At 40.4% G+C, this 72,089-nt stretch overlaps 1 long non-coding RNA gene across 2 annotated transcripts; it reads left to right on the top strand.

The window, feature by feature from the left end:
* The first annotated feature begins 12,159 nt into the window (after positions 1 to 12,159).
* Positions 12,160 to 41,519, top strand: LOC114814776. 2 transcript variants are annotated; one of them, XR_003762579.2, is made up of 3 exons: positions 12,160 to 12,230; positions 37,872 to 38,067; positions 41,454 to 41,519. It is a non-coding gene; the product is annotated as an uncharacterized LOC114814776 (long non-coding RNA). The 2 variants fall into 2 exon arrangements; XR_003762580.2 differs by having other exon boundaries at positions 37,872 to 37,949; positions 41,454 to 41,509.
* Positions 41,520 to 72,089: the final 30,570 nt, after the last annotated feature.

The following is a 72,089-nucleotide window of genomic DNA, read 5'->3' as shown; positions in this document are numbered from 1 at the left end:
ACTTCCATATCTCTATCCACTAGACGATGTGGCTTCCCACTAGAGCATGATACTTCCTCAATAATAATACTAATACTTGTGGTGAGCTCACAACAAGCTTCCTTATTAGTGACTGTTTGTGATCCTTTGAACAAAGAAGAGACTCGCAAAGTCACTGATGTGCTCTACTTGAGGACAGGTGGTTGCCAGTCCGTGGGGCCATAGCATGGAGGGAGGTATGGTCTAATTTCCCTGCTCTACACAATATCGGGCATGGGCCAATCAATGTCTGCCACTTAGAGCCACAGCTGTGATGCTAAGGCAGATAAAAGGAGCTCATTTTGAATCCTAGGGAAGTACTCAAAGAAGCATTCCAAAGCAGGAGGAAGCAGCGCCACTTGGAGGAAGCAGAGATGGAGCAGCATTTGGGAAAGAAGTGTGCAGAGGAGGCTTGCAGAATCAGCAATAAATGTTGCCAGGAACTTCTCCCAACCTTCCGCCATGGGTTTGGCAGAATGGGCTCCCTTGATCAGCAGACTGTCACTGGACCTTTGGTGGAGTGAGGGAAAGTGTGTATGTGTGTTTGCACGTTGGTAAAACTATGCAAAAAACTTTCCACAGTAACCTTTGTGGCTGGTAGTGTGGTTTGATGCTCTATATGTCACTGAGGCTGTCACAGCCCAGAAAAGTCCTGGTTGGTACGAGCTGGGGGCGTGTGACAATACTGATAATAATATTAATGGTATTTGTTAAGTGCTTACTATGTGCCAAGCACTGTTTTAACCACTAAGGTATTCAGGTTGGACACAGTCCCTGTCCCATATGAGACTCACAGTCTTAATCCCCATTTTACAGATGAGGTAACTGAGGCGCAGAAAAATTAAGTGACTTGCCCAAGTTCGTACAGCAGACATGTGGCTGAGAGAAGTTTAGAACCCACATCCTCTGACTCCCAGGCCTGGGCTCTTTCTACTAGGCCACAACATTTCTTCAATGTATACTGTATCGGCTCCATTTTAGACAAATGAATATATCAGACATTGCTCAGCCTTACTTGATAATGTGTTTCACAGTATCTCACAACTTGGTGGCCCTTACTTTTTCCTATATGATTCCCCAAATATCAGTAGATAACTCTATATAGTCTTAGAGAATGGGTTCTTTGATTTAAATTCCCATCTAACCTGTTCTACCCATTAGTGATTTGGAATGTGAGGACTTGCATACTTTGAATTATTCAAATTTAGATGACATAGAAAATTGAGATATCATCCTTGAACATATCATCCCTTTGTTCAGAGGACTCTGAACACAGTAAGCACTCAATACGCACCACCCATTGTTTGCTCAACTCCTAGCTCTCTGGATGATGCTCTGTCACCTTAGTTCTTTTTTTCTTTACTCCCTTCATAAAATCTGTCTCAAATCCAATACCATCATATTCAAAATATAATGAAAGCTTCCTCTTTATGCCAAGTCTTCAACTATATTCAATTTTAATCAGATACTGAGGAATGTAAAAAGTCTGTATTTTCTTATTTATCCAAACATTATTCAAATGAATATCCCTCTCATTATGATCATATATATAATCATCATCAAGAATGAATATTCAGTGTGTGCTCTTGCATTAAATATGCTTCTAACAATCAGATGATGATTTTGTGATGAGTGATAATTCCACAATTGGTCAAAGATAAACATCTAAATTCCACCTGAACCTAATATAATTGATCCCATTTCATTTTCATCTGTCATTCATATTGTCTTTTCTTTCACTGTTTTTATTCTGAATTATCCCAGGGAAATTAAGAGTCATTCAGACTGTACACATCCAACTTGAGAACCAGTCATCCCTTGATTGTGAGCCCCATGTGGGACAGGACTGTGGCTAACCTGATTAGCCTGTATCTATCCCAGCATTTAGAACAGTGCTTGACCCAAAGGAGGTGCTTAACTAATATAATAATATTAATAATAATGATCGCTTGAAGATGTTTCAGTGCTACAATAGCTATGTTACTTGATTTGCCATGTAAAACAACTAGATGACTGTTTATTCATCTAAACATGGTTTGTGAATATTTCAAAAATTGATTAAATGTAGACTTAGTTCTTTGCTCCTACATCTCTGAAGAAGAAATTGACATTTATCATTTTGAAAAAAATACCTATACATTTAAGGATAATTCATTCTTTTAAAAATCCCAGGAAACCTTAATAATAATAATAATTATGGTATTTAAGTGCTTACTATGTACCAGACACTGTTCTACGTGCTGGGGTGGATACAAGCAAATAGGGTGGACACAGTCCCTGTGCCTTGTGGGTTTCACAGCCTAAATCCTCATTTTACAGATGAGGTAATTGAGGCACAGAGAAGTGAAGTGACTTACCCAAGATCACACAGCAAAGAAGTGGCAGAGCTGGGATCAGAACCCATGACCTTATGACTCCCAGGGCTGTACTCTATCTACTATGCCATTTGCTGCCCCTCAAAGGAGTGACTCTGGAGGGAGAACAAAGTCCCCAGCAGGTCCTGGGAGTGCCTTTCCTCTGGATTGATCGATTGTTTTTAATTTGAGCAATATAGAAATTCTATTTTTGTTCATGGAATTTGTTCAGCCCTAACTATCTGTCAAGCACAGTTCTAAATGCTGGGGTGGATACAAATCAGTCTTGTCAGTCACAGTCCCTGCCTCAAATGGGGTTCTCATTCCAAGTAGAGGGAAAGCCAGTATTGAACACCCAGTTTTACAGTTGTGCAAACTGAGACACTGAGAAGTTAAGCTATTTGCCCAGTGTCACACAGCAAGAACAGTTGGGATTAGAATCTAGGTCTTTGGACTGCCAGGTTTTTTTTTTCACTAGGCATTTTAAGAATGAATTTTAATAACACATTCTGAAGATCTACTTCCTAACTTTCAAATTACAAATGAAAAATACCAATACCATAAACAGCAGGTTCTATTTATTTCCGAGTTAGATGAGATGTAAATAATATAATCAGCCTAATGTAGTGTTAAACTCAATATAGTTCTTGTTGCTTTTATAGGAACTGGAACCCAAGAAATAGAATTAATCTATTAATTTTTATGGACTATTTAGCATTTTTGGATAAAGTATTCTTTGAATACTTTAAAAAAGTGAAGACATTATGATTGTTCATCTTTTGAATACTAATGAATGTCAACTTGTGTTCTAATGATATCTCCAAGGAGATGCCTATTGATCATGAAATGCCTGGATACTAGAAAATAATCCCAAGGCAGCTATTTTACAGCAGTCATAAAGTGAATTATAACTAGAAGCAATAAAGCTGGTACCTATTCCAAAAGACAAGGTTTAAATTATGGACATACGAAATAATAGATTTCCCTTTAAAGCTTGTCCTTTTATAGAGATTCGGCAGCTCCTGGGACATGTGTTGCAAAGGAATTTAGATAAAACATATGTGAGTCTTTGAGAATTCATTAAAAAGAGACAATAACTTCTTTGGCACAGATGTTTATTAGGAAAATGTAATTCCAGTTCTAGACTTGATGAGAACATAATCAACACAATGTTGATACCAGACGTCAGCCTTGCTCCATTTGGCCAGTTACAGAAGACCAAACCCATAGGGTCTGCTTTTAGGTTCATTATTGCTTTATGTTTTATTACTGACTTGGAAATGGAATAAAAAATAACCTCATTTATGTAGCTATTCATGAGGACAGAGCCAAGGAGACATCAACAAAGAGGAAGTCTTGATTTTGATTCTAATTCATATAAATAGAGGATTTATTTGGGCTTCACAATGCACATAATGACAATGAAATTCCTCTAGTGGCTGATATCTGAGTATGAACTACTTCTCTTTTCAGTATTTCTGATATAAAAACTGGAAATAATTCACTCTTCAACTAATAATTAAAAGGTTGTAGCTGCTATAGTTATTCTATAGTCAACCATCTATATTTATCCCAACAGAGGCATTATGACACTAGGCATCTAACACATGCAATTTAACCATCAAGGTAAGTGATTATTGCTTCTTGCCTCAAACCAAAAGGTTTTAACACAAGTGTTTGGAAAGTTTTTTCTTCTACCTAACCCATTTGCCTTTCCCCACTGCCAGCTGCAATAAAAGCTCATTTCTGTTTGAGTGATTGCATTTAAAGTGGGTCTATGTTTGCCTAATGTTCACCTCTGAGCTGCCAATTATTCATCCAAGCAGATGATTAAATAATCCAGGTTCCCTTGGTATTCAGAAAGCAGACATTTTCAGGGACCATCTAGACAGCTTTTTTTGGTTTGGCTGCCTGGGCACTGGCACCAGATTTTTCTGTAAATGAAGTCTGTGATGTTATCAATGCCAAGTGATTATCTTTTTAAAAATGTACAGAAAGCCAAATCAGGAGAGTCAATAAAATAATAATAATGATGATGGCATTTGTTAAGCACTTACTATGTGCAAACCATTGTTCTAAGCACTTGGGGGGATACAAGGTGATCAGGTTGTCCCATGTGGGGCTCACAGTCTTGATCCCCATTTTACAGATAAGGTAGCTGAGGTTCAGAGAAGTTAAGTGACTTGCCCAAAGTCACACAGCTGACAAGTGGTGGAGCTGGGATTAGAACCCATGCCCTCTGACTCCCAAGCCCGGGCTCTTTCCACTAAGCCATGCTCCTCATGATAAGAAGGTTGTGAAGATGGGCATGAATAGCCATTCATCCAATTGAAATTCAATATGTTTCTGAACTCTTGAACTTGCTCAAATGACTATAAATTAAATTCCTATTTTCCATGTTCCTATCTATTCTTTGCAACTGGGTGTCATATATAAACACAGTGTTTTCACTCTCTCGTATATCATCTAAATCACTGAGGAAAATGCTAGGCAACAATAGACCAAAAATTGACCCTTGAAGAAATTTAGTATGTCCTAGACTGTAAACTCTTGTGGGCAAGCATAATGTCTACCAGTTCCATTGTATTATATGCTCTCAAGCATTTATTACAGTGCTCTGTATGTAGTCGTATAGTGGATGGAGCATGTGCCTGGGAGTCAGAAGGACCTGGGTTCTAATCTTCGTTCCACCACATGCCTGCTGTGTGAATTTGCTGTGTGCAAGTCACTTAACTTCTCTGGGCATTAGTTACTTCATCTGCAAAATGGGTTTTAAGAGTGTGCGCCCCATGTGGGACAGTGACTGTGTCCAACCTGATTAACTTGAATCTATCCCAGTGCTTGGCATATAGTAAGTGCTTAACAAGTACTATTATTAGTAGTAGTAAGTGCTCAATAAATACCATTCATTCAGTCAATAACGTTTACTGAGAGCATTCATTCAATCAATAACATTTACTGAATGCTTACTGTATGTGGAGCATGGTACTAAGCACTTGGGAGAGTACAAAACAATAATGTTGGTAAACCTACTTGCTGCCAACAAGGAGCTTACAGTATAGAGAGGAACCAGACATTAATATAATTGAATAAATACATAAACAATAGTTTTGTACATAAGTGATGATTGAGAGTAAGGTGAATATCAAATGCTTAAAGACAACATATAAAAGTGCATAGGGGACAGAAAAGAGGGAGTAAGTGAAAAGAGGGCTTAATCAGGGAAGGACTCTTGGAGGAGATGTGCTTTAAAAATAACTTTAAAATTGGGGAGAGTGGTGGTCTAGCATTTTTGAAGGGGGAGGGAGTTCCAGGTCAGAGGAAGGAAGTAGGAACTCCTCTCTCATTGCACTCCGTGCTCCAGTGGGAACAGGACTGACAAGGACAAGAACAGGAGTAGCAGCACTGTACAAAAATAATCTCTTTAAAATTAATTCCTCTACACAGGTTCTCACCACCATAAACAATAGCAATTATTTAGTGCTTACTGTGCAAAAAGTAGTACGTTTCGAACTTAGGAACAAACAGCAGAACGAAGGGCCTGATCCCTATTTTCAGGAATTGAAAATCTGGTGCAAGTGACATATGAACAAAGACATCTAATTTATAAAAGGTAAAATAAGGGATTAGACATAATAAAAACAAAGGGGAGGGGGTGAAGGAGGAGGGAGAAACAGAGGGGTGAAAGGGAAAGAAGCAAATAAAGAAGGCGAAAAGGGAGGGAAGAAGGAATGGAGGGAGGGAGAGAGCGAGAGAGAAAGGAAGGGAGGGAGTGAGGAGGTGGGGGAAGGGAGTGGGAGGGAGAAAGAGAAAAACTGCGGAAGGGAGGGCTGGAGGAAGGATCCAATTAGTGAACACACCCAAATGTTATTCAAAATGATTTGAAATAAGTATTTGTCACATACTGTAATTCTAACCCATAAATTTAGCACTTAGGTGTGATTGTTAAAGTTTTTGTAAAATTCCAATAGAAGAATATATTTGAAATCAGCTGTATTAATGAGCAAATTGAGGGTAAAGACAGAGAAAGTTTTCATTACAGATTTTTCTTCCCAAACTACTATAACAGTTACTGTTTGTTAGTAAAAATTCATGTTGAACAACTGTTTCTAGGTGGTAAAGCAGCATGGCTCAGTGGAAGGAGTCTGGGCTTTGGAGTCAGAGGTCATGGGTTTGAATCCCGGCTCAGCCACTTGTCAGCTGTGTAACTTTGGGCAAGTCACTTAACTTCTCTGTGCCTCAGTTACCTCATCTGTAAAATGGGGATTAAGACTGTGAGCCCCACGTGGGACAACCTGATTCCCCTGTGTCTACCCCAGCGCTTAGAACAGTGCTCAGCACATAGTAAGCGCTTAACAAATACCAACATTATTATTAGTAGTAGTAGTAAAAAGAGCTGACCTTGCAGGACACTGTACTATACTGTACCGCAGAAGCATTAGGAAAGAATACATAGTTGGGAATTAGATATGGCCCCTCTCTTTCAGTGGACTCACTATCTAAAACTGTATACATGATCAGTGTAATTAATTTGATTTTACAAAGGAACAAAAGGAAAACTAACACTGGGCCTAAAATGAGGCCAAAAAGGGACAGTGAATTATCCAGTTACAAATTGGCATCACTGGCTACATAACCTATACTAATCAATCATAAAGCCATGAAATCATCTTTAAATTACTATATTATTGATTTCAGAAGAGTAATCGTTTTAAAGGACATCATGACAATACATTTTCCATCTCCCCTTAATTTAGGTCCATAAATCATTTTTCAGACCTTCTTGAGGAAATTTTCAAATATTTATTACTACTTTAAGGAGAAACAGTGTGGCTTAGTGGAAAGAACCCAGGCTTGAGAGTCAGAGGTTGTGGTCTAATCCCAGCTCTGGTACTTGTCTGCTGTGTTACCTTGGGTAAGACACTTAACTTCTCTGTGCCTCAGTTACCTCATCTGTAAAATGGGAATTAAGACTGTAAGCCCCCCGTAGGACAAACTGATAAACTTGTATCTACCCCAGTGCTTAGAACAGTGCTTGGCACATAGTAAGTGCTTAACAAATACCATTGTCATCATGCAACATAAAATCTCTTTAATTAGTGCTGACTCTGTGCCAAGTGGTGTTCTAAGCGCTGGGATAGGTACAAAATAATCAGATTGGACATAGTCCCTGTCCCAAATGGAACTTACAGTCTAAGTAGGATGGAAGTGGATTCATTCTCTGTTTTACAGATAAGGTAACTGAGGTACTAAGTGAATATCATTAAAAATAGAAAAAGTAGCGGAACAAGGATTACACCCAGGATTATAAAACAAGTTGCCTAATGGATAGTGCCTGGGAGTCAGAAGGACTTGGGTATTAAGTCCTTGGGTATTGGGTATTAGTGGCAAGTGGCCTTTGCCACTTGTCTGCTGCTTGGGCAAGTCACTTATCTTCTCTGTGCCTCAGTTACTTCCACTGAAAAATGGAGATTGAGACTGTGAACCCCATATGAGACAGGGACCTGATTAACTTGAACCTACCGCAGAGTATAGTATAGTTCTTGGTACATAGTAAGCGCTAAACAAATGCCATTGAAAAATTTAAAAAAAGTCTTCTGATTCCCACTAGGCTGTATTGTTTCTCTGGTGAAATTTTATATATCTGATTTGTTACTATTGTTGATTCTGAAATTTTAAAAAAAAAGGTACAAATATTGCCTTTTCAATTGCTCAGCAATCTTCAAGATATAAACAATTTTAAATCACAAATAATTCTCCTCTAGGGTGCAAGTAAAAATATTCTGAAAAATCATTTTTCCTTACTGTCATAGGCAAATCACAAAGAAGCAATGACAAGGGTAACACTAAGCAGCTTTTCAAATAACTCAAAAAAATTCTACCTCTTCATCCTGTATAATTATTTCTCTGACCTTAGATCATAACTCCATGTTATGTCATAACTCCAGCACACATATTATAATTAGGTACAGATATATGTACTCAACAGAGCAATCAGAGAGGGCTCACACATTCAATTTACAGCAGCCCAGAGATCACCCTGATTGTCGCTAAGGAAGCTCATTTGGTAGCAGGCTCACTCATTACAAGCTGAACTGCTGGTGGGTTCATTTTGCAATTCATTTTATTGGCTTTGATCTAAGTTCTGATCCCATCAGCACAGTTGTAGGAGATACACTGTATCATTAGAAGGGCCTTCTATATGATTGTGGAAATGGACAAAAAAGCAGAAGTAAGGAAAATAATCAAGATATTATTGTAAATGTTTTCTGCATTGGAGATGTAGCATGTCCTAGTGACTAGAACACAGGCCTGGCAATCAGAAGGACCTGGGCTCAAATCCTGATCCACTACATGTCTGTTTTGTGACCTTGGGCAAGTTAGTTCTTCGTGCCTCTGTTACCTCATCTGCAAAATGAGGTAAGCTCCTTGTAGGCAGAGAACATTTCTACCAACTCTACTTGTATTATACTCTCCTAAGTGCTTAGTACAGTGCTATACAAAAGTGAGCATTCAATAAATACCACTGATCAGTTTATTCCCCCAACATGACATAATAAATCCTTCTCAGACTGATAAAATAATAATAATAATAATGATAATGATGGTATTTGTTAAGCACTTACTATGTGCCAAGCACTGTTCTAAGAGCTGGGGTAGATAAAAGGTAATCAGGTTGTCTCATGTGGGGCTCTCAGTCTTAATCCCCATTTTACGGATGAGGTAACTGAGGCACAGAGAAGTTAAATAATTTGCCCAAAGTCACACAGCAGACAAGTGGTGGAGCTGGATTTAGAACCCATGACCTCTGACTCCAAATAGCATCCCATATTTATCTACTTATTATCTATTTCTCTATCTATCCAATTATTTTTGTAGATAAATCACAAAACACATTTCCAATTATTGTCTATTAGCTAAACCATACGTACTATTTGTTTTTTTGATGCCATGTGTGGCACTGAGCACCAGATTAATTATCTGGTACTCAAACTTTCAAGTTTTCAAATATTCCAAACGTTCAGTAAAATAAAGCCGGTATAAGATATGGATGATACAAATTGTCCTACTAGCTGAATGTCAACCTCCTGGAGAACTTAGTAACAAATGCTAAAACTGTGAAAAAACTGAAACCTCCCTTTTATTCACACAGAAAACAAATTATTACTGTTACTCTACTGGTGGGACTGATGATTGGATATCTCTAAGGGAGCCTGTCTTCGATGCAACTGCCAAGACTATGGATGCTTGCAGAAGAAAATCATGGATGAGTTGATGTAGCATGATAGACTACAGGCTTGGGAATCAGATAGACTACAGACTTGGGAATCAGAAGGAACTGGGTTCTTAAACCCAGCTCTGCCACAGTCCTCCTGTGTTACCTAGGGTAAGTCACTAAACTTCTTTGTCCCTCAGTTACCTCATCTGAAAAATGGGGATTAAGACTGTGGGACTATTTCCAACCTGATTATTTTATATCCACCCCAACACTTAGTATAGTGCCTACCATTTAGGAAGCATTTAACAAATACCATTAAAAAAAGTGTTTGATGAGAAAGACTCTGTTTTATGGATAACTGCATCAGTTTTACAGATGGCTCTTTTTGGAATGCAGTATGCTTGTGGTTAATAAGAGGTACTAAAATACCACTGTTTGATAATAGACATACAATATAAATAACATAAAATTAACTGTGTATAGTATATTAATTACATCTTTGAATCTACTCCCTCCTCTAACCCATTAATTGTCACTAATCACTGAATTAATAAAACTCTAGACTTCAAGAACACAGCTACTGTGTTAGAGTAGAAGCAACTGAACAAGAACATAAGTTCAGTTCCAGAGTTAGACAACAGAGGCCACAATCTAAGTGAGGAAAGATGGATAAATGAAAAAGTAAGAATGCATCATAAAGATAGTAAATTATAAATTGAACATTACAAAATAGAAATGTGAAAGTTTACCACTGGCTAGCTGTGTGATCTTAGGCAAGTCACTTAACCTAGAAGCAGAGTGGCCTTGAGGAATAAACACAAATCTGGGAGTCATAAGGACTTGGGTTCTAATCCCAGCCCCACAACTTCTCTGCTGTATGACTTGGGCAAGTCACTTAAATTCTCTGTGCCTCATCTGTAAAATGGGAATTAAGACTATGAGCCCCATGTGGGACATGGACTGTTTTCAGTATGATTAGCTTGTACCTACCCTGGTGCTTGGTACAGTGCCTGGCACAAAGAGCTTAACAAATACCATAAAGAAACAAAAACAAACAAATTGACATAAAACTCCCTGTGCTGCAGTTCACTCCTTGGTAAAATGGGAAGAAAACACACACACTCCCTTAAATTGCATTCACAAATGTGACAGAGACTGTGTAGCATCTGATTTTCTTGTGACTACCCTAGTTTTTGGCACAAATAGAGTACTTAAAAAATAATTAAAATAAGTAACTGAACTGTTCTTGATGGGGGCAACAATCCCTGCTTTTAAACCACTTTAGCTTCCTACGGTGGAGGGTGGCCAGTAACAGGGCTGAAACCCACAGGACCCAGAATCCTGATGGCATGGGATTTTTAGTCACATGGTGCTAACATCATTTAATTATTTAAACCTAAATCCCTGTAGTTCTTTCACAGTCTCCCTCCTTGTCCTCTGTAGCCCTGAATCTGCCTCTTCTCTACCTCCAATCTTGTTCTGTCTTGTCCCTGCCATGTGTGTGTGGTCTATGAGGGAGCCTGTGGCAGAAATGAGTCAAATAGAGGGAGAATGGCAAATAGTCTTGTGAGCTGATGAGCTAGCTCCCTACATTAGTTAAAAATAAATATGGGAACAGAGTGGAACATTTTTGGAAAAAAAAAGGCCATCCCATAAGATATAGGATATGTGGTCCCACGTCTTCCAATGAGTCAGTCAATCATTTTGGTGAGTGCTTACTGTGTGCAGACCACTGTACTAAGTGCCAGGGAGAGTACAATACAACAATAAACAGACACATTCCCTGCCCACAGTTAAGCTTGCCGATGCAACAAAGAATCTGGAAACTGGTGTCAGACTCTTTATCATTTATCATTTATCTATCTCCAGAAAATATATGAAAAATATTTTGGGTCATAGCAAGGGTTAATTGCATTAGACTATCATGTGCAACAATTCTTGGGAAGCATGAGGACAGAACAAATGGGGATGACTTTTTTTTCTTGTGAGATAGATTTTGATTCCTCTGGACATTTTTCAACTATATTATGACTAAATAGCCCTTAATAAATGTCATAGTTATATATAGTTAAATATATAAAGTCTGTTTACAGACTTTAGATTCAGATTAGTCAAGTGGTTGGCAATGGAAGCTACAACCTTGGAAATGTCAGAATTAACTGATTGGAGGTGAACTCTCAAGTGATTTTGCTTTATATTTTCACTAGCAATCAGTTAATCCATCAGTCAGGGTGTATAATAGAGGTGTCATTGAAGGTGTTGCCTATAATACAAAGAAGAGAGATGTAGATTTCTAAAGAGTGAGCAGGACCAGGGACTAAATGGATGGAGCTTCAAAAATATTTTAGTAGCTTCAACCTGATCATAGTTGCAGAGTTGAAATAGCCATTTTCTCTTCTCATTCCAGTAAACTCCCCTCCTCTGCAGGTTTCAAAAACATTTCTTACAAAGGTTTTGGACCCTATACATATATAAACCTTTTTAGGAAATATATTAAAAAGAAATCTCTCCCAGCTCACTCACTTTTTCTATATGTCCCCTTTCCCTTTACCCTTTTTTCAGAATTTGGGTCTCATGCTATTTGACATCGCTCCTATCGCTCCAAGGAGGTGGATGACCTGAAGTTCGCCAGTGTGAAGGTAAACTTTACAGAGCTTTACTGTCCTGTGTGGTGATTCAGCCTGGCTACTTTTTATCTTCAGTACAAGCTAGGCCATGGGTCATCCATCCTATAGGTCCACTTAGGAAGGGTATCTGGCTCATCAACAGGGCAAGGGAAATGTTATGGATGGGATGTTTGGTGGATGTTGGCATTCTGGGACTAAATGTGTCACTGGAACCCAACAATTCACACGCTCAGCCTGCAGGCACAGGTAGCTTAAGGAGTGTCACTAGTATATGTTTCTGTTTCTCAAATAACACCCTTTGCTTTCCCTTGGACTAAGATTTTAAACTCCTTGAGTCCAGAGATTGTGTTCATCATCTCTATTTCATTATACTCTCTCAAGTGCCTAGAACAGTGTTCTGCACTCAGTAAATATCATTAATTGATAATTATTGTCTTGGGCTAAAGTCCAGAAAGCACCTCATGCCAGACTGGAACCTAGGGTTTTACCCACCAATCAACCATTTAATCAACTGTATTTATTGAGCACTTATGTGTACTATGTGTTTGAGAGAGGACAATACAACATCTATCCTGGCTTTTCTAGAGGAAGTGGATAGGGAGAAGATCAATCAATCCATCACATTTACTGAACACTTACTGCCTGGGGAGCACTGTACTAAACAATTGGGAGAGTACAATGTATCAAGAGAACAGAGTTGGTAGAAATATTCCCTGCCCAAAATGAGTTTATAATCTAAAGGATAAGTTTACAATCTAGAGGACGAATTTATAGTCTAGAAGAGGGATTTTATTTCCACAATGGGCTACGAAATGAGTTTTTTTCAGAAGCATAATCAGATGCTCAAAGCCTCAGCTGGAAATTTGGTATGCGGGGAGGTCAGAAGCCAGGGAGAGGATCGGCACACTTCTCTAGGATTCTCTGAGAACTGAGGCTACACACTCTGCATTGCTTCACTGGAAACATTATTATGTGGAATTAGGAGATAGAAGATTGGGGATAGCTCTTGCTTGGAATCATGCAGCGGGCAGTCTGGATACAGGATGAAGTATACCCTCTAGTCTGTAAGCTTGTTATAGACAGGGAATGTGTCTGTTTATTGTTGAACTTGACTGCAGTCAAAGGGTATTTTAGGTGGGTGGAAAGAAGTTCTTTTTCCCCCTGGTTTTGTGTATACATTGTGGTTCTCCTGGAGTTGCAAGGGGAATGACTGTGTTCCAAGTATTGTGAATCAAGGTTGTCGTCTCTCATTTTGGCCAGTTAGCTGTGGGAAACTTGGCTGCGTAATGTGAATTAGGAACTTTTCTAGTAAAGCTTCCATTTCCTAGTTCATTTCAACATCAAGTAGAAAATATGAAAAGGCTCCAACTTGGCTAAGTCTAAGTCTTAGCCATCTCTTGGCACAAAACCCTGGACTTATCTATTCACTGCAAACCAAGCTTTTGTGGAACTGCTTAATTAATTATCTACCTTTGCAGGGCATCTCTGAGTTACACATCCTAGAGTGAAGTTGGATAACTTGTCAGTGTCAAATGTCCCTTTGAGTAAGGAAAGAGACATGCTGATATTTCCATTTAGGTTGAGGTAGACATATTCCAATAGCTTTTCTTTAAATAAACATTTTTTCCAAGCCCAACCTCTTGCTTCAAAATCCTGTTGGCTTTTTTCTAAGCACATTGACTGTAAAAGCCCTTTATTTAATGTCTTCAAAGTTGTACCAGTGGGGTCTGAGAGCCTCTGCTTTAATAATCATAAGACCATCCATGCAACACTTAAAAAAATATTATCACAGTAACATCAGATGTGATTATTTCTTCAGTACTCTTTTAAAGGATATTGCCATTCCCTGAGATGAAAACTCAACCCTCTGAGTTTCGGTTGTAAATAAAACAATCCTTAAGGAAAACAAACACAGTGAGTGGTGATTTAGCTTATGTGAAGAATTTGCCTTTCACATTTGAAATCTTCCATATTAGTGCTGTCTCTTAATTATCCTGCCTAAAGCAAGGACTCTATAAAGACAACAATGTTAATGGTCTGGAATATGTCATACTAATCCCAAGACTCTCTTTGGTTAAGATTATTCTAGGAAGTGACCCCTCCAGGAATTCCTCAGACTGGAAAAAAGTGGACTGAATAGCTATTTGTTAGCAAACCCATTGCACTAAGAGAGGAATAGTTTTATGCCAGTGAACCTAGCTTGGAAAAATCACCAAAGTCATTTCCTTTTCTCTTCTCATGGATTTCCTCTATTGGTCAGAATAGAAAACAAAACTGAGAATCATCTTAAGCACACCTCTAAAGAGAATATCAAGGTCTAGTCCAAAATGAACATTTCAGAACAATTGAAAGGTACAATCTTCTTTACAACTGTGATTATAAAGTTGGGAACTTCTAGAGCAATTCTATCAAAGTCAAGGGAGTTCAGTACTTCATATAAAGTAGCAAGACAGGATCTCAAGCAGTGAGCCTTTGGAATGTAGTCAAAACACCACTCTCTACTACTCCTCATATAGGTTATAGACACCCACTGCCTCCACTTCCTCTTCTCAAATTTTCTTTTAGCCTGTTTCAACTGGGCTTTCACATCCTTCGTTTCACTGAGAGTGTTTCTCTCTGAGGTCACCAATGAATGGCCTCTTCTTTGATAAAACCAGTAGATTTCATCTTATCCTGTCAATTTTTCAAACACTATCAATACCACTCCTCCTGGAAAACCACCTAACCTTGGCTTCTCTGACACTGGTTGACCTCTTCTGGTTCTCACTCTGACAAAAATTTTGGCATCTCTTCCTTTTCTGCCTCCCACCCCCTTAGCTGTGAGAATCCCATCAGCTGTTCTGGTGAGCAGAAATTGTTTAATAACAGGAAAGGTGGAGAGAAGAAATGTTTCCATAGTATACTATAACAAAACCTCAAAGAGTAGTTGTGTTGTCTAGTGGATAGAGCACAGACCTGCGAGTGAGAAGGATCTGGCTTCTAATTCCAGCTCCACTATTTGTTTGCTGTGTGACCTTGGGTAAGTCACTTCACTTCTCTCTGCCTCAGTTACCTCATCTGTAAAATGGGGATTATGACTTTGAGCACTATGTGGGACAGGGGCTGTGTCCAACCTGTTTAGCTTGTATCTACCCCAGTGTGTAGAACAACAAAATACCATAAAAAAAATACTGGGACAAAGCAGTGGACATTTAGAACAAAACTGCAGAAGACATTTCAGCCTGGGAGACAGATGGGAAAAAGTGGGAAAAAATTCTAAATTCAGGGATGAATATAACACTGTGACACCAGGAGAGAGAAAATAAAACAGCACCAGGCACGGTGGGTAATAAATGCATCAAGCAGCAAGGGGCAATCTCGTTTCACATACAGCAGGGAAGGCATTGTTAGGCATAAATCAGTCAGTCTCCCTCATACTGACAAAATCTCAACATCAGGAGGATTACCTTTGTACTTTAAAGACAATTAAATTCATATATACCATCCAGTAGAGAGGAGAAGGAAGTATGCTGCTCAGATTGAGATGGGCATTTTGCTCAGGAACAAATTTTAATTATAGGTTTTCAATTTATAGATAATTATTTTATTTTAAAGAAAAATTAAAGCATGACTTCAATGTTAACTAAATCTCCCTCTAATAAAATAGTTCTTCAATTATTGATATATGGCACACAGTCAAAATAAGGAAAAGAGGAATGAGTAAATAACGCAATGCTTTTAAAAATTTAATTGCACTCTGTTTCTTTTATAACAAAAAGTACTTTGAGTATTAGATATATTAGATGGATTAGAGAGAAGTAGCATTACTTAGTGGAAAATGAAAAAGATGGGAGTCAGAGGACCTAGGTTCTAATTCCAACTCCATCAATTGACTTCTCTGTGACCTTGGGTAAGTAACTTAAGTTCTCTGGGACTTAGTGGCGTTTTCTGCAAAACGAGGATCTCTCACTTAGACTCTGAGCCTCATATGGGACAGGAACCAGGCCAGTCAATCAGTATTTCTTGAGTGCTTACTGGGTGCAGAGCACTATATAGAGAAGCAGTGTGGTTTAGTGGAAAGAGCCCGGATTTGGGAGTCAGAAGATGTGGGTTCTAAGTGACACACTTAGAACACATGACACACATGTGGGTTCTAAGGGTCACACTTGTCACTTAGAACAAGTGGTCACTGCCACTTGTCTGCTGTGTGACCTAGGGTAAGTCACTTAACTTCTCTGGGCCTCAGTTACCTCATCTGCAAAATGGGGATTAAAAGTGTGATCCCCATGTGGGACAATCTGATTACCTAGTATCTACCCCAGAGTTTAGAACAGTGTTTAGCACATAGTAAACACTTGCCAATAATAATAATTATTATTATTGTTAAACACTCGGGAGAGTACAAAATAGCAATATAACAGACACATTCCTGCCCACAATGAGCTTACAGTCTAGAAGATTGAAAACTGGTTATCTTGTATCTACTTCAGAGCTTAGAACAGTGATTGATACACAGAGTCTAAAAATCAGCATAAAGTGATTGTAACATTTTATACATTCATTCATTGAATAGTATTTATTGAGCGCTTACTATGTGCAGAGCACTGTATTAAGTGTTTGGAATGTACAATTCGGCAACAGATAGAGACAATCCCTGCCCATTGACGGGCTTACAGTCTAATCGGGGGAGACAGACAGACAAAAACAATAGCAATAAATAGAATCAAGGGGGTGTACATCTCATTAAAACAATAGTAATAAATAGAATCAAGGGGATGTACATCTCATTAAACAAAATAAATAGGGTAATATAAATATATACAAATGAGCGGACAAGCACAGTGCTGAGGGGAGGGGAAGGGAGAGGGGGAGGAGCAGAGGGAAGGGGGGGAAAAGGGGGCTTAGCTGAGGGGAGGTGAAAGGGGGGTCAGAGAGGGAGCAGAGGGAAGAGGGGAAGCTCAGTCTGGGAAGGCCTCTTGGAGGAGGTGAACTCTCAGAAGGGTTTTGAAGAGGGGAAGAGAATTAGTTTGGCAGAGGTGAGGAGGGAGGGCATTCCAGGACAGTGAAAGGACATGGCCCAGGGGTCAACAGCAGGATAGGCAAGAACAGGGGGATGGTGAGGAGGTGGGTGGCAGAAGAGTGAAGCCTATGGGGTGGGCAGTAGAAAGAGAGAAGGGAGGAGAGGTAGGAGGGGGCTAGGTGATGGAGAGTCTTGAAGCCTAGAGTGAGAAGTTTTTGTTTCATGCGGAGGTTGATAGGCAACCACTGGAGGTTTTTAAGAAGGGGAGTGACATGCCCAGAGCATTTCTGCAGGAAGATGAGCCGGGCAGCAGAGTGAAGAATAGACTGGAGCGGGGAGAGACAGGAGAAACGGAGACCAGCGAGAAGCCTGACACAGTAATCCAGCCAGGATATTATGAGAACCTGTACCAGTAAGATAGCCATTTGGGTGGAGAGGAAAGGGCGGATCTTGGCGATATTATGAAGGTGAGACCGGCAGGTCTTGGTGATGAATTGGATGTGTGAGGTGAATGAGAGAGCTGAGTCAAAGATGACACCAAGGTTGTGGGCTTGAGAGACAGGAAGGATGGTCATACCATCCACAGTGATAGGGAAGTCAGGAAGAGGACAGGGCTTGGGAGGGAAGAAAAGGAGTTCAGTTTTGGACATGTTGAGTTTTAGGTGGCAGGCAGACGTCCCGGTAGAGACATCCTGGAGGCAGGAGGAGATACGAGCCTGAAGGGAGGGGGAGAGGACAGGGGCAGAGATACAGATTTGTCTGTCATGTGCGTAGAGATGATAGTTGAAGCCCCGAGAGAGAATGAGTTCACCAGGGGAGTGAGTGTAGATGGAGAACAGAAGAGATCCAAAAACTGACCCTTGAGGAACTCCTTCAGTTAGAGGGTGGGGAGGAGCCTGCGAAAGAGACTGAGAATGAACGGCCAGAAAGATAAAAGGAGAACCAGGAGAGGACGGAGTCCGTGAAGCCAAGGTGAGATAAGGTGTGGAGGAGAAGCGGATGGTCTACAGTGTCAAAGGCAGCTGAGAGGTCAGGGAGGATTAGAATAGAGTAAGAGCCATTGGATTTGGCAAGAAAGAGGTCATGGGTGACCTTTGAAAGAGCAGTCTCGGTAGAGTGGAGGGAACGGAATTCTAGGCAGCGAGTGCAGACGACTCGTTCTAGGAGCTTGGAAAAGAAGGGTATTAGGGAAATGGGGCGATAACTGGAAGGGGAAGTTGGGTCGAGAGAGGGTTTTTTTTAGGATGGGGAGACATGGGCATGTTTGAAGGCAGAGGGAAAGAAGCTATTGGAGAGTGAGAAGTTAAAGATAGAAGTTGAGGGGAGAAGGGAAGGGGCAATGGTTTTTATAAGGTGAGTGGGAATGGGGTCTGAAGCACAGGTGGAGGAGGTGGCACTTAGGAGAAGGGAGGAGATCTCCTCTGAGGATATTGTAGGGAAGGATGGGAAAATAGGGGAGAGGGTTGCGAAGGGGGGGCAGAAGGGGGAGGGGTGACTTTGGGGAGCTCAGACCTGATTGTGTTAATTTTCGTGATGAAGTAGGTGGCCAGATCGTTGGGGGTGAGGGATGGGGGAGGGGGAGGAACAGGGGGCCTGAGGAGAGAATTAAAGGTCCGGAACAATTGGTGGGGGTGACGGGCATGGGCGTCAATGAGGGAAGAAAAGAAGTTTTTCCTGACAGAGGAGGGGGCAGAGTTAAGGCAGGAAAGAATAAATTTGAAATGGATGAGATTGGCTTTGTGCTTGGACCTTCGCCAGGAGTGCTCAACAGCTCGAGCATAAGAGTGTAGGAGGAGGACAGAGGCAGTCACCCAGGGTTGTGGGTTAGTGGAGCGAGAGCGGCGGACGGACAGTGGGAAGAGAGAGTTGAGATGAGTAGAGAGGGTGGAGTTGAGAACGGTAATCTGATCATCGAGAGTGGGAAGAGAGGACGGGGGGCAAGATGGGGAGAGATGCTTTTGGAGAGATGGATGGGATCGAGAGAGCGGAGTTCTCTGTGGGGGAGTAGTACAGATCTGCAGGGGGAGAGAGTGTGAGAGAGGAGGCAGGTGAGAAGGTTATGGTCTGAGAGAGGGATTTCAGAGTTGGTGAGGGAGGAGATAGTGCAGAGGTAGGAGATGACAAGATCGAGGGTGTGACCAAGTTGGTGAGTGGGCGCGGTGTGGTGGAACAGGAGGTTGGCAGAGTCAAGGAAGATATAACTGAAACTAGAAAAATTCCAGAAGAACTAGCACTGTAGATCCTGAGAGTAAGCGGTTGAATGTTGGAATAGTTTATGTTTCTGCTCTACCCCCTTCCCCTCCCCACAGCACGTGTGTATATTTGTACATATTTATTACTCTATTTTATTAATGATGTATATATATATTATATATATAATTCTGTTTATTTTGATGGTATTGATGCCTGTCTACTTGTTTTGTTTTGTTGTCTGTCTCCGCCTTCTAGACTGTGAGCCCATCGTTGCGTAGGGATTGTGTCTATCTGTTGATGGTGCTCTGCACACAGTAAGCACTCAGTAATTATGATTGAATGAATGAATGTTCTTTTTGCTGGAAGTATATAACAAAATATATGCTGTAATATATTACTATATATAGTATATATGTGTGTGTGTGTGTGCAAGCTTAGTACAGTCCTCTGCACATAGTAAGTGTTCAGTAAATATGATTTATTTTATCACAATCCAATTCTATTCCTTATTTTGCATTCAATTTTTTTTTTCAAATTTACTTTTTAGTTTCTACATGACTGACATTCTTCATTTTCTACAGTTCTTAAAAAATGCACTTTACTAATGCTTTTGAAACATATTGTTTTCTTTAGAAAATACGTTTTAAGAAGCACTTTCTACCTACATGTTTCATTACACAGCATAAATGCATTAATCATTAAGAAAATCCTCAGACTGTATGTTTTTCTTTCATCTCATTTAAGGTCTCTTCCTTAGAAAAATCACTTTTCAGGAACAGCTTAGTCTTTATACTCTAATGCACTAACTTTATCATTTGTCATTTCCATTAGCAGTTTAGGGAAATACCACATGTCAATCCCTGCTCACTGAGAAGAATATGCCCCTCAAAATGGTCCCTAAAAAACAATTAAATAATTTTTTTCCCCTAAAAAACTTAAAATTACCTGTTATTAACTGAAAGTGTTACTTTGGATAGTTTTGAAATAGAAAGAAATACCTTGTAGTTGTAACTGTATTGTCAAAATGTCTGTTTCCTGCTTCTCTGTGATAAACATTAACCTTGACCTTGAAGGTATAGCCTCTAATCAGTCAATCAATCAATAGTATTCATTGCATACTTACTGTATTCAGAGGGCTGTATTGCATGCTTGGGAGACCATCTTATAACTGTGTTGGTTGCTTGGGAGAGCATCTTATAACTGTGTTGGTAGACATGTTGTCAGGCCACAAGGAACTTACAGTCTAGAGTCCATGTTTCAGTGAAAACCTCCACCAGGCCTCTCTAAACTCATATTTTGCTATGGTTTCTTCAGTTGAACTATTTGATTATGTGTAACCTATTTGTACTCAAGGGGTAACATTACATATAAAATGATATAACCATATTTTTTCAGTATAAAACTGAAGTTTCCCATAAAAGAAATGGTTCAGTTGCCCATGCTGGCCTAATTTACAAAATTTGACTTTTATGCCTTGGAGAGCATATTTTCAACTGTATTTTCTTAAAAGTTTCTAAATTGGGTCATTTATTAAAATCAAGTTAATGGGCATAAACTGTGCCAATTCTGTATTATTTGCATATTTGATCCTTTAGTGCCTTAAAATATAAGGATAATAGAGAAAAAGGAATTTCCTTTCAAATATTTGAAAGGAAGCTCTGTGATGTATGGAAAGAGCCTAGGCCTGGGATTCAGAAGATCTGGGTTGCAATCCCATCTCCACCACTTATATACTGTTTGAACTTGGGCAAATCACTTAACTTCCCAGATCCTCAATTACCTCATTTATTAAGTGACAAGCAGCATGGCTGAGTGGATAGACTATGGGCCTGAGTCAGAAGGTCATGGGTTCTAATCCTGGCTCCACCACATGTCTGGTGTTTGACTTTGGGCAAGTCACTTCACTTCTCTGGGCCTCAGTTTCCTCATCTGTAAAATGGGGATTGAGTGTGAGCCCTATGTGAGACAGGGACTATGTCCAACCTGATTAGTTTGTATCTACCCCAATGCATAATACAGTGTCTGGCACTTAATGAACATTTAACAAATACCATAATTATTATTATTAAATGGTGATTTGATCCTTCTCCCTCCTACTTAGACTGTGAGCTGCAGGTTTACAAGAACTGTGTCCAACCTGATTATCTTTTCTACCCAGTGCTTAGTACAGTGCCTGACACATAGTGAACACTTGAGAAGTACCACTAAAAATATTTTGGATGTAGAAGAATGTTGGTGTACCACAAATATCATAGAATTATTCTGAAATTCATTTTGGATATAACAATCTTATCAGTTTTCACAAAACGTCAGTCTCCCACAGTCCCTCTAAGAAATCCTAAGAGTCCCAGGCGATTTTCAGATTTTGAAGCTCCTAGCCATAATCTTTTAAAAATTATAAAATGGCAAACAATGAATGAGGGTCTAAATTTGAGGTCCCCTTTTAGTTTGTGGTTCATGCTAATGGATCTACTAGATACAATTGAAATTGAATTTTTTTAAAGCTAATTTAATAAACATTGATTTTTGCATGTATTTCAAAAAGCAATTTTATTGTCTGTATTATATTTTTAATTTTAATCAGAGTAGGAAGCCATATATATTTCACTACTATAAATAGATAATTCAGCTAAAGAGTCTTTTGAGAGCTAATCTATTTATAGACAATCAACTTTTATTCAAAGAAATTGATTATCTAAATAGTTACAAATTATTAATAGGGGAGAGCATAGTAAGTTAGACTAAAGTGGAATTGTTACATTATTGTTTTGCATCCAATAGCTGTAATTATAATACTAGTAATGATAGTGACATTTATTAAGCATTAATATGCTAAATCCTGAAATGATTCCACAAATCTGTCCTCTTCCACAAATCAGAGACCTCTGATCTTTTGACACCATCCAGTTTTCTCAAGTCATCATGCCCCATTTAGTCTCCATATCTAAATTACCTTCCCTTGACCCACAAATTGGTGCCTTCAAAATCACTCTCTCTACTGAACTCAACTCACTCACTTTCCTGTCTCTTTGCTGATATTGCACCACTAACCTATAGCCTTGGATCAACTTCACAGTACTCTTCCTTCACTCCTATCCCTAAGCTTCCCAGTGTGGCTGGCAGAAATAATAATAATAACAATGTTGGTATTTGATAAGCACTTACTATGTGCAGAGCACTGTTCTAAGTGCTGGGGTAGATATAGGGTAATCAGGCTCACAGTTGATCCCCATTTTACAGATGAGGTAACTGAGGCACAGAGAAGTTAAGTGACTTGCTCACAGTCACACAGCTGACAATTGGCAGATCCGGGATTCAAATCCATGACCTCTGACTCCCAAACCTGGGCTTTCCACTGAGCCACACTGCTTGTCATTTAACAGATATCAAGCTGATCTTGTCCTTCTCAAATTCATCGTTGCCTCTAACTCTGCCCTCTCCATCAGCCAGCTACATTGTTTCTCTATATTTATTGATTCTCATGCCATTGCCCTAACTAGTGGTTTCAGATATTTAATTCCCTCCTCTACTCCCCCGCCCTTACCTCCTTCCATAACTTGCTTCTAATGACTTGGTCACTTTATTGATAAAATTGAAACATCAGGAGTGATCCCCTGAAATTCTCCCCTCTCCTTTCCAGTCCCTCCCTCCTCATGACCCTTCTTGGACTCTCCCATCTTTCCCAACAGTAGCTGAGGAGAACTTCTGCTCTTCTCAAAATCCACAACCTCCACATGTGATTCATACCCATTCCTTTGCACCTTATCAAAACACTTGTTACCTCCTTCTTCTCTCCCTGACTGCGATATTCAACTGTTGATTCTCCAATGGCTTCTTCCCTACTTTTTTCAAATATCCTCTATCTCACCATTCTTCTCTAACCTCCTTTAACGAGTTGTCTACACCTGCTGCCTCCACTGCCTCCTCCAATTTTCTCATTGACCTTCCCCAATCTGACTTCTGCCTCTTTCATTCCACTGAAACTATCCATTCAGAGGCCACCAAAGATCTCCTTCTTGCCAAATCCATTGGCCTCTACTCCATTCAAATGCTCCTTGACCTCTCAACTGCCTTCAGCAAAATACTTTAACAGTACAAGTAGTGGTGTCACAGCCTTAAAACAAATACAATATTGACTCTCTCCCTGATCAAGATTGTATTCTTATGTTAGTCCCAAGATATTGCTTCCCCTAAAAGCCACTTCCCTAGTTACCTTCGCAGGTTTTCTCTGGCCCCACATCCACAGGTTCTTGGTAGTTCACCTTGTTGAACTAGCAAACTTCTTGGTAAGCACAGCTTCCTGCTCCCTTCCTCTTAAATGCTTGACATGGGCTTCTTCCAACTTTCTAGGATGGCTGACAGGGAACATGTTCTTTCTCTCTTTCTCTCTCTCTCTCTCTCTTTCTCTTTCTTTCTCTGTTTCCCTCTGTCTCTCTCTCTTAATGCTGCTTGTTAAGTGCTTACTATGTGCCAGGCACTTACTAAGCACTGGGGTGCTTAGTAGACAGACACATTGGGGATCGTTCAGAACCTTTTTTCCCTACCCCAATACCCCAGTCCTTGAGGAGGTTGAGGAGTACCTGAACCCAGTATATTCCATGTAAGAAATACATAACAGGTAGAAGAGATCCTTGAATTTTATTTTCTGAAAGATTTGTGGATTGTTTCTTAGAGTATTGTCTTTTAAAGAATTGCACAGAAAAGAAAGCCTGAGGGTTCAAGTCAGTAGGTCAGGAAGCCCAACTGAAAACCCATCATCTTGAGATAACTCTGTTTTCCCATAATACCTTTTGAAGTCACACACATTTATCATGTTCAGCCAAAGTTTTCCGTGTTTGAGATTCACATTGATAGAGCTTTAGGAATTTTAAAGGACAAAGAGCACTTCTGATCTTTGAGAAAAAGATTTCTTAGGCTTGCTTACTTAATGCTCTTCTTACTGCAGTGGTTTTGGCTACTGCTATTTTGATAGCCTGGCAGAATCGATCATATTAAAGATTGAAAAAAGGTCTTAATCTTTTTGGATTTTATTTGTTTAAATAGCACTTACCCCTGGACTGTTACCTTGTTATGGGCAGGGAAAGTATCTACCAACTCTGTTATATTGCACTCTTCCAAGTGCTTAGTATAGTGTTCTGCCCACAGTTAAGACTCAATAAATACAACTGATTGACTGATTGATATTTGTATTATTTGTTTTACTAAGAGAAGACCATTCCCAAATTTTCAGAGGAAAGGCAGAACTGCCATCGTTTTGGGATTTTAGCTGCTACTCAGACATATTCTGAGGCCAGTCTGGGATTGGAAATAATAAAGGAGTGCCATAGATTTACTGTCTTTTCTCTAAGAAACCAAACAGGTATTTACAAATGAAATGAGGCTATGACTGCAGTAACAACAGTGACAAACATTCACAATCTTTTCCATTTATATTTTCAAATTGTTAGGATAAAAATAAGCTGCTTACATAAATTACCATGATACTTTTTGTTGATTCATTGCATAACTTTATTCATCTATATTTAACCTAGCTAATAACCAATGAACTTCTCTTCCTATGAAATTAAGTGCAAAACAAGAAAAACAGCTGGAAAGTAAAAGAAATGAGACATTTTCAGGAAGAGTATTCAGATCTTTCTGCATTTCCAAACTTTGACTTAGGATTCATCTCTACCATGATGATGGAAGAAAGAGGTTGAAGAGGAAAGTGTGCTCTCACAGTGACTGTGATGGACAGGGAATGTGACTGCTAATTCTATTGTATTATATTCTTCCAAGTGCTTAGTACAGTACTCTGCACATAGCAAGAGCTCAATGAATATCATTGATTGATTGGTTGGCTGTGATGGATTCCCAGAAAACAGTAAGGGTTTCCCCAGATATGCCTAATTGTCATAGTTGGGGATGGGGGGATTTTGCTGTAAGTGTGAATTTGACACTTGCAGTGTGACCTTGTGGAAAGAGCTCAGGATTGATAAGGAGACAAGAGAATTGGATTCTAATCCAGGGTTTATTACTTGTCTGCTATACTTCATTTGTCTGTACCTCATTTTCTGAATCTGTAAATTGGGAATGAATAGTAACAGTCTTATTAAACATTTGCTGTATGCAGATTATTATACTAAGCTCTGGGAAGGAATACACAGGTGGGAATTAATGGCTCCTCCTCTTCCTTAAACTGTGAGCTCCATATGGGACTATCCCCAATATGATTACTCTTTATCTACTCCAGTGCTTTGAACAGCACTTGACACATACTAAACTCTCAAGTACTGCAATTACAATCACTGTGTGTCTAGTCACATGGAAGTCATGGAAGTCACCCTGACAAAGGTTTTATGCTACCTTTTTGGAGAATTTCTGCAGAAGGTTGGGGAGATGGTATCAATCATATTGTCTGCTGGATCCAATCTACAATTAATAATAATAATAATAATAATCATGGTATTTGTTAAGCACTTACTATGTGCCAGGCATTTGCCTGGTATAACTTGCCCAATTCCAAGCAGGAACAGAAAGGGATAGAACATATGGTTTTTTTTCCCCTCAACATGAAAGAACCTGGATGGCTAGGGCCCTCAAAGCGGTCTTAGCATTTATTAAGAGCTCACTGTGTGCAGAGCACTCTTCTAAGCCTGGGAGAGAATGCGCAAGTGGAATTAGACATGGTCCTTCTCCTTTGGGGGGCGCTTGCGATCTAAGAGTAAAAGTTGGGAAAGGGACTGGAGAAAGACACATCAGTAGTTATAAAATATTAAAACAAAACACAAAGAAATGGGCAATAGAGGCTCAGAGTGTCAATGGGGATAGAGATGAAGGGAAGAATTATACTAACTACTGTCTTTATAGTACTGTCTATTGTACTATAGGATATATGGTTAAACTCAGTTCACAGCAAACTCTGGTCCTTTGGTGGATATAAACTCCTCTAGGCTGCAAGCTGCTTGTGGTCAGGAGATATGGCTCATCATCTCTGTTGTACTCACCCAAATGTTTAGAGCAGTGCTCTGCACACAGTTAACGCTCAGTAAATACCATTGATTGATTGGGTTAGAAATAAATATGCCTGTAAGGACCTGTTAAAATGTAGGAAACATAGATTCATTAGGATGGACTTCATGAACTGTAAATAATATTTACAGTAGTATCCTTTTACACTTACAAACTTCATCTTCAAATAAAGACTTAGAAATTATACCTTGAGACCTTTTTGCATCACTCCTAAAAAAAACCATTCACAATCACATTATGTTAAATCGAAAGGCCAATTTAGGACCCTAGACTCCATCTTGAAATGTTTGCTTCCAAAAACAGATCATTGCTCATAGTCGCCTACTACAGCCCAAACCGCACATTCTGCTCCTCTCGCACCAGCTTATTCACTTACTCACTTACTCTCTCATCTCTCTTGCCACCTACCCCTTCCCCACATCTTCTCCCTAGACTGGAACTTCCTCTCCAACCAAATATGCCAGATCACCACTCTCTCCACCTTTCCAGCACAGTTAAGGTCAGATTTTCTCTATGGGTCCTTCTGTGATTAAACCCTCTTTTTCCTTTCTGCATCAACTATGCACTTGTATTTGTAACCTTGTACATTTGATATTCGCCCCATCCCAATCCCCCAGTACTTATGTAAATACCTTTAAATTATTTATTATTAATTATTCATGTTAATATGTCTCCTCATCTAGACTGTAAGCTTATTATGGGCAGGGAAAGTTTCTGCTTATTCCGTTGTATTGTACCCTTCGAAACACTTAGAACAGTGCTTTGCACAAAGTAAGGACTCAATAAATACCATTTATTGATTGCTCAACAATTAGACTTGCTCCTTATGGGTTCCAGCTCAATTTTTTAGCTTACCTCTTGGTATTACAACCTTTGCAAAGCCAGGGCTTGAGGTCAACATCAATTTGGTCAGTCTGTAGCAATAGTCTCCCAAAATTCTACTCTGTTGTCTCTATATTTGATATTGTGCTTTACTAGGTGTTGAAATAGTTTTTTTTTCTATCTTCAGTCTTATGGTTATCCTTTTCTAGTTCTACAATCATCAATCAGCTGCTTTGGTATCCAGATCTTGTCCATTCTCCTCACATATCCTAATTAATGAATCAATAGGATTTATTGAGGGCTTACTCTGGGCAGCAAATTATAATAAATATTTGGGAGAATTCAACAGAGTTGGTAGTCATAATTCCTTCCTTAAATGAGCATACAATTTAGATGGGAAATATATTTAAGCATTTAGGTGGAATGGAAATGCTGAAATGGCAATTAGAATGTAAACTTGAACTAAAAGTCCAAGCTGTAGTGGGAGAAGAGAGTGGGTATATAGGAAGGAGAATGCAATGTGGCTTAGTGGAAAGAGCATGGGTTTGGGAGTCAGATGATGTGGGTTCTAATTCCAGTTCTGCCACTTATCAGCTCTGTGACTTTGGGCAAGTCACTTAACTTCTCTGTGCCTCAGTTACCTCATCTGTAAAATGGGGAATTAAGACTGTGAGCCCCACATGGGACAACCTGCCTTACCTTGTTATCTACCCCAGAGCTTAGAACAGTGCTTGGCACATAGTATGTGCTTAATAAATACCATCATTATTAATAATAATAATGTTGAACGTGTCACCCCCCTCCTCAAAAATCTTCAGTGATTGCCTCTCAACCTTCATATCAAACAAAAACTCCTCACTATTGGCTTCAAATCTCTCCATCACTTTGCCCCTTCTTACCTCACCTCCCTTCTCTCCTTCTACATCCCAGCCCGCATACTCTACTTCTCTAATGCTATCACTAGTGCTTCTCGCTATCCCTCGACTCACCTGTCCCACCGTCAACCCCTGGCCCATATCCTACTTCTGGCCTGGAACGCCCTCACTCCTCAGATCCACCAAGCAATCACTGTTCTCCACTTCAAAGTCCTACTGAAGGCTCACCTCTTCCAAGAAGCCTTCCCAGACTAAGCCCCCCTTTTTCTCAGCTCCCCCTCCCTTCTGCGTCACCTCGACTCGCTCCCTTTGCTCTTTCCTCCTTTCCCCACTCCATAGAACTTATGTATATATGTATATACTTATAATTCTATTTATTATGTTGATGCCTGTTTATTTGTTTCAGTGTGTATCTATTATTGTATTTATTTATATTGATGATTGTTTGCTTGTTTTGATGTCTGTCTCCCCTCTTCTAGACTGTGAGCTCGTTGTGGGCAGGGATTGTCTCTCTTTATTGCTGAATTGTACTTTCAAACGCTTAGTACAGTGCTCTGCACACAGTAAATGCTCAATAAATACGATTGAATGAATGAATATCTTGAAAGTAGAAGATATTGTGATTGATTGATTGATTGTAATGTGATTGAGCGGAACTGTGTTGTGAGCATTGCCTCACATCTGGAAAATGTAACTGCATTCCAAGACCTCATTGTTCACTGTTTTGTCCTGGATTTTTTTTTTTTGAGCAAAATCGGTAGATGAAACTGCTGAATAACTAGGTATGTCTTTTTGAATAGACCCAAGTCTAACTATCATAAAGAGGATCAGAGACCATTTCAGTCCACTCCAAACCTTCAGTATGAAATGGAGCTTGACTCCCCTTTATTGTCACAAACTATTCTGTAATCTCTTTTGAGTCATGATAGTCTTTTTTATTCAGTTTTTGATCTCTTTGTTTATACATGCATGAATGGACAGTGTTCTGCATAGATAGACTGTAAGATTTTCTTGGCAGGAATTGAGTTTTGCTACTGATCCATCTTCAAACCTGAATACATCTCTTCCAAGAGGACTTCCCCACTTAAGCCCTCTTTTCTACAATTCCTTCTCCCTTCTGTATCATTAATGAGTTTGGAATTCTATCCTTTAGGCACTTAACATTCACTCCACCCTCAGCCCCACAGCACTTACGTACACATCCATAACTTATTTATTTATATTAATGTCTGTCACCACCTCTAGGCTTTAAGCTCATTGTGGGCAGTGAATGAGGCTACCAACTCTGTTGTATCCTACTCTCTGAAGAGCTAAGGACAATTGTTTGCACACATTAAGCACTCAATAAATACCACTAATTGATTAATTTATTCATCAAGTCTACCAATTGTACCCAAGTGCATGGTACAGATCTCTGCACACATTAAACACTCAATAAATACAATTGAATAATAGCAAGTGTGCTTAGGGTTTTCCTGGCTGTGGACTATCAATACAGTTTCAATTCCTCCATATGTATTGTCAGTCCAGAGCGCTGTGCTAACTGCTATTTTATACAAATCATATTTTGAATTATTTACGTATAATATAAAATGAAAATTCAACTCACAAACAAAACACTTATTCAACTTTAATGGGCTTCCCGGAATAATAGGAAAGAAAAAATGAAATTTGTATATTTTGTTTCCCTGCATAACAGAGTAACCAAGAAAAGGAGAAAAGTTTTTTGAGTAAGATATATTTGATTTGTAAAGAATAGTTAGTACATGATAAAATCAAGAGTGCCTTGTCACTTCCTGGTTCAAATGAACTGTGATGTTAAAGCATTTTAGCTTGAGGGTTAAAATTTACTTGTACTTGAGTGTAGAAGCTAATTTAGTTAAATCTGTGTGAACCTGGAGGGGCTAATGAGAGTATGAGAACACTTCTTTAATTCCTGTACTCAACATGAGTCTTGCTTTGCCATTCTATTACCAGTCTAATATGTTAATGTGTGAGTGTATACATATGTGTATACTGTATATTACAAATTACAGTATATATACCATATATATATAATATGACCTATTTAATCAATATATATGAACATTTCATATGAAAAATTCCATATGAATTAAAAATAATGTAAGCCACATTTAACATAATCCAGATGGTTAGAATATGTATAAGTTTACTGTCTCTAAAAAGATTGCAAACCTCTTTTATATTTGTCAAGCAATAATGATAATAACTGTGGTATTTGTAAAGCACTTACTCTGTGCCAGACACTGTATTAAACCCTGGGGTTACATGCAAAATAATCAGGTTAGACACAGTCCCTGTCCCTCATGGGGTTCACAGCCTTAAATTCCATTTAATAGATGAGGAAACTGTGGCACAGAGAAGTGAAGTAGCTTGGTCACATAGCAGACAAGTAGTGGAGCTGAGATTAGAACCCAGGTCTTCTGACTCCCAGATCCACGCTTGTTCCACTAGATCACATTGCTTCTAATGTTTATTATGTGTCAAGCACTATTCTAATTACTGGGTTGATACAAGTTTATCAGGCTGAATATAGTCCTAGTCCTACACGTTTAAGATGATAAACAGGTACCAAGAAAATTATGAATACTGATGATGCATCTTTCTAGATGGTAAACACATTAAGGTTAGGAAACATGTCTGCTAATGCTAATTTGCAATGACAATACATCTCTGTTGTATTGTACTCTCCCAAGCACTTAGTACAGTGCTCTGCACATAAAAGCTCTCAATAAATATCATTGATTGATTGACTGATACAACCAGGTCAATTCCCCTTGAGGGCAATGAAGAATCCTCTCCTTGGGGAAGACTATTGGAAAATATTTATTTTATCTTCAAGCTATTGTGCTTCAACTTACATCTTTTTCTGTCTTTTATTAATAAGACAACAGGTTCATTTATTCCAGAATATGCAAGAATTTCTTTTTTTTTTAATATGGGTGACATCCAGGGTAGAAGTGAGAGTTGGCTATGAAAATGCAGTAATAACTTAAACTACATAGTTCAGAGGGGAGTTCAGAACAGCCAGCTGTGCAGCTTTTCTTAGTTTGGGGGTAAAATTAAAGTTTCTTCTCAAGGAGTTGGTTTTAGAGTCAGCATCTCAGGAAAAATTCTTTTTGTTTTTCCAAAAGAAGAGCAAAGCTAACACTGCTTTTATAACCTCTAGCAGATGAAGGAATCCCACCCAAGTGTCCAAATCAGAAACTACTGCATTAGAAGTTCTACTCCAAAGTCTAGGGGTTCAAGTCCTCCATATAGCTGTCCATTTTAGGATTCTTGGAAAGAGCCGTCAAGGTATATGTAGTAGCATTGCTCTTGTGTCAGCCATGAAAGCTGCAGATGGTCTGCAGCTTCCCTTATTTCCTTCATCAGCCTTCAGGAAAGAAACTGGGAGTGCAAACCCAAACCTCTCATTTAGGGAAGTCAGGTTACTAATATCTTTGGGGGCTTGAATGGGAAAACTTGCCTCACTATTCCCTATGAGGAAACTACTCTGCATCACTCTGTTTTTCCTCCCTTTTGATCCAATTAATGAAGTGGCTTCTGTTTTAAACTGAACTAAGGATCCATATTCTAATGTTGAGGAGAAATGTTTATGTCAATCAACCAATCAGTGATATTTATGAGTGCTCACTGCATGCAGAATACTCTATTTAACCCTTGGGAGAGTACAAAATAACACAGTTGGTAGACATGTTCCCTGCCCATCAGGAACTTACTAGAGTTGTTTAAGAGATGAAGGATGAAATGCACAAATATGCACTCTTTAAAATACCAATTCAACTTGAATTTACTATTATGGGATCAACCATTCATTCATGGGACTTTGCTTGCTCATTGTTTCTCTTATTTAAATCTACTTTCTTGTCTTTTCATTTTACAGATTTCTCATTTTCTTTCACCTTTGTCTACAAGCACATTTAAGTGACTTTCATTTTCCAAACTACAGTGTATGTTTACTGTCCTATACTTATAGCACTACAGTGATCTAGAGATAATGTAGCTAGAGGTGAGTAGAAAGCCAGAGACATGGTGGGGTGGGGGATCTGCCTGAGGCTTCTTTCTCACCTCTGAGAGCTTTAATGAACTAGCCATGGAGGGAGTGCATTGATGAGGCAATAGTTCTTGGCCCTCTTCTGTTCTCCATTTACACTCACTCCCTTGGTGAACTCATTCGCTCTCAGGGCTTTGACTACCATTTCTACGCAGATGACATGCAGATCTACATCTCCGCCCCTGTCCTCTCCCCCTCCCTTCGGGCTCGCATTTCCTCCTGCCTCCAGGATGTCTCCACCTCCACCTGGATGTCGGCCCGCCACCTAAAACTCAACATGAGCAAGACTGAGCTCCTCATCTTCCCTCCCAAACCCGGTCCTCTCCCAGACTTCCCTATCACCGTGGATGGCACGACCATCCTTCCCATCTCTCAGGCCTGCAATCTCGGTGTCATCCTTGACTCGTCTCTCTCGTTCACCCCACACATCCTATCCGTTACCAAGACCTGCCGGTTTCACCTCTACAATATCGCCAAGATCCGCCCTTTCCTCTCCACCCAAACGGCTACCTTACTGCTACGGGCTCTCGTTATATCCCGGCTAGACTACTGTGTCAGCCTTCTCTCTGATCTTCCTTCCTCCTCTCTCGCCCCGCTCCAGTCTATTCTTCACTCCGCTGCCCGGCTCATCTTCCTGCAGAAACGATCTGGGCATGTCACTCCCCTTCTTAAACAACTCCAGTGGTTGCCTATCGACCTCCGCTCCAAACCAAAACTCCTCACTCTAGGCTTCAAGGCTCTACATCACCTTGTCCCTTCCTACCTCTCCTCCCTTCTCTCTTTCTACCACCCACCCCGCACGCTCTGCTCCTCTGCCGCCCACCTCCTCACCGTTCCTCGGTCTCGCCTATCTCACCGTCGACCCCTGGGCCACGTCCTACCACGGTCCTGGAACGCCCTCCCTCCTCACCTCCGCCAAACTGATTCTCTTTCCCTCTTCAAAACCCTACTTAAAACTCACCTCCTCCAAGAGGCCTTCCCAGACTGAGCTCCTCTTCTCCCTCTACATCTTCTCCCACCCCCCTTCACCTCTCTGCAGCTTAACCCTCTTTTCCCCCCATTTCCTTATGCTCCTCCCCCTCTCCCTTGCCATCCCCTCAGCACTGTACTCGTCCGCTCAACTGTATATATTTTCATTACCCTATTTATTTTGTTAATGAAATGTACATCGCCTCGATTCTATTTAGTTGCCATTGTTTTTACGAGATGTTCTTCCCCTTGACTCTATTTATTGCCATTGTTCTTGTCTGTCCGTCTCCCCCGATTAGACTGTAAGCCCGTCAAACGGCAGGGACTGTCTCTATCTGTTACCGACTTGTTCATTCCAAGGGCTTAGTACAGTGCTCTGCCCATAGTAAGCGCTCAATAAATACTATTGAATGAATGAATACAAACACAGTGATTTGCATTTTTGCCCCATGGTTAGTGAACCAATCCATTGTGAAATGGGTTTTTCTAGCCTCTGAATTAGCTTAGCCAAAGGACACCTGAACATTGCAAAATTTTATTTTAACATTCTGTGCAAAATCAGATTTGCTTGTCAGGTAAGCTGTCCTTCAGTGCCTTTTCACTTTTCCAAATAAGCAATCCCTTTGAGCTCCTTTTGAGTTCAATGAGATTCAAGTAGGGTGAGTGGTTGACACTTGATATGGTTCAAACAACTTTGAAATCAAAAGTGAGTGTTGATAATGATGTACTCTAGGAGAATCTTTACCCATAAAGATGTTAAGATAAAGAGGAAAAAAAAACAACTGCTCAGTTGACACTAAGCTTAAAGAAAGGAACTTTAAAACCTTTGCGATTCCTGAATGTTTCTTTTGGGTATAACCTAATAGTAAAATAGATGTCTGAGCCCTCTTTCCCTCTGCTCATTCCCCTCTCCCCTTTCCCTTCCCCTCTGCACTGTGCTCATTTGTATATATTATATATTACCCTATTTATTTTGTAAATGAGGTGTACATCCCCTTGATTCTATTTATCGTGATAATGTTGTCTTGTTTTTGTTTCGTTCTGTTTTGCTCTGCCGTCTGTCTCCCCCGATTAGACTGTGAGCCCATCACTGGACAGGGATTGTCTCTATCTGTTGTTGAATTGTACATTCCAAGCGCTTATTACAGTGCTCTGCATATAGTAAGCGCTCAAATACTATTGAATGAATGAATGAGTCATTGTTATTCCACCAAATTTAAAAGTAATTTTGTTTTTTCCCTGGATATAATGATGCCCCTAAAGAATACACATTTCAAATATGACAATGTGGTGGTCTCTCTACAGATTGTTTTTAGAATCTATAGGGTCCTCCCACCCCCAAAAGAAAAAAAATTGTCCATTGAGGAAGTATTTCATTCAGGCACACCCCATGGGACCAAGGACTCAAGAATGTGCTTTGGGGTTGTAGCTGGCTGTGCCCATGTCCATTCAATGATTCTAGGGCCCAAAACATCCTTACCCTGCATCCTCTAGTCTTGAAGGAGGAGGAAACTGACTGGAATAGGAGCCCAGACCAGGACAGAGCTGGGTTAGCATCTCCAGGGTTTCCCCTTGCACCTAGGTAGATGGATTAATTCATTCACTCTATCATATTTATTGAGCACTTACTGTGTACAGAGCACTGTACTAAGCACTCAAAAAGTAAAATTCGGCAACAAATAGAGAAAATCCCTACCCAACAATGGGTTCTGACTTCTAGAGAAGTAGCACCACTAATATCAAACAGCAAGAGGGAATAACAATGAGGTCCTGAAAATAAGTCATTAAGCCAGCATCAGTCACTTCTTCTATTGCACTTTCACTGGATATAAGGAAAATTAATAATAATAATGATAATAATAATGGTAATTAAGTGCTTACTATGTGCCAGACACTGTACTAAGTGCTGGGGTAGGTAAAAGCAAATTGGGTTGGACGCAGTCTCTGTCCCACGTGGGGCTCACATTCTCAATCCCCATTTTATAGATATGGTAACTGAGGCCCAGAGAAGTGAAGTGACTTGCCCAAGGTCACACAGCAGACAAGTGGCAGAACTGGGATTAGAACCCACGACCTTCTGATTCCCAGCCCTGTGATCCATCCACTAGGCCTCTTTGATTAAACAGAATGGAGTAATGGAAATGGTGACAAGAGACAAAAAATAAGGGCACAATGAAGTAAAACCTCAAGTGATGGGGTATAGCTGTGGAAAACTGGTCAAAAACAGCAGAAGATCAGTCTTGTCTCCAATAATTAGCAGTGGGGATGGGCTCTCTGGAAACCAAGGTTTTAAGAAATTCAAGAGAGAAACAAGAAAGGTGCCAGTCATTCTGGGTAACATGCAGAAGGGAACAAAGAGACAGTTTCTACATGGAGAAGCTGGGAAAGGGATAGTCAGTCAGGCATGAATTGGCTTTCTTAGCCATTCTTCTATTTACCAATAAAAATCTCACTCTCAGGTGCATCATCCTTGCTACAGAAGGGCAGCTAAGGATTCATTCATTCATTCATTCATTCATTCATTCATTCATTCGTATTGAGTGCTTACTATATGCAGAGCACTGTACTAAGCGCTTGGAATGAACAAGTCGGCAACAGATAGAAACAGTCCCTGCCATTTGACGGGCTTACAGTCTAATTGGGGGAGACAGACAAGAACAATGACAATAAATAGAGTCAAGGGGAAGAATATCTCGTAAAAACAATGGCAACCAAATAGAATCGAGGCGATGTACATTTCATTAACAAAATTAACAAAATAAATAGGGTAATGAAAATATATACAGTTGAGCAGACAAGTACAGTGCTGAGGGGATGGCAAGGGAGACGGGAAGGAGCAGAGGGAAATGGGGGGAAAAGAGGGTTAAGCTGCAGAGAGGTGAAGGGGGGGGTGGTAGAGGGAGTAGAGGGAGAAGAGGAGCTCAGTCTGGGAAGGCCTCTTGGAGGAGGTGAGTTTTAAGTAGGGTTTTGAAGAGGGGAAGAGAATCAGTTTGGCGGAGGTGAAGAGGGAGGGCGTTCCAGGACCGCGGGAGGACGTGGTCCAGGGGTCGACGGTGGGATAGGCGAGACCGAAGGACGTTGAGGAGGTGGGCGGCAGAGGGGCGGAGCGTGCGGGGTGGGCAGTAGAAAGAGAGAAGGGAGGAGAGGTAGGACGGGGCAAGGTGATGTAGAGCCTTGAAGCCTAGAGTGAGGAGTTTTGGTTTGGAGCGGAGGTTGATAGGCAACCACTGGAGGTGTTTAAGAAGGGGCGTGACATGTCCAGATCCTTTCTGCAGGAAGATGAGCCGGGCAGCGGAGTGAAGAATAGACTGGAGCGGGGCGAGAGAGGGGGAAGGGAGATCAGAGAGAAGACTGACACAGTAGTCTAGCCGGGATATAACGAGAGCCCGTAGCAGTAAGGTAGCTGTTTGGGTGGAGAGGAAAGGGCGGATCTTGGCGATATTGTAAAGGTGAAACCGGCAGGTCTTGGTAACGGATAGGATGTGTGGGGTGAACGAGAGAGACGAGTCAAGGATGACACCGAGATTGCGGGCCCGAGAGACGGGAAGGATGGTCGTGCCATCCACGGTGATAGGAAAGTCTGGGAGAGGAGCGGGTTTGGGAGGGAAGATGAGGAGCTCAGTCTTGCTCATGTTGAGTTTTAGGTGGCGGGCCGACATCCAGGTGGAGACATCCTGGAGGCAGGAGGAGATGCGAGCCTGAAGGGAGGGGGAGAGGACGGGGCGGAGATGTAGATCTGTAGATCTGTCTACAGGATATTTCATGGGTCCTGTGTGAAAACAGCGATAAATTCCAATAGAATTATTTATCATACCATTCAATGTAAAGGTGATATAGTATCAAAGTACCTGTGGAAGAAGCCATTTAATAAACAGAATGTGTTTTTAAAAAAAGTGCAGCAGCATTAGCAATCATAGTACTTAACATATATTATTTTTGTCATTCTGTTTTGAAGGGTTGTTTTTGTTTCACTTTCAAGTGTTCTGAAGTCTCTCTTATACCTCTGGGATGCCAGTATGCATTGTTTTCTCCATTTCAGAAAAAGAAAAAATTATAGGGAAAGTAATTAAGTGATTTTCCAAGGTCCATAAAGGCAGCCATGGTTGCAACAAGTTGAGATTTAAGTATTCTTTGATTCCCTGCACTGTCTTTATGTGAATCGAAAATGCCTGTTTCAGCCTGACCTCATTAGCTAGATGAGCAAGAATGAGATATGAATTGTAACCTTGGAACCTGGTGCTTGTCACACTCAAAGACAGGGAAAGGGGAGAATAAAATTGGGAAATGATGAATGTTTGCTAAAGGTTCAATCTCCTTCACAGAGCAAATTCTTCAATAGAGGTTTCATTGGTACATCTCTGGTAAGGGCTACGTAACAAACAATACACCACTTCCTTCTCTTCCCTTTAGCTTATTTTACTGTGATTGACATTTGTTATGATCGTGGACATTTTCTCTGTAAATTACTGCCTCAGCTAATCATAAACTTGAAAATGATTATTGCAAAACAGTTTCTTGATAAAGTACAAAGTTGCTAAACCTCATTGCCCTTATTTTATCTTGGACCTCATGATCCAAGCAGTAAACCAGTTTAAGGAGGTGAAAGGATAGGGTATAAACCCCAAAATTCTGGGGAAAAAAAGCAAAACTTCCTGACTGCGAATGGCTTATATTCTTTCTTTCTGATTTTCCATCTTATATGGCAGGATTTATTATTAGGAATCTGAAGAAGCTATTTACATGTGGAACACTGAAGAAAGGCCAAGGGACATTAAAGACATACGGTAATCAAATTTTACAAGAAGAGAGATGGGGCCAAGACTCCTTATCAGCTACAGTCAGACAGAAGTACACTGAGCCTCTATCAGGACCCAAGAGACAAGCTTCCAAAGCAGCCAGGAGGTAGGCAGGCCTAGATATACTAGTTCCCTGTCAACTTTGTGAAAATTGCTTCTATAATTTTGCAAATTTGCCAGGGAAGTATAACCATCCCCTGTAACCCCTACACCCAGCCCAATCATCTCCACTTCTTGAGGCTTTCATCTTTAATGTTCCCCATCTCTCACCCTTGTCCCCCATCACCTTGACCCCCTCAATGCTCCCTCACCCTCCTTTATCCTTTATGCTCGACAAGATGCCACTTAGAAATTGAAAAGTTGTTAAATGAAAAAGAGTGATAAAAGATATTGTGTATGCCCCCAATCTATTTTCTAGCTTTTCTTTTACAGAAAAAAATATCCTCTAATGGTTACCCATTGCTCTTTGAAACAAACAAACACTCTTGACAAGTGGTTTTTAGACAATCAGCTCTGCCATTCTTAGCCATGCTTTTCTCCCTTTACACCTGAGCTCATACTCTTAACTTCTCTCAAACCAACCTACTCACAGACTCATTCTGGTATTTCTTTCCACCAATCTCTTGCTCAAAACCCTTCATCCTGACAGGACTTGCTTTCTCTTCAGATAGGGCAAACCACTACTCGCCCTCATCTTCTGAAATATATTAAAAAAGCAGGTAAAGCCTGTCACTTCACAGGCAAATTGATTTTAAATGCTAGTAGCTTGCTTGTCTTATCCTTTGTCGAGTCTCACACATCTTGGTTTGAAAGTTCCTATTGCTCTACCATTTGTTCAGTAGCTGAATAGTAATAATAATAATGATAATGGTATTTGTAAAGTGCTTACTATGGTCCAGGCTCTGTACTAAGTGCTGGGGTAGGTACAAGAAAATTGGGCCGGACACAGTCCCTGTCCCACGTAGGACTCACCGTCTCAATCCCCATTTCACAGCTGAGGTAACTGAGGGCCAGAGAAGTGAAGTGACTTGGCCAAGATCACACAGCAGACAAGTGGCAGAGCTGGGATTAGAAGCTATGACCTTCTGACTCCCAGGCCCCTGCTCTATCTACTACTCCATGCTGCTTCTCATATTCCTTTAGCTCATGGATTCTATTGCTCTGGCATGCTGTTGTCTACCTCTGTGGTGTCCAAGACTTTTATGAAACTTAGGTCAAGATGAACATAGCAGAAGACGGTGGCCCTGCTGTTTTCCATTCGTGCCTGGAAGAAGTTCCAAGAGAATGGGCTCTGGTGCAGGGCCTCTTAGAAAGAGAATTATCAGTCCTGGCCACCAGTCCCAGACATCAGATTCATTCCACCCACATGTCAAGGATGGCACCTTCCTATCTGGGATACGGCCCACCTGTGTGGATGGAATGGATTCATGAGAAGGTGGAGCAGCTGAATGCCCTTCAGGGGGCCGTGAAGGGGGATTGGAGCAGGGTAGGGTAAATCCAGACAAACTATCTCAGAGCTTCATTCCTTAGCCTTGTAATACTGTTTTTTCTGGTTCTTCTCAGACCACTTCCACAGCATTATTTCCTTCTCCTTTCCTTCCCTTTCACTCCTCAGCATGGCCCCAAGGGCTGGGCAAGCACTAGCAGCACCCACAGAGAACTATCCAGGGGTCTAACAGAGAGCTAGAGCAAGGCTATACCTAGAGCTTTATGCACCAATCTGCCTTGCATCATTCCATAGGCTCCTCTCTCAAAGCCTTATAGAATTATTTCAACTTTTCACACAGCATAACCCTGTAAAATCTAACTTCTCAGCCCTGACTTCTCTCCTTTTCTGAAGTCACATATTTCCTCTTGCCTTCAGGACATCTCTACTTGGATGTCCTGCCAACATCTCAAACATAACTCTTCATCTTCCCAACGATCCCTGTCCTCCCATGTGTTTCTTTTTTTTTCTTTAATGATACTTGTTTCAAGGAATTAAGACTGTGAGTTGCATTTGGGACAAAAACTGTGTCCTACCTGATTAGCTTATATATAGCCCAGAACTTAGTACAGTGGCTGGCACACTGTAAGCACTTAAATACCATTTATTTTAAAACAAGCTCTGTAGTATGTTCTGGGGTTGGTACAAGTTAATTACGTTGGACAGAGTCCTTGTGCTACATGAGGCTAATAGTCTACCAAGGAGATGAAGTAACTGAGGCAGAGAGAAGTTAAGTGACTTGCCCAAGTTCCCACAGCAGACATGTAGCAGATCCAGAATTAAAACCAAAGTCCTCTGACTCCCAGGCCTGTGCTCCTTCCACTAGGCCATGCTGCTTCTCATTCATTCTTTCATTCTTTAAATCATATTTATTGAGTGCTTACTGTGTGCAGAGCACTGTACTAAGTGCTTGGAATGTACAATTTGGCAACAGATAGAAACAATCCCTGCCCAACAATAGGCTCACAGTCTAAAAGGGGGAGCCAGGGTAGATAAAAGATAATCAGGTGAAACACCGCCTCTTCCTCACTGGGCTCACAGCCCAAGTGCCCTTTGGGCACTTAATATTCACCCACCCCTTAGCCCCATAGCATTTATAAGTGTATAAATGTGCTATATATTAGTGCTACTTATAAATGTAGCACTAATTTATTTTAATGTGTGTGTTCCCTTCTAGACCATAAACTCCTTGTGGACAGGGAAGATATCTACAAACTCTGTTGTATTTTACTCTCCCAAGAGCTTAGTACATTACTCGAGTAACACTGGTTGGAATATATTCTGCCAATTTAAATGGCTGGTTTGGATATATAAAAATTTTTGTACATGTACACATTTCAAAATGTAAAATAGATACACGCTTGTCATTTTTAAATAGATGTGCATTTGGGATTTCCTAGGAAAAAATCATACAATTTTCATAGTGTGGGAAGAATTAATCAATCAGTGGTGTGCAGAGCACTGTACTACGAGCTTGGGAGAGTACAATACAACTAAATTAGCAGATATGTTCCCTGCCCATAATGAATAGAAGCTTTGAAACTACTGCAAAAATGTTTATCTCTGTTTTTTTAATACTACAATTCTTTAACTAAGAAAAGAATAGACATGCTCTAAATCTTTGAAAAATTAGAAAGTCATCCTATCAATTTGTTAAGCAAAATGTGCAAGATAAAGCAGTTTATATGATTTCTCAAATATCTGATGTTCCTGAAACAAAAATAGCTTTGGAGAAATTGATATCATATTTTTTTTTATCATTAGGATTGGTTATTGCAAACTCTGTAAGACAGAAGCTTCATTGCCATCCAAGAATAAAAAGGCTTAGTGGTTAAAACAAATTTTAACAATCTTCTAACATTAAGAGCAGAAGATGCTGTAGAATTAGATTAAATGATATAATTTTAAGCATCATATAGAGTGATTAATGAATTACTCAAAACAATATTCTGATATTTTAGTATCATTTTAAGCAAGATTGAAGGCAGTATTTTGTTATTTTACAGGATGAAACCATAACAGTGCATAAGGAGAGTTGACGAAGAGGGCTCTGATGCTGAAGTATATTTGAGGTGATTTTATCTCATGTCACAAAGAGATTCTCAAGCAGTTTTATGCAGTGAAAAATATGCTCAGTAGAATATTGTTGGGAAGTAAGGCCCAAACTCTCACCTCACTAGATGTTGCTTATGTACCTTGACTTCTATTGAGTTCTTACTGTGTGCACAGCACTGTACTGACCACTTCAGATAGTACAATATAACAGTAAATAGACACATTCCCTCCCCACAGTGAGCTTACAGTCTAAGTATACACTTAATTAAGCCTTGAGATATGGCCATGAAAGAGCACTTGACCTGTAATGATTCCCCCAAATCACACATGGTAATAAACTAATATGAAATTGTCACCAAAATTCTTGAAAGGGAAAAGAGAGCTGGATAACCCCTCCTTCACTGTCAGAAATGAAAGGGGAGGGATTTCTAAGCCAGAGGGTTGATGACTAGAGAGATGAAGTTGAGGTAGGTTATCATAAGAGGAGCATGGTACCCAGGCAGGGTTAAAAAATATGGAATGCTTCATGAGTTCTGGAATTTTTCTAATGCCAATTTGTGGATGTACAACTTAGTGACCCCCTGGTCCCGGGCACTCGCATCACTGCCAACACACTTCAGCTGAAGTTCAGGCATCTCCCTGAAGGTAACAGGATCAACAAGGACTAGCCTATCATCCCCATCCCTTGGTTGGCTGCAGGAAGCTTGCAAAGATTTCAGTAATATTGAATAGTTTAATTTAGTCATAATAAAACCAATTCTGGGTCACACCACCATTCCCTAGATCTAATTCATTCATTCAATAGTATTTATTGAGCGCTTACTATGTGCAGAGCACTGTACTAAGCGCTTGGAATGAACAAGTCGGCAACAAATAGAGAGTCCCTGCCATTCGACAGGCTTACAGTCTAATTGGGGGAGACAGACAGACAAGAACAATGACAATAAATAGAGTCAAGGGGAAGAACATCTCGTAAAAACAATGGCAACTAAATAGAATCGAGGCGATGTACATTTCATTAACAAAATAAATAGGGTAATGAAAATATATACAGTTGAGCAGACAAGTACAGTACTGAGGGGATGGGAAGGGAGAGGGGGAGGGATGGGAAGGGAGAGGGGGAGGAGCAGAGGGAAATGAGGGGAAAAGAGGGTTAAGCTGCGGAAAGGTGAAGAGGGGGAGTGGTAGAGGGAGTAGAGGGAGAAGGGGAGCTCAGTCTGGGAAGGGCTCTTGGAGGAGGTGAGTTTTAAGAAGGGTTTTGAAGAGGGGAAGAGAATTAGTTTGGTGGAGATGAGGAGGGAGGGCATTCCAGGACCGCGGGAGGACGTGGCCCAGGGGTCGACGGTGGGATAGGCGAGACCGAGGGACGGTGAGGAGGTGGGCGGCAGAGGAGCGGAGCGTGCGGGGTGGGCAGTAGAAAGAGAGAAGGGAGGAGAGGTAGGACGGGGCAAGGTGATGTAGAGCCTTGAAGCCTAGAGTGAGAAGTTTTTGTTTGGAGCGGAGGTTGATAGGCAACCACTGGATGTGTTTAAGAAGGGGAGTGACATGCCCAGATCGTTTCTGCAGGAAGATGAGCCGGGCAGCCTAGTGAAGAATAGACTGGAGCGGGGCAAGAGAGGAGGAAGGGAGATCAGAGAGATCTATTATCTGCTTCCTATCCCCAGGACCCTCAGTACATCCCTGGAGGCAACAGCAAGCTCATTATGGGCAAGGAGTGTGTCTGTTTATTGATGAATTGTACTCTCCCAAAGTCTTAGTACTGTGCTCTGCATGTAGTAAGTGCTCAATAAATATGATTGCTTGATTGATTGATATTGGAACTCATGTTCCTTTGCTCCTTCCTCCTTTTCTGTCAGGGCTCCCTAGGTTACAGTCATTCAGAAGCAGGGTTTCTTGGTGTCCTTTATCCTCCTGTTGGGCAGGAGCCTCATCCCTTGACCCCAAAGCTCCAGGATTTCCTATCCTTCACCTAGTATCCTCTCATGTCTCTCCTGGGGCCCTGGGTTTGTAGGGGGTCACCAGCATGAAATTTACTCTCCCAAGTATACAGCTCACCATCTCCTGTTGCCTTCAAGAGAGAGGAGAAGCAGGAGGGCATAATGGATAGAGCACGGGCCAGGAGTCAGAAGGACCTAAATTCTAATCCCAGTTCTGCCACTTGTCTGCTGTGTGACAAGTCACTTCACTTCTCTGGACCTCAGTTATCTCATCTGTAAAAACAGGATAAGACTGGGAGCCCCATATAGGATAGGAACTGTGTCCAACCTGATATTCTTGTTTTTTACCCCAGTACTTAGTACAGTGCTTGGCATATAGTAAGCACTCAACAAATACCAAGAAAAAAAAAGATCTTTGTCTCCAACTACTTGAGTCCCCTATCACCACCTCAATCCCTCTCTCTGAATGGCTCGGCTAAATATTTACATTTCCTTCAGGGTGGGGCACCATGGACTTACTTGGCTCTTTCCTCCCCTGGGCCAGTGTTGTGCCTGAAATGTAGTGAATACCGTCATTGTTACTGCAAAGTACATGTGCAATTTTTGCTCATATTAGTCTGCTGCAGGAAAAACTGATATTAGATGCCACTTCTGCTGATTTCCAGAGCAGAGCTTTTTCCCACAGGACCAACAGCAGGACTGTCATAAACACTACCATAAATAGTTGTCCTTTGTATTCAAAGAAGACATCACTGATAGTGCAATTCTCCTAAGAGTATGTGTGTAACTGAAAAGATCATTTGTGGGACCTATATCCCCACCATATTGTGGACATAAAAATGCTGTCCCTTGTAGTATTGTCATGTTTGTTGTTTGTAGTGCCTGGTGGTGTTTTCTCTTTTGCCTTTCTGTGTCTTATTCCTACGAAGCTAAGAGGTACTCCATTCTCAATTGACTCCACATTATCAGCTGGGATGTAGCATTGTCTGAGGTTTTGATTTACTGTGTTATTAAAAGTTTCCTCTGTCTTCCTTGCTTTCAAAACAAGCTACATCACTGCTGTAGAGTGAGGATGGCGTAGACCACTTGTGTCACAGGCAAGGAAGAAATCTTTAACAGATACAAAACACTAAAATGGACTCCTGAACATCTGCATCACTGAGAGGGTCTTTTGAGGCATAGATGGCTGACATAATCTTGGAGATATAGCCTTTTGTGAAGGTTTGAAGTAGTAACTTCGGCAGTCAACACTTAGAAAAATGGAAAGGAATTCAGATTTGGTGGTATTCCTTCAAAAACCCACAAGCACAGAGGGAAAGCTTAAATTAGGGCTTTAAAAAAAACCTTACAATTTGGAATGCTTTATAATTATATTTGGTATCAGTTCTCTGTCAAACATTTCATTATCTCACCTATTTAAACGTTTGGAATTATTATTTCCACAAAGCAACTTATTCATTCATTAATTCAATAGTATTTATTGAGCGCTTACTATGTGCAGAGCACTGTACTAAGCGCTTGGGATGAACAAGTCGGCAACAGATAGAGACAGTCCCTGCCGTTTGACGGGCTTACAGTCTAATTGGGGGAGACAGACAGACAAGAACAATGGCAATAAACAGCGTCAAGGGGAAGAACATCTCGTAAAAACAATGGCAACTAAATAGAATCAAGGCGATGTACAATTCATTAACAAAATAAATAGGGTAACGAAAATATATACAGTTGAGCGGACAAGTACAGTGCTGTGGGGATGGGAAGGGAGAGGTGGAGGAGCAGAGGGAAAAGGGGAAAATGAGGCTCTAGCTGCGGAGAGGTAAAGGGGGGATGGCAGAGGGAGTAGAGGGGGAAGAGGAGCTCAGTCTGGGAAGGCCTCTTGGAGGAGGTGATTTTTAGGTAGGGTTTTGAAGAGGGAAAGAGAATCAGTTTGGCGGAGGTGAGGAGGGAGGGCGTTCCAGGACCGCGGGAGGACGTGACCCAGGGGTCGACGGCGGGATGGGCGAGACCGAGGGACGGTGACGAGGTGGGCGGCAGAGGAGCGGAGGGTGCGGGATGGGCGGTAGAAAGAGAGAAGGGAGGAGAGGTAGGAAGGGGCGAGGTGATGGAGAGCCTTGAAGCCTAGAGTGAGGAGTTTTTGTTTGGAGCGGAGGTCGATAGGCAACCACTGGAGTTGTTTAAGAAGGGGAGTGACATGCCCAGATCGTTTCTGCAGGAAGATGAGCCGGGCAGCGGAGTGAAGAATAGACCAGAGCGGGGCCAGAGAGGAGGAAGGGAGGTCAGAGAGAAGGCTGACACAGTAGTCTAGCCGGGATATAACGAGAGCCCGTAACAGTAAGGTAGCCGTTTGGGTGGAGAGGAAAGGGCGGATCTTGGCGATATTGTAGAGGTGAAACCAGCCGATCTTGGTAACGGATAGGATGTGTGGGGTGAACGAGAGGGACGAGTCAAGGATGACACCGAGATTGCGGGCCTGAGAGACGGGAAGGATGGTCGTGCCATCCACGGTGATAGAGAAGTCTGGGAGCGGACCGGGTTTGGGAGGGAAGATGAGGAGCTCAGTCTTGCTCATGTTGAGTTTTAGGTGGCGGCCGACATCCAGGTGGAGACGTCCCGGAGGCAGGAGGAGATGCGAGCCTGAAGGGAGGGGGAGAGGACAGGGGCGGAGATGTAGATCTGCGTGTCATCTGCGTAGAGATGGTAGTCAAAGCCATGAGAGCGGATGAGTTCACCGAGGGAGTGAGTGTAAATGGAGAACAGAACGGGGCCAAGAACTGACCCTTGAGGAACTCCAACAGTTAAAGGATGGGAGGGGGAGGAGGCTCCAGCGTAGGAGACCGAGAATGATCGGCCAGAGAGGTAAGAGGAGAACCAGGAGAGGACAGAGTCCGTGAAGCCAAGGTGAGATAAGGTATGGAGGAGGAGGGGATGGTCGACAGTGTCAAAGGCAGCAGAGAGGTCAAGGAGGATCAGAATGGAGTAGGAGCCATTGGATTTGGCAAGAAGGAGGTCACGGGTGACCTTAGAGAGAGCAGTCTCGGTAGAGTGGAGGGGACGGAAGCCAGATTGGAGGGGGTCTAGGAGAGAATGGGAGTTAAGGAATTCTAGGCATCGATTGTAGACGACTCGTTGTAGGATTTTGGAAAGGAAGGGTAGTAGGGAGATAGGAAATGACCCAACACTAGCTCCAATGAGAATGAAAAAGTTCAACACAAAAAGAGACCATTCCTCACAATATTATATTCTTCTCTGATTTTTTCAACACTTAGCAGTTGGATTTTATAAAAAATAATGAAAATGAAATGCCTCATAATTAGCATATTAGAAGATTAATGTGAAATGCAAATGCTGTTACCTCATTACCACAAATTCAATTAAGTCCTTAGCATTAATGAAAATTAAGTCCAATTAAGAAAACTCATTGTATACATAGCCTTAAATGACAAATTAAAATTCCATAATAATTACCAAAATTGATAAATATATTATGAAAAAGGAATGATGAGATGGAGATTTTTCTTTGGTGAAGTTTAGAAAAGTGAAGATTTAGAGATACTAGTTAATCACTTATCTCAACAAATCAAAATATTTTGTTCAGCACCTCCTATTTATAGAGAACTGTACTAACCATTGTACTAACCACAAGAAAATACTGCAAAGCAAGAGAGATGGTCCCTGCCCTCAAGGAGTTTCAAATCTAATGGGACTTTTCCCTTAAATTACTACAGATTATTTATCAATGAATTTAGGGTATTTACTGAGCACTGTGTGCAGAGCACTATATTAAGTGCTTGGTGAGTACAATACAACCAAGTCTGTAGACAAATTGCCAGTTTATCAGGAACATAGAGTCCAGAGAGGGAGACAGACTTCCAAGTAATTTATGGATATGTACTTAAATGCTGTGGGGCAAAAGGTAGGGTAATTACAAGCTGCTTAAAGGATATAGTTACAGGTGCATAGGTGACATAGAAGGAAAAGGATCAAAGAAATGAGAGCCTGAGTCAGGGAAGACCTCATGAAGCAGTTGCAATTTTAGTAAAGCTTTGAAGGTGGTGGTCTGTCACAGAATTTATGTACATATCCAAAATTTATCTATTCACTTATATTAATGTCAGTTTCCCTCTCTAAACTGTAAACTCATTGTGGGCAGGTAATGTGTCTGTTTATTGTTATACTGTACTCTCCTAAGCCTTTCATACAGTGCTTTGCACATAGTTACTATTCAAAAATATGATTGAATGAATGAATGCATGAATGAAGGTGGAGGAAATTACAGATTAGAGGGAAGATGTGAGCAACAGGTCAGTAGCAAGATAGACAAGATGGAGGTACACTGAGTAGGTTAGGATTGTCGATGCGAAGCATGCAGGCTGGTTGTAATAAGAAATCAGTGAGTTAAGATAGGAGGGGGAGACCTGATTGAGTGGTTTAAAGCTGATGGTGAGGAGTTCCTGTTTGATGTGGAAGTGGATGGACAACGACTGTAGGTTTTTAAGGTATGGAGAGATGTGATATGAATTGGTTTTTTTTAGAAAAACAATCCAGGCATCAGAATAAAGTAGTACAGGAATAGGGAGAGATAGAGATATGTCATGAGGCTCATGTAAAAGTCAAGATGGGATCTGTAAGTACTTGAATCAGAATAGTAGCAGTTTAGGTGGAGAAAGGACATATTTCAACAATTTAGTAATGGTAGAATTAAAAGGTGACAGATTGAATATGTGAGCTGAATGAGAGAGATGAGCAAAGAATAATGCCAAATTTATGGGCTCGTGAGACCAGAAGGTTAGTGGTGTTGTCTATAGAGAAAGAAGGGGGTGCATGGGCTTTGGGTGGGGAGATGAGTTCTGTATTGGACATGTTAAGTTTGAGGTGTAGGCCAGTCACCCAAGTAGAGATGTCCTAAAGGCAGCAGAAAATGTGGGACTGCAGAGAAGGAGAGGAGTCATGCTGGAGAGCAAGATTTGAGAATCATCTTTGTAGAAATGGTAGTTGAAACCATATGAGCAAATTATTCTTCAAGGGTGTGGGTGTAGATGGAGACTAGAAGGGGACAAAAAAGTGAGTTTTGAAGGATTCCCACTATTAGCAGGTGGAGGCAGAGAAGGAGCCTGAAAAAGAGACTGAGCATGAGTAGTCAAAGAGGTTGAGGGGAGTCAAGAAAGGACAGTGTCAATGAAGCCAAGTTTAGATAATGTTTCCAAGAGAAGGGGGTGATCCACAGAGTCAAAGATGCCTAAAAGATGGAGAAGCATTAGGATAGATCAGTGAATTTGGCAAAAAAGAGGTCTTTGGTGACCATAGGGATGGCAGTTTCCTGAGACTGAAGGATCAGAATCTGACTGGAGGAGATCAAGGAGAGAAGTGGAGGCAGTGGCAGTTAGCTCAAGGAGTTTAGAGAGGAATAGTAGGAAGGATAAGGGAAATAGTCAAATATAGGAATATTTTCATAAGCACTGTGGGCCTGGGGTGAGGCTCAAAATACTCAAGAGTTACACAGCCAAATAAATAGTAGACTCAGGGTAAGGCAGATAGGGAAAGTAAAGGGATGAGTCTGGGAAGGCCTCTGGAGAATATAGGATTTTAGGAAAGTTTTGAAGGTGGGGAGAGTGATGGACTGTTGGATATGAAAGGGGAGGGAGCTCCAGACATGAGGGAGCATGTGGGCAAGAGGTCGGTAGTGGTATTGATGAGACTGAAGTACAGTGAGTAGGTTGGTGTTAGAAGAGCAGAGTGTGCAGGTTGGGTTGTATTAAAATATCAGTGAGGTTAGATAGGAGAGAGAGAGCTTACTGAATGCCTTGAAATCCATTGTTAAGGAGTTTCAGTTTGATGTGGAGGTGTATGGGCAGCCATTGGAATTTTTTTTTTTTGGTAGTCACTTTCCCTGCCCCAAAAGGAGCTTAAAATAATGAGGGAGAGACAGACACTAAAATAAATTACATTGAATGGAAGCAACAAAGAATAGGATCTATACAAAAGCGTTGTGAGGCTAGGAATGAGGTGAGTATCAGAGTGCTTATAGAGCACAAAACTTAAATTCACAGGTGACTCAGGAGGGATGGAGAAGATAAAGAATAGTTGATGTGCAACTGTATAGTAAATAGGAAAGAGATGATAAAGTGCTTGATGGTAAAATACATACATATTTTCTGAGGAGATAGATGGGCACCACTAGAGGTTTTTGAGGAATGAGCAGCACTAGGTTTTAGAAAATGATATAGGCAGCAGAGTGAAATATGGATTAGAAAAGGGAAATGTTGGAAGAAGAGAGGTGAGGAGGCTAATGCAGTAGTTGAGACAGGATATGACAAGTGCTCAAACCAGTGTAGCAGCACTGGAGATGGGAGGAAGGGGTGGATTCTGGAGATGTTGTGAACAAAGAACTGACAGGATTTGGTGACTGACTGAATATATGGGAGGAAGGAGAGAGATGATTCTAGGATTATTTCAAGATTTGGGCTTTTGAGGGAGAATGGTAATGGTGGCATGGGAATGTTCAAATATGGGGACATTGAGGGAATTTGATCATTTATGAGGTAATTATGAAAGCAGAAATAACAGTGGTGAGGGGACTAGGGCAGAATTTGGCATCTTTTGTATGCCCTGCTGTCAAAACTGGCTGCCTCACACTGAGTTCAGTGCACTATATATCAGTGCTGCTCCTCTGTAAGAGGTGAGGATTTTGTGGGGAGCTCTCAGTGACCACATTTTAAGAAATGGGGTGGGTGGCTGAGGTTTGAGACTGTATTGCACTGTCTAAAATCTGAAATTCCAATTAGCATTCTAAACAAGGTCCGCAACATTTATACTTTCATATAAATTTCGACAGGAACTCTCGATTATTTCATTAATTTGCATATATACAAGAAGTCTTGAAAATAGAGCATTTGCTGATTTTTCTAGGAAATCTTTCCCTAAAGCATTGAGTCATACTTAAACCACAAAGTAGTTTAAATTGGCAGAAAACACAAGAAATCAGCAAAACTGCAGAGAGCATAGTAGCATTTGGGGAATTAAAAATGCTGCTTATCCAACATCATCACTGTGGCTGCCTAGAGGCTGTTCTAATTAGGCTACAATTCATATGCCAGAAAGCAGTTTTGTAATTACCTTCAAATGACCAAATCTATGAAGAATCCTAAAGAGGATTATGTATTCCCAGTAATGAACAAATCTGCAATTGACTGTGTTCTTTATCTGAAGCACTTTGGCAAATGGTCTTCTAAAATCTATAAGTCTGACTTTACATGCATGTGGATAAAATTGTAGTTGTCTGTTTTGAGAGAGGAATGCTGAGGGCAAATCAGAAGGGATGGATATTTCCTTTGTTAATCTAGCAAATTCCAAGTGCTAACAACAAACTGTAGTAAAAAACAACTATAGTACTTTTATTGGAATGTTTCAAAGCACATGGCAACCATTAATTAAACTACAAAATACTCAAGGGAAATTAAAAAAAGAAAGATTACTGCCCTATCTGTAGGAAAGGATGACCTGCTTAAATTTAAGAATTAGGCATGCCATACTCAAATTTTTTGGACTGCTTTAACAGTCTGCTTCAATTTTTTTTCTGTACATTCTTTCCAGAATGTCTCCACTTTCTGTTTCAGACAAAACACCTTGAAAATGATTGTTTCCACAGTGCCAAGATTTAAATCTAACTGGAGCCAAGAGTGGATTGGAATAATGAAAAAACTAATTATCTCTATATTTTGTATTTAGCAAAATACCTCACTTCCAACAGCACGTGAAAATTGAACTCATTACTGGATAATTGGTAAGGGAAGATGGGTGGAAACTAGGGAGGGGAAATTGGCACCAGAGGCAAAGTGTTAGAATGGTAAACCGAGGCAGTGGAGGCATAGTGCAAATGAAAAGACCCTGAAGCATAATTTAGTTAGAAGTAATATTTTTTAAGGAGCAATAAAATTTTATGATAAAGACATTGAGAACAAGAAATCCTATTTAAGGGTCCCATCGAAGAAATGATACACACAAAGGAAAGCTTACTTGATCTCTTTCAAAGAAAATGTTTGTGAAATAATGAAGAAGCTTTGGTGGAAGCCTTTTATTCCCTAAAACAAGTTATGGAAAATACAGCACAAAAGCATGAGATATTATATTTTGGATCTGAATTAGCATAATTTTGGGGGGTGCTATGGCTACCATTCCACATTTCCTATGACATCTAGAACAGTAGTTGAAGAATCATTCTTATTTCTAGGACTTCATGTATCTTTATGTATAGGAATACAATTTTATGTTTATTATTAATAATTATATTATTAATAGTGGTATTTGCTAAATGCTTTCTGTGTGCCAGGCACTGTACTAAGCTTTGACATTGATTCAAGCAAATCAGTTTGGATACAATCTCTTTCCCACATGGGGCTCACACTTTTTGGTAACTGAGGCCCAGAGAAGTAAAGTGATTTGCCCCAAGTCAAACAGCAAACAAGTGGCAGAGCCAGAATTAGAACCCAGGTCCTTTGTACTCCCAGGCCCAACAGGTCAGGCTGCTTAGCATCTATGCAGGCAATGCATTTTCTTCTCTGGGAATAATTTTCTTGTAGTTATGGAATGACTAGGCATTTTAAAAAGGGATGTGTTTAAACACTAATCAATCAACAAATCATTCATATTTATTGAGCACTTACTGTGTGCAGAGCTGCAGAGCTCTGTACTAAGCATTTGGGAAAGTACAATTAGAACAGAGTTAGTAGACACGTTCCCTTTCCACAACAAGCATTCTTGTTGATGATGCCATTAAATGCTTGCCCACTGACGCAGTAGACCCAATTAAAACAAAGCCCTTCAAATCATTAATAAGTAATTAATTATTAGCTAACATAACAATGTTTGCATTAAATAGAACCAAAAGAAATGCATTGGTGAATAGGACTATCTTTGTTTATGTGCTCCAGATCCTGTACTAATTGGTAAAGCTTCCATAAGGAGATGTGGGAAGAAAGCCAAGTAAGAAAGAGACTGAGGTAAACAGAAGCAGAGAAAGACAGAGATGGGGAACATATTACTGAATGCATAGAGAAAGCACAGGGAGATAGAGGGAGGGCAAGGGCGTGGGGGAGGTGGGGGAGAGAGAGGTAGAGCGAGGAAGGGCAAGGGAGAGGAGAGGGGAAAAGAGAAAGAGGGTGAGAGTGTGAGATAGAGAGGGAGGGTGAGAGAGAGAGAGGAAGGGTGAGAGAGAAAGGAGGATGAGGAATGAGATGGTGAGAGAGACGAAGGGGAGACAGAGAGAAAAGGAGGGAGGACAAGAGAGAAGGGGGAAGGGACAGAATGAGAGAGGGAGGGAGGACAAGAGTGAGAGAGGAAGGGAAGGTAAGAGAGAGAGAGGGAGGGAGGGCAGCGTGGCTCAGTGGAAAGAGCCTGGGCTTCAGAGTCAGAGGTCATGAGTTCGACTCCCGGATCTGCCACTTGTCAGCTGTGTGACTGTGGACAAGTCACTTAACTTCTCTGTGCCTCAGTTACCTCATCTGTAAAATGGGGATTAACTGTGAGCCTCACCTGGGACAACTTGATTACCCTGTATCTACCCCAGTGCTTAGAACAGTGCTCTGCACATAGTAAGCGCTTAACAAATGCCAACATTATTATGAGAGAAGAGGGAGGGTAAACACACACAAATGCACACACAGGCCAATCTGCTCTTGTAGGTCCAAAAGCCCAGACTGGAGGGGCAACTGTTGTCATCAATGCTGTTGCCACAGGACCTGGGTTCTAATTCCAGCTCCATTACTTGTCTGCTGGGTGACTTTGGGCAAGTCACTTCACTTCTCTGGGCCTCAATTCCCTCCTCTGTAAAAGGGAATTAAGACTGTGAGCCCATATGGGACAGGACTGTGTCCAAACCAATTAGCTTGTATCCTCCTCCTCCAGTGCTTCCCTCAGCCATCTCTCATCTCCCTATCTCGTTTCTCCTTCTGCACTTGCTTGCACACCCTCTAGGACTTTAAATATTCACCTCACCCCCAGGCACTGCTAGATATTCCCTTAGTCTCTGCTTTCCCTCTCGGTAATTTATTTAATTGCTTGTGTCCTTCAGTAGGTTGTAAGCAGGACTATATTGTCCTCTTCCAAGTGCTTAGTGCAGTGCTGGCACTCAGTAAATGCTTAACAAATACCAATGGGAAGCAGCATGACCCAGTGGATAGAGCATGGGCCTGGGAGTCGGAAGGTCTTCAGTTCTAATCCCAGTTCTGCCACTTTTCTGCTCTGTCACCTTGAGCAAGCAACTTGACTCCTCTCTTCACTTTACTTCACTCTGCAACTGTAAAACGGGAGTAAACTCTAAGCCCCATGTGGGTTAGGGACAGTATCCAACCTGATTAGTTTGTATCTATCTACCCCAGCACTTAGAACGATGTTTAACACATAATAAGCACTTAACAAATACCATCATTGTTGTTATTATTAGCTGGGATCAGAACCCATGACTCCCACGCCTTTGCTCTATCCACTACTCCATGCTGCTTCTCATATTTATATTAATGTCTGTCTCCCTCTCTAGACTGTAAGATTGCTGTGGGCAGGGAACATGTCTACCAACTCTGTCATATTGTCTCTCTCCCAAATGCTTACCACAGTGCAGTGCATACAGTACGTGATCAATAAATATTATCGATTGCACTTTGAACCCACCGGATGCTCATTAAATACCATTGCTATCACTGAAGTTCAGTAATTTCCCATCTTTCTAACATTGTTGTTATTTTAGAACATCCCACAGGGAAGTCTTTCTCTAATGGAAGAAACAAACACAACATTAACAACTAGAGTTGCCTAAATAGTTGCCTCCTTTTTTTCCACTTTAAAAAAAAAATTATTGACCATGAGAGCTTGAATCCTTGGGTTCTTATCCCTGCTCTGACACTAACCTGCTGTGTGAACTTGAGCAAATCACTGAACCTCTGTAAAATGGGATGTTCTTCCAATTCTGTTATACTGTACTCTCCCTAGTGCTAAGAACAGTGTTCTGTGCTCAGTAAGTGCTCAATAAATACAACTGATGGTTGATTTCACATTTAAAGATAATGTGCCTGAGTGAGATCTTTTCAACATCAGGATCATGGTAGTAAAAAGGTCAATATGGCATCAACACACCCTCACACATGATGCATTAAAGAATCTCTATAGCACTAATGGGTTTGTTCACTTGGGTACTATCTGTTTTCTTTTTATGTCGATCTTTGTGAGGGTAGTAACCTTTTACCCAAATTTGTCAGAGTGATCTGTCTGCTTCTGTAATCTCCTAACATTCCACTGTATTTGTTACATACATTGTTTGAAACTCTCCTTCACCATGTCTTTAAAAATTTAGTCCACTTGTCTATTTCACATGGGACCCATTTCAGTTCCCCATACAGCAACTGCTTATTTGTGTTGCTGTCATAGCCTCCTCAAATATCTTGTCCAGAGGAATTATGTTGCAATGAGCACTGCTTTAATGGTAGTGAGTCACCACTGATTCCTTTCAAATGCCAAAAGACTGAATCTCAGATAGAACTTCAATTGGATCCTCAGTCATTTAAACAGGGAAACAGTGAAATTCCAGCTAGACTCTGGTCGTGCAGCAGTGTCTGCTTTATGCTGTACTCTCTTCAGCCATGAATGAGTCCTGGTTCCTGTGATTTTATTGCCTTTCTCATCTTTCTTCTCTTCTCCTCTCTTATACTGATCCTCAGGGACTTCATCATCCATTTGGATATTTCCTGTGGTCTCACAAGCCACCCACTTCCTCAAACTCCTCAACTCTGCCTATTCCCTGCTCTACCCCACTCACAAACTTGAATACAGGCTTGATCTCATCATCATTAGTCATTTTATTAATCAATCGTATTTACTGATCATTTACTCTGTGCAGAGCACTGTACTAAGTGCTTGGGAGAGTACAACACAGCAATATAACAGACACATTCCTTGCCCACAATGAGTTTACTAACCTCATCGACTCTGAAATCCCACTCTCTAGACTCAGCCTTCTAACCATCTTTCTCTCATGTTTCCCCTTCCCTCAAAATGTGCTCTCCCAATTAACATAAATCATATTTATAAAGTAACTGTAGGGGACTAAACATTAGTAAAATATAGAAGAGTAAGAATTTTGCACAATATAAAAATATGTTGGAGTGATTAGAAGTCTGATTCAGGAGTAAAGATGAATGTCCAGCTTATCTTTATTCTCTTCACTTATACCACGCCATCATGCCCATTTGGATTCTTTAACCAACCTCCCCTCTATTGTTTCACAAATTCATGCCCTCACTCTCCCCTCATTGTAAAAAAACTTCCTTGTTCCTCTGCCTTTCCACCAACTTCTCAACACCAATCCCCAGCCCTGGATCAACTCCAGAATATGCTTCCTCGATGCCATTGGCAGAAATTCAGGCATCAGACTGACTTTTCCCAATTCAATTTCATCCCCCCCATTCATTGATTCATTCATTCAATTATATTTATTGAGCACTTACTGTATGCAAAGCATTGTATGAAGCACTTGGGAGAGTACAATATAACAACGGACACATTCTTGCAGAGTACAGTGTAACAACAGACACATTCCTGCCCATAACGAGCTAACTGTCTAAAGGGAACTCCTCCCTCTCTACTACTCAGCAACAATACTTCTCCTCCATCATTGACTCCTATAGCCATTGCCTTCACTGACTTCCATACCCACTGCCTCACTATTTCAGACCTTAAACTCTTTCCTGAAACTCCGGTACTCCCAACTCCCTTTTCTCTCCCCTTGTTGACATTACCAACTCCTCTCCTGAGAAAATTGAAAGTATAAGATGGAGGCAGCCCAAAATCTCCACCTCCTTTTCCTAACTTCCTCTCACCTGAACATCTCTCATCCTTCTCAGCCACCTCTTGAGAGTTCTCCCAACTGCTATCAAAGTCCACTCCCTCCTCTTGTAACTAGCTACACTAAATTCTAGAAATATTTGAATCAACTTCTTTTTGACTGTCATTTTCAACTTCTCCCTCTTTCTCCCCACTTCTCTATGACTTTATGCCCAATGTCTTCAAACATACCCCCATATCCTTCTTTTGTTCCCACTCTACTGTCCCCATTCAGTTTGACCCCATATTTCTCCTCCCATTCCTTTATAAACTCTTATCCACTGCCTCCATTTTCATTCCTCCAACTCCTTTCTTGATCCTTTACAATCCTGTTTCCACCTCCTTCACTCTCCAAGGTCACCAATGATCAGCTTCTTTCCAAATATAACAGACTTTCTTGTATTCTAATCTACCTTGATTTTCTGTCTGCCTTTGAAACCATTGATCATACACTACTGCATTGGTTGATTGATTCTTTTTCTGTGAAACACCATGTAATCTAGATTTTTTTTACTTTGTTCTTTCTTGGCTTTCCTGCTTTGACTCTCTCCATTCCTCAAGGTTCTCTTCTGGGTCCTCTTCTCAATCTACACTCATTCCTTTGGCAAGGTCAAAGTTTCCACAGCTTCAACTACCAATCTTATACATATCTATCCTATTAGCCCTTTCTCCTGCCTCCAAAACATCTATACCTGGATGTCCAAACAGCTCTACATTCCTTATAGATACAAAACTGAATTCATCTTCTTCCTTCCCAAATCATCTCCTCTACCTACCTTTCCCTTCACAGTTGACAACACTGCAATTTCCCTGTATCTCAAGTAATGAAAAATACAAGAATAGTTCAGAGAGTTTGTCTAAGAAAGAAACCAGCTCATTAATAATGTCAAGTGGAAAGTATAATCTTCTGTGTAACAGGCTACTAAGGTGTTATACTCAACCTTCAGTACACTTAAAATTTCAGGAGATAGTTTAAATCATCATTTATTATCTATACCAAATGTGAATTATCATGAAATAAAAATGTTAAAATGCTAAAATATTAAAAGAGAACAAATCACATGTGTGCTGACAATTAAAATCAATCTTAAATCTACTAAAATGTAGTATTTAAAGAGGACTCATCTGTCTATTAACAAATTCATTAGTCAGTTGAGGGCAGGTGAAAAGAAAGCTTTCTGAAACAGAAAAAGTTTAGTCTGGTGCAAAATGCATTTATGATTTTGACAACTAGCCTTTTACTTGAAAGGATGTCAATTCATTAGAAATGCAAGTAGCTATCTGCTACTGAAATTTTGTTTTCAAAAAACATATTTACAAAAGGGCAATCTAGAATGGAACCTCATTTACTGTAGAACTGGGATCAAAATAGGAGTGAAGAAACAGAGTGAAAAGTTGAAAAGTTGATCTTTCATTCTTTCAATACCACCCTCCTTCTATTCTGCAAAGAGTTGTAGTGCACGTGGCGTAGAGTTTATAAATTCTTAGGCTGTCAAGAAGGATCAGAGATATTCCAAATCACACAGAACATCCCAAAGAAAGCTATGAATAGGAAGAAATCCTAAATAGGGCAAAATGCAATTTCTATGTTCTTTTTGCCTCTGTGGTCCTAGAATTTATGATGGGCATGTTTTGTTGCTATTCAGTGATGACAATAGAAGAGTAAATACTGTTCTTTTACTTCTTCTTGTTGCTGTTCTGTTTATTTAGAATTGTCCCAGTTGCACTGAGATACGGGAGAAAATTCCACAAGGGCAACAGTTGCTAAGCACCTGTCACAGTGCAAGTAGTTTTGGAAAAATCCTAGTAACACATAAGTGAATTTCTCTGGAGTGGGAAGTGCTTGCGAGCAGGAGCTAGGCGCTTCACCAAGTGAGAGGAACTAAATGAGTCTATTCCTCCTGAGAGGGAAGACTTCAGTTTGAGTGGGTGCAGGGTTTACAGGTATAGGGCACTAAAGTAAAATAAATGTATTCCTCCTAAGAGGGAAGTTCAATGTGATGTGTGTGAATAATTAAAATAAGGTTATTCCTCATGAAAAGTAAGTTCAAATACCCACGTGAATAAATTTTGTATGGCTCAACCTTTCTGACTTGAGTCTCTCTAACAAGGCTGATCCTCGAACTCATCCCTGGGCAGTGGGTGACCGAGTACCATGCAGGATGGGCTGTTTCCAACCTAATTAACTTGTATCTACCATAGTGTTTAGAATAGTGTTTGACACATAGCAAGCACTTAAAAATACCATTAAAAAAAAGATGCAAACCTAAAACCAAAAAACTGACTAGCTTCTATCTACACCAGGGTTTAAGACAGTGCTGGCAAGTAGTAAGCACTTAACAAAAATCATAAAAAAAAAATCCATGGACAGTGCCCTGGTGTAGTAAATTACAATACAAAAAGAATGAACTGTTTTTGTAGTACTTCTTGATAATAATAATAATGGTATTTGTTAATCGCTTACTATGTGCCAAGCACTGTTCTAAGCCCTGGGGTAGATGCAGGGTAATCAGGTTGTCCCACGTAGGGCTCACAGTCTTCATCCCCCTTTTACAGATGAGGTAACTGAGGCACAGAGAAGTTAAGTGAATTGCCCAGGGTCACACAGCTGACAATATATAATAAGCACTTATTCTTCAATATATAATAATATATGTGATATATAGTAAGCACTTAAATATTAGCATTATATTCATCACTTTTATTCATTTATTTCTATTCCTTAGCCTTATATAAGGAAAAGCATCTTGAGTTGAGCACCGGTTAAAACTCCACTTGAGCATAAGTGGTGGTGGAGGGGTATGTGTGTTTGTATGTGTGTGTGTGTGTGTGTGTGTGTGTGTGCGTAATTCCAAGAACCTTGTCTGATAAGCAGTGCTTTTCCAAGACAAGGCAGGCTATAGATGGGGCAGTGGGTGAGTGTCCCTGGGTTCTGCGGTCAGTCCAGCTGCTTACCCTCTGAACAGGAAAACAGGGGAAAACAGAAATGCTTTTGCACCCATTGCCAGGCACCAGAATTGCCCATTTGAAGCAGTTTCTGCCTACTTCAACTGGCCAATCTGTACAGAGAATGAGGGAGGTGTATATTCTCTTTCATTTGTTCAGAAAGGGCATTGATATGCTTCAAACTTTTAAAGTTTGAACTGATTCATGCCATTTCCTTCATAAAGCTTTCTAAAATTTGCAGTAAAATTTGATCACAGAATGAGTCATCTTCATTTGTTTCCAAGTTTTTTGTCATGTTTCCAGAATACTTAGAGTTGTTTTTCTAATTATTTTCAGAGAAGTATTACTTAATAATACCCTACATCATGTAAAATGAAGAGGGGGCATAGGAGGAAGGGAGAGATGTTATCAATCTGGGCAGTGCTGTTGATCAAACTAATGAATGACCCACAATTCCTTCTGCATTGTGTCTTGTAGAGCTTTCCCCTTATTCCATCATTACAATTGCTACCCAGGCATTCAGCATCATTTGATCCTTTTCCTGTGGGTCACATTCTTTTCAAAGCTTCTGCTCTGAGTAAATCCACTCATCACCCAGTTCTGTATCCCAGGCTAGCTTGTCATATGCTGCTGTTCCCTATTCCTATATGTTTTTGCTACATTTTCTTTTAAAGTAATTTTTTTCCTTCCTTTATTCTTTTCTCCTATTGTTTCTTAATCTCTTTGACATCCTTGACACTTTGGACCATTTCTGACTCCTGAAAACATTGTCTAGCCTTGGTTTGATCAACACTGCCCATTCCTAGTTCTTCTTGCACAGTTCTGGCTCCTCTCTCTCAAATATCTTTGGCTAGTGGTCTTTCCTCAGCTTGCCCCTTAACGAAGGCTGTCCCTCTAGGCTCTGTTGTGAATTCCAGTCTCCTCTCACTTTACATCCACTTGCTTGGGTAGTTCATCAACTCCCAAGGCTTTCTGTATCCCCCTTGAGACTGTGAGTTCATTGTGGGCAGGGAATGTGTCTGTTATATTATTATAATGTACACTTCCAAGCGCTCTGCACACAGTAAACGTTCAATAAATAGGATTGACAGACTGACTGAACTCAAATCTATCTTGATATCCCTGAACTTTCAATTCCTCTGCAAACTTCATATTTCCTTTTTCCTTCAGGACATTTTCATATGAATGTCCCACCAACACTTAAGCTCAACATATCTAAAAGTTCTCATCTTGCCTCCCAAAACCTCTTCCCCACTTAATTTTCCCATAACATTTCAGAACACCACATTCTCCCTGTCTTTAAAGTCTACAAACTTGATATTACCCTTGACTCCTCATTTTCTTTCAATTCAGACATTCAGACAGTCTGTGCTAAATCCTGTCAGTTTTTCCTCCACAGTGTTTCCTGTATCCATTTCTTCCTCTAAATTCAAATAACCTCCACCCTTCAGATGGTTGTTAAATCTCAAATCACCCTCCTGACTGGTCTCCCCACTAGTTTTCAGACACTTGATAACTTTCTTTTCTCCAAGTGGCTCCCCAATTTTGAAAAAAAAATCTCTTTTATCTGCTATGAGGTGGATCAAACTATAGAAATAAGACCAATCATTAGTGATCATTATCTCTTTCCTCACAGGCCATACAATCTAGTTTGTGAGGCAGACTTGTAAACAAAAATTACGGATAAGAGAAAGGAATAGATTATATAAGATTATTATTGTGGTATTTATTAAGCGCTTACTATGTATCAAGCACAGGGGTAGATTCAAGCAAATCATGTTGGACACAGTACCTGTCCTACATGGGGTTTATAGTCTATGTAGGAGGAAGAACAGGTATTTAATCCCCATTTTATAATTTAGAAAACTGAGGCACAGATAATTAAAGTGACTTGCCCAAAGTAACACAGCAAGCAATTGGCATAGTTGGCATACAAATCTACCATGACTGCTGCCTTCCTATTGCGATACCCAGAGTCCTTGGCATTATCCTCTATAATATTATTAATAATAATAATGATTATTGTGGTATTTGTTAAGCACTTTCTATGTTCCCAATACCTTTCTAAGCACTGGAGTAGATATAAGATAATTTGGTAAGATACAGTTCCAGTCCCACATAGGGCTCACAGTCTTAATCTCCATTTTACAGACAAAAAAAATGAGGTACAAAGAAGTGACTGGCCCAAGGTTACAGCAGACCAGTGGCAGAACCAGGAATAGAACCCAGCTCCTGCTGACTCCCAGGCCTGTGGGAGAGGTGTGGCAACTGCTGCTATAGAGGTCACTGAGGCCGTGGTTGGGACTGGACTCTGAACCACAAAGAGTTCAAAATTCTCTTTCTCTAGGCCCAGTACCCAAAAGATTTTGTCTTAGTGTTTCTTTTAACTCTCCTTGTGTGTCTGTAGCCAGTTCCTCTCCCTTTTATTTTTAAATTGTAGGTTCCTCTGGGGATAGGACCAATGTCTACTTCCCATCTGGGTATACCTTCTTAGAACTTTATACATAGCTCTGCATGTAAGTACTTAATACATACTATAATGATGACTACAACTACAAGGCACAGTGAATAGGTTATCCTGAGTGAAAAAGAGTGCAAACTGGGTATAATGGGAGAAGAGAATGAATAAGTATGATGGAAAGAGTTGATTGAATGCTTTAAAGACAATGGTCAAGGGTCTAGGGAGCAATGGTTACAGGGAGGAGTGGATGGTTTCTGAAGAGAAGAGGCATGTGGGCAAAATTATGTCTTATGCTGTCTACTGTCATGCTACTAGACTTTAAAATTTTTACTATCAGATTTTAAAACTGCTTAATACAGTGCCTATGCACAGTAAGTGCTCAATATATTGAAAAATTAATGAGATTGAAATTGAAAGTGCTTCAGTAAATAAACTAAATCTAGCTTTCTTGTAGTTAAGATGATCTATGGAAAATGTGATTAATAGTTCCAGCCAGGACCCACTTAAGAACTATGTGAAGGCCCCAGTAATCACAGCCAAAATCAGAGTCCAGCTACCCCATCCCTCCCAAATAAAAGAAAGACATCCTGGATACATCTATGGGTTAAACAATGGGATACCACTGAATAGCAAACAGTGTGAGTGGCACAGCACAAACCACCATCACTATAGTTGTGGCTCAGGGGAAAGAGCCTGGGTTTCGGAGTCAGAGGTCATGGGTTCGATTCCCGGCTCTGCCACTTGTCAGCTGTGTGACTGTGGGCATGTCACTTAACTTCTCTGTGCCTCAGTTCCCTCATCTATAAAATGGGGATTAAAAGTGTGTGAGCCCCACGTGGGACAACCTGATTACCCTGTATCTCCCCCAGCGCTTAGATCAGTGCTCGGCACCTAGTAAGCACTTAACAAATACCAACATTATTTTTATTATTATTATAGTCAGTTCATTCACATAGATTCTCTGTCCTGAGGTCTGAGGATTGAGGCTTGTCCTTCATTCTCAGTGGAAATTTCCATTATCAACCAATGGCATTTATTGAGTGCTTACTATTCACTACCAGACAGAGACACTTTCTGAAAGATGAATGTGGGTTGATTCTATAGAAACACAGTGGTCAGGACCTTGCATTTGTCCCCTTCTCTCTCTGACCTTCCCCTCTGAGCTGTTTCAACTCTAGACCTCTTTGATTGCCTCGAAACAAGGAAACCAAGTACTGCTGAGCCTTGCTACTCAAGGTAAGCACCCAGAATATGGGCCTGAGAGTCAGAAGGACCTGGTTTCTATTCTCAGCTCCACCACGTGTCTGCTGTGTGACCCTGGGCAAGTCACCTAACTTCTCTGGGCATCAGTTCCTTCATCTGTAAAAGGGGGATTAAGACTGTGATCCCCATGTGGGTCAGGGACTGTGTCCAACCCAATTTGCCTGTATCCATCCCAGCACTTAACACAGTGCCTGGCACACAGTAAGTGCTTAACAAATACCACAGTTATTAGTGGTAGTTTTAGTATTTATTCAGTGTTCATTTTGTAAGTGCTTAATAAATACTACAGTTATCATTGTTATTATATCCTCTTCCATTTGTTTCCAGAGCCTGTCTTAACAGGGAGATAAGCCTATCAACTCAATACAGAATGAAGCTGTTCCTCCCTTAGCAACACAAGCCCTGGGACTGGATGGGTAAATGCCCAGTGAGAATTACTGCTGCCTGTCTTAAAGTACATAACCTGTATTGTGCTTTTCTGATCACGTATAACTACTGTTCCAACCGTATATAAAGAAACTCTGTATTGCTTGAAGTAGGGCTGGCCTTGACTAGCAGAGAAAACTCTGCCTGTCAACCACCACTTCCTACTACTACTACTATTATTACTACTACTAGTAGTAATACTACTATTTCTACTAATAATAATAATTATGGCACTCGTTAAGCATTTACGATGTGCTAATCACTGTTCTAAGAGCTGAGGTAGATACAAGATAATTGGGTTGGTCACAGTCTCTGACCCACATAAAGCTCAGAGTCTCAATCCCCATTTTACAGATGAGGTAACTGAGGCATAGAGAAGTGAAGATATTTGAACGGCAGACATATAGTGGAGCTGGGATTAGAACCTATGACCTTCTGACTCCCAGCCCTGTACATTATCCACTATGGCATGAAGCACTAGCAGTAATAAACTTGACTCTGACATACCTTTTTGAACACAACACAGAGTCCATGAAGTTTTGTTCCACAATTTGGAGAGGAGTCCTGGCAAAAATTGTGGAAGGAAGGATGTTTAAGTGGTGGAAATAGTTAATGATGCAAACCACTTCTCATTCACTTCAAAATGGTCCAACCACTTGTTCAGGGCTTTTATTGGACCCACACACACATTTTGAATTTGTGAATTTTGGGATGCAGCATGGTCTAGTGGAAAGAGCATGGGGCTGGGAGTCAGAGGCTCTGGGTTCTAATCCTAGTTCTGAGAACTCTCTCAAACAGCTAGTAAAGTGTTCTGCCCACAATAAGTGCTCAATAAGTACACCTGATTGATTCATTTCCTTACCTTCATAATGTGACATCAGAGGATCAGGCTTCTGAGTCCCCATGGGCTCTCGTGAGCCTGGGGCTTAAGCCCCATGAGCCTAATCAATCTATCACTGGTATTTACTGATCACTTAATTTGGGTAGAGCACAGTACTAAGTGCCTGGAAGAGTACAATGAAGTTGTAAGACAAGAACCCTGCCCACAAGGATGTCCAATCTACTGGGGGTGGTAGACAATAAAATCAATTAGAGATCATGGAAACACAGCATATAAGGATATATATGTAAATGCCCTGGGGATAGAGGGGAATATCAAAGTGTTAGGGAACATGAACACTTAACCCAAGTGCAGAAGTGAGGCAGAAAGAAGAGTAGGATGGGGCGATGAGAGGTTAGTTAAGGAAGACTTCCTGGAGAAGATACACTTTTAGTGGACTTTGAAGATGGGGAGAGATGGGGTCTGATGGTTATGAAGGGGGCAGGAATTGAAGACATTAGGGAGAGGGTGAGAAAGGGGTCAATGGTGAGAAAGATAGGATTGAGGTACCGGTAAGTAGATTTGTGTTGGAGAAGTGAAACTCAGGGGACCTGGGTTGTAGCAGCAGGGGAGTGAAGATAAGAAGGAGCGCATTTAATTATTCAAAAGCTAATAGGCTGCTTGAGTGCAGAGATGGATGGGCTTACTCTGACTTAGTCTTGTGTGAAGCCACTAGACAGTTGTAAAAATTCCTTAAGGAAACTCTCCATTGCAATTGCTATTTTATTTTCAAATTTCACTTAAAATATCACAGAGGAGAATATAAAAACTAAGCAAGAAGCAGCATGGTGTAGTGGCTAGAGCACGGGCCTGGGAGTCAGAAGCTCATGATTTCTAATACCTGCTCCACCACTTGCCTGCTGTGTGACCTTGAGCAAATCACTTCACTTCTCTACATCTCAGTTCCTTCATCTGTAAAATGGGGATTGAGACTGTGAGCCCCACGTGGGACAGGGACTGTGTCCAACCCAATTTGCTTGTATCCATCCTAGCACTTAGTACAGTGATTGGCACATAGAAGGCACTTAACAAATACCATTATTATTATTACTAATAATAATAATAATTAATAATAATATAGTCATCTGAACTCAAGAGAAGCAGTTTCATCTAGTGGATAAAGTATGAACCTGGGAGTCATAAGGACTGTGTGAACTTGGGCAAGTCACTTCACTTTTCTGTGCCTCAGTTACCTCATCTGCAAAATGGGGATTGAGATTGGGAACCCAATTTGGGAGAGGGACGTGAACAATTCAATTTTTTTATATTTACCCAGAGCTTAGTAGATCGCCTAGCTTATAGGAAGTGCTTAATGAACACCACCGTTATTATTATTATTATCTGGAATCTTTTTTCATTATAATTCTTCTTGGCTAGACAACATTCAATATATTTCATTGTCACCAAAAGTAGCATTCTTTTCTGACTGATGAACACATTATTCATTTAAATTTTGTTGATTTTGATTTATTTATACAGCCAACATATCTTCCTTCCCTGACTTAGTCCTCTTCTCCCCTATTCCCTTCTCTTCTTCGTCAACCTTGAACTTGGATTTGCAAACTTTATTTACCCCATCCTCAGACCCACAGAACTTATGTATACATAGGCATCATTAATTTTAATGCCTACCTCCCCCTTTAAATTTGTAAGTCTTTCATGGTCAGGGAACATGTTTACCAACTCTGTTATATTGTACTTCCCCAAGCACTTAGTACAGCAGCTCTACACATGGTAAACACCTAATAAGTATGACCGATTATGACATCTTGCTGACTTGGTGTATTTTAATTTATTGATGTTACTTATTTCACAGTATTCTGGATGATTCCTAGTGTTAATATTGTGTAATCATCCATCCACCTGCAGGATTCCTTCCTTCAAAGCATCGTCTTGGGACCAGTCTTTGTACTTATTTAAAAGTCACTCAAAGAAATAATAGGTTGTCATGGAACATGAATAAGTGCATGGGGAGAAAAATCAAAGTGCAAATTAATGTCAATGTGAAGACTATGTTAAGAACCCTAGAAAAAATGTTTATTACCTCTGATTTTTAGTCTAATGGTTACAGTCAAATCATGGGTAAGTATAAGTGAGTCATTGAAATAACAAGAAATTTACCACCCAACAAGAAACTCACCAGTCAACTCAGAGCCTATGGAGATGATGAATTTAATGGAAATCATAGAGATCCTGTAAAGGCAGTGAACGATAAACAAGCCTGAACATGAAAGCAGAGGGTTAGCTACAGCCTAGCAAAACCTATTTTTAGGCAGCTTGTCTAGGGATCGTATTTTTTCTAAGAAGGGATAACTAAATAATGGACCATTTATGTTTCAGTTAGTATCTCTAAGGAGTTTTCCCAAAAATTAACTTTTTTATCCTAATCCTTGGACACTCCCTGCCTCCCTATTTTCAGACATTTTCTCATTGTCCCAGTGGTACCTCCATTCTACTATCTAATTCTCAGGTAGGCATAAGCATCTGGTGAAATTGTAATTGTAGTATTTGTTAAATACTTTCTGGGTGCCAGGCACTGTATTAAATGCTAGAGTAGATACAAAATAATTACGTTGGACACAGTATCTGTTCCACCTAGGGCTTACAACCTTGACCAGTTTACAGATGAGATAACAGGCATAGAGAAGTGAAGTGACTTGCCCAAAGTCACATAGAAGACAAATGGTGGAGCCAGGATTAGAACCTAGGTCCTTCTGACTCCCAGGCCCATGTTCTATCCATTAGGCCAAGCTGCTTTTTCAAATGGGATGGATGTTGATAGGACTATATTCAGATGAAGGTAAAGGATTGATTAGTGTACTAGGAGATTTATTTCTTCATTTTCTGTGCCAATAATTTTTTGGGTGATGGATAGCTTTAGTTGATTTAAGCATATATATATAACTGGAAATAGATTTTAGGTTTTCTGATCCACCCTATAGGAAGTTTACTAATGGAAAAAAATACATTAAATGACTTTGAAAAGTCAAACATATTCATCTAAAATTATATCTAAATAAGCATCTATGTATATACAAATACTGTGTGTGTAATGCATTGCTAGTAGAAGCTGACACATCTAAATTGTGATCAAATAATCATAAAAGCTAAGGCTACCTCTCTCTAGGCTACAAGGTACCACAACTAAAATGTTAGAAGAGAGTTGAACAATATGGGTAATAACTCTCTCTCCCTCACATCTTATCTATAGAATAGAATTCAAAAAATCATCTCATTTACTCATCTTGCTCCGGCTGAAGTTTAATTTTGGAATGAAGAAAAAGGGTTGAAGTGATTCATCTTCCTCAATTTAGGAAACTGGTAATTTCTTTGTTTCTGAACTACATTTTTCCCTATAATGTTTTTTGATTTTGACAATTGATTTTTTGTCTACCAAACTATGCATGTACGTGTATATATGTATACATACATATGTGCACACACACAAAAACGCACACACATGCATATCTCCTACTATTTTTATTCTCCTTTACCCATGTACAAAATAATCACATGATAGATAAGAGGCTAAAGCAGAATGATCCATGGAAAGAGCATGGGCATGGGAGTCACAGGACCAGGGTTCTAATCTCAGCTCTGCTGTGTGGTTGATGTGTGACCTTGGGCAAATCACATAGCTTCTCTATGCCCCAGTTTCATCACGATATCCCTCTTCCTTAGACTGCCTGCCCTAGGTGGGATGGGAACTAGATTTGAAATGATTGTATTCACCCTTGTGCTTAGTACAGTGTTTGGTTTACCAAACTACTACCTTGTTGGAACAGTCTCTCATCATATCCTGACTGGATCACTGCATCAGCAACCTTTCTGATCTCCCAACCTCCTGTATCTCCCTGCTTCAATCTATACTTCACTATGATGCCGAATTATCTTTCTACCGAAACATTCTGGGCATGTCACCCCCCTCCTCAAAAATCTCCAGTGGTTGCCAATCTTCAAAGAAACAAAAACTTCTCACTGTTGGCTGCAAATCTCTCCATCACCTTGCCCCCTCCTACTTCACCTCCCTTGTGTCCTTCTACAGCCCAGCCCTCACACTCTGCTCCTCTGCCACTAACTTCCTCGCTGTGTCTCGTTCTCTCCTGCCCCACCGTCGACCCCTGGCCCACGTCCTACCTCTGGCCTGGAATACCCTCCCTCCTCACATCTGCCAGATGAGCTCTCTTCCCACCTTCAAAGGCCTACTTAGAGCTCACCTTCTCCAGGAGGCCTTCCCAGACTGAGTCTCCCTTTTCCTCTGTTCTTCCTCCCCTCCCTATTGTCCCTACTTCCTCCATCTGCTCTACCCCCTTCTCCGCCCCACGGCACTTGCCATATTTATTATTTTATTTTATTAATGATGTGTATATGTCTATAATTCTGTTTATCTATTTTGATGCTATTGATGCCTGTCTACTTGTTTTGTTTTGTTGTCTCTCCCCCTTCTAGACTGTGAGCCTGTTGTTTGGTAGGGATTGTCTCTATCTGTTGCCGGAATTGTACTTTCCAAGTGCTTAGTACGGTGCTCTGCTCTCAGTAAGCACTCAGTAAATATGATTGAATGAATGAATGAATGAATGAAAATAACACTGATATCCTCGCCATTATTATTTTAATAGCCTACTGAACTGGTAAACACTCAAATATAAACCTGTGCATTTTCTGAATCACAGCATGCTTTCATATGGTAAAACAGCACAGCAAACTTTCTGCAAGTCAGACACAGGGAAAATGCAAAAGGCAATAATAAATACTTTGGTAGTGTGCTAAGAGAGCAAACAAAATAATTCACACCATCTGTAAACCTGAGCTCTGACAATGTTTAAACAAATTTGACTGTCCTGAAAAACAAAGCAGAATCCTTAGGCTATTTCACTACGGTATAGTTAGCAGAATAAAAAAGTGTCCTGTCTGAGCCTTTCCTCCAATACTATTAGAACAAAGCACAGCTATATGGTAGGTTCAGTACTGTTCAACATATTCCATGACACAGTGCTAGTTGGTGAGATGAGGAACTTGGATCACACCGCAAACAAGTTATGGAGCAGGGATTAGAACCCAGGTTCTTCTGACTCAGGTTCTATTCACTAAGCCACACTGTTTCTCAATAAGTGGTTCAAAAATCGCTGTATTCATATGACTGCTGGTAAAACGTAGAGCACAAAGTATAGAAAATAAGCCTGAGGGAAATTGAGGTTTTATACAATTCAATACTAATGAACATTAGGAATACTAAAGAAAAAATATTCATTCATTCAAGTGTATTTATTGAGTACTATGTGCAGAGCACTGTACTAAGTACTTGGGATAGTATAATGCAACAATAAATAGATACATTCCCTGCCCACAACAAGCTTACAGTCTAGAGGGGAAGACAGACATTAACATAGCACCAAAATTAACATTGCTAATTGCCTGGTTAAAATAGGCAGCACATTAACCAAAGACCAGTGAAAGCTCATTGTGGGCAGGGAATGTGTCTACTTGTATTCTCCCAACTGCTTAGAATAATGCTCTGCACATAGTAAATGCTCAATATATATGATTAATTGAATGATTGAAAAGACAAAACAAATAAGTAGTAAACCAAATCAACAAGGCCAAGATGAATTTTGGGAAATCAGCACAATTTGGCTGAATCACATGTTTATCCTCTAGGCTGTGAGCTCCTTATGAGCAGGGAAAATATCTACTAATTCTGTTGTATTGTACTCTCCCAATTACTATAGTGCTCTGCACATAGTAATCACCAATAGATACCATTGATTGATCGATCCTGCTTAGGGGATCATCCTTCATATACAGTTGTACTTCTGCATATACACTATATATCCATATACTTCATATAAAGCTATGGTTATGTCTAGTATTCTCTACAATTTTATGATTGTCCCTAACCCAGAAAATCCATCTGGCTTCTTTAGCCAATTCATAATAATAATAATAATAAGAAGAATACTATTTAAGTGCTTTCTATGTGCTAGACACTGTACTAAGTTGTTGGGCTGTTTGATACAAGCAAACTGGGATGGACACAGTTCTGTTCCATGTGAGGCTCACAGTCTCAATCCCCATTTTACAGATGAGGTAACCGAGGCATAAAGAAGTGAAGTGACTTTCCAAAGGTCACTATCTAATATCTGAGGTAGCCATTAAGATCTGGTAAAATTGTAATTGTAGTATTTAAGTGCTTCCTAGGTGCCAGGCACTGTATTAAATGCTGGGGTAGGTACAAGATAATCAGGTTGGACACAGTCTCTGTCCCACCTAGGGCTCACAACCTTGACCTCCAGTTTACATATGAGATAACTAAGGCATTGAGAAGTAAAGTGACTTTCCAAAGGTCACACAGCAGACAAGTGGTGAAGCCAGGATTAGAACCTATGACCTTCTGACTCCCAGGTGTATGCTTTCTCTACTAAGTCATGCTGCTTATGCCTACACCATCCTTATTACCTAGAAGCCTTTCAATGTTCTTTTTACAAGATTTATCAATAATGAGATTCTAAAATACAATTAACTCATCTCATTCAGGCAGTGATTATCACAACCAAAGGTCTCTTGATTTTTTCATCCACCCATGGACAAGATTTTGCCATCAACATCATCATCTTTGATGATGGACATATACCTGATCACTCACTGCATACTGTTTGTTATCTAGGCAGCGCAATGTCTAATGATAGGATAAGGAGGTAAAAACCCATTCAAGATGGTTATACATCATTTGGGAGAGTGAAAAAGTATAATGCAAAAATGGGATCTAGACTAAAATGGGAATCAGACTAAATTCAAGGTTTATAGAGCAACTGTAGTGCCTATCCTTCATTATGGATGTGAGACAGGCTTATTACAGAGGCAACATCCAACTATATCAATCTCAGTGGTGCCACCTATGTGCAGTAATTCATATCAAGTGACAGAAAGGTCACATACAGTGACACAACCCAACAGCAACAACACAATGCTTACCACATCACTTGGATAGGTCTTTTGGGAAGAATGGACAACTCCAGAATACCCAAACAATCAAAAAATGTTATACTTTAAATGACAAGGCATACATAGCATGGGAGTCTGTAGCAGAAGACGGATAAGTTTGGCAAACACCAATAAGAAATGGAGGAACTATCTTGGAGCAGTGGTTTCAGGAAAACCCTGGCACCAAGAGATAAATGAAAATGGTTCCATATGCAGTGCATAATCACCACCACTGCAACATGGGGCAGTCTTTACAGAACTTAGAAATAAAAACACCATCATCAGAATCATCTTTTGGATTAAAAGATGATATTAAAGTTGAGGGTTTTTTTTTCCCCAGCTGAGTTGTTCAAATATTGAAAAAAAATCTGAAAGTGATTTTTTGTTGTTGTTGTTTTTTCCCCCAGGGGTAAATTCATCCAGTAGTCTGTGGATCCTCAGTCTGAAGCTCGGAACACAGAAAAATTAAGTGTCTACAAGAACAAATTACCTACAGGATTTGTAATGGAAATCAAATCTGGATTGGGACAGTGCTGGGCTACATTTGAAGTTTCAGCTGTTCCTGGAAACTTTTAGAACTTACAGAACATACACAGGAAGGTAAAATCAGTTTATCATTAACTTAGGAGGATAAAAAAGGCCATTTTAACCCAGTCAGGAAGGAGTAATCCTCATGAAACTTCAGATTAGTGAACTAAAAGGAAGCCTGCCTAAACAGGGAGGAAAGAACAAAGATTTTAAAGTCAGAGTGAAGTAATCTTCAAACAATGGGATAAAACAGTGGATTGTTAGAAGACATTAGTAAGTAGCAGATGGTCCAACTAGA

The sequence above is a fragment of the Ornithorhynchus anatinus genome, chromosome 10 (genome assembly GCF_004115215.2).
Source record: "Ornithorhynchus anatinus isolate Pmale09 chromosome 10, mOrnAna1.pri.v4, whole genome shotgun sequence".
In the NCBI taxonomy this organism is placed as follows: Eukaryota; Metazoa; Chordata; class Mammalia; order Monotremata; family Ornithorhynchidae; genus Ornithorhynchus; species Ornithorhynchus anatinus.
The sequence above is the reverse complement of the archived record's forward strand: the minus strand, read 5'-3'. Positions and strand labels throughout refer to the sequence as shown.